Raw genomic sequence first — 70,338 nt, 5'->3', positions numbered from 1 at the left:
ATATTTTTTCCAGCTCTGGAACCTCAGCCGGAGAGAGGAAGCTCATGCCGACCATCAGAGAAGAGCTTGATCGTCGTCAACTTCTTTACAGTCTCCTCATGCCTGTCATGAATTTGTAAGCTATTCCCATTGCTAAAACATTTTTACCGTTAACTTTTTTTTTTGGTTTCCATTATAAAAAAGTTACCGTGAGTTGTGAGATTGAAATGGATTATAACCTAGCTCAATCATTGGTTAGCCAAATCAAATATTGCTTGGTTAGAATGCGGAACAGATCACCAATTCTAATATAACTAAAAAACTATATGTGGTGACGTATGAGTTTGTTTATACATTATTTATCATTTTTCCAAGCGTTGACAATTTTGTCTCATTTCTGTAACAGGTATGTGCCAGGTTTAGACAAAGGAAAAGGATTGTACTTCTTGTTCGTTAAGTCCGAAACAAAGACACCGGGTGGGCTACCGGCTCGACCAGTCTTGACTAGTTACTACAAGAGTGAACACTTCCGGTCTCGACCATACGACCCATATAACGTGTACACAAGTCCCAACGAAGCAATACTTTGTCCCGACTCATTTCAAAGCATGTACACTCAGATGCTCTGTGGCCTCCTTGACCGCCTCTCTGTCCTCCGCGTTGGCGCAGTCTTTGCCTCTGGTCTACTCCGTGCAATTCGCTTCCTCCAGCTCCACTGGTCTCGTTTCGCCCATGACATCGATTTTGGATGTCTCGACTCCGAGATAACTGACCGGTCTATAAGACAATGCATGTCCGGAATTCTTAAACCGGATCCTGCCCTGGCGGAGTTCATCCGTCAGGAGTGCAAGTCGGAAAATTGGGAACGAATCATCACCAGAATATGGCCCAACACTAAGTACATTGACGTCATCGTAACTGGAGCCATGGCTCAGTATATTCCAACGTTGGAGTACTATAGCGGAGGTCTCCCGATGGCTTGCACCATGTACGCCTCCTCCGAGTGTTACTTTGGTTTGAACCTTAACCCAATGAGCAAACCGTCAGAAGTCTCTTACACCATCATGCCCAACATGGCCTACTTCGAGTTCATCCCTCTCGGGGGCACCAAGGCTGTTGAACTCGTTGATGTAAAGATCGGTAAAGAGTATGAACTTGTTGTTACCACTTACGCGGGTCTTTGTCGATACCGAGTCGGTGACATCCTCAGAGTCACAGGTTTCCACAACTCCGCACCTCAGTTTCATTTCGTGAGGAGGAAAAACGTTCTCCTCAGCATCGACTCGGACAAGACCGACGAGTCAGAGCTTCAAAAGGCCGTGGAGAACGCATCGAGGCTGCTTCATGAAGAGTGCGGGAGCCGCGTAGCCGAGTACACTAGCTACGCCGACACAAGCACGATCCCCGGCCACTACGTCTTATACTGGGAGTTGTTAGTGAGGGACGGGTCAAGGCAGCCAAGTCATGAGACCCTGACTCGTTGCTGCCTTGAGATGGAAGAGTCGTTAAACTCGGTTTACCGGCAAAGCAGAGTCGCGGACAACTCGGTTGGACCGTTGGAGATTAGGGTGGTGAGAAACGGAACGTTCGAGGAACTGATGGATTACGCAATCTCAAGAGGCGCATCAATTAACCAGTACAAGGTACCAAGGTGCGTTAACTTCACACCTATTGTGGAGTTACTAGATTCTAGGGTTGTGTCGGCGCATTTTAGCCCAGCCTTACCGCATTGGACGCCGGAGAGGAGGAGAAGATAAGGACAGGCACATGTTTTTTCCTTGGAGATCTCGTGAAGTCAAAGGCTTCAAATTAATTAGCACTTTGGTCATGTAATATATTTAGATTCCTCCCTGGTGATTTAGTTTTTTTTTTTTTGTTTCATTTTTTTCTTCTTCTTAGTGTTTCTTTTCTTCTCGTTTTTTTTTTCTTTTTTTTTTCTTTTCATTGTGGAATCCCTGTGTGTAATTTGTTTTCTTTCTCTAGTTAGGACAAGAAATCCTTACTAGAGAAGTTTTTATATTCCCAGGGACCATGTCTACTTTGATGGAAATCAATATTGTCATTCAATTAGTAAATTTGTTGGAAGATTTGCGTTATGATGAACTTTGTAACTTCATAGTTAATTGATATGACTGAGACATATATAGCAAAATATTAATTGAACTTCGCCAAGTTGCCTACTTAGTTGCTGAACAGAGAAGAGAACCAACCAATCAATGATTTTTAGTGCCCTTGTTGAGCTATTGGCAAGGAAAAATTATGAGAGACTGTTGGGTTTCAGGCAAGTGTGCTCATTTTTTTTTTTTTTTTGAATTGAATGTAAAATTGTACTCAAACAAAAAACCTTTTTGTACAATGAATGCTTCAGTTTGTTTGAAGTTGGTTTGAGAGAAACATTGGGTGATGAGAATAGTTGGAAAATAAATCAAGATATTGCCTACAAAGTGTGTCGAGTGGAGAACCAAAGTTGTAGGTCGTCGGCATACCGTTGGTCTCCTATGGTTGTGATTGACCTGAGATAGGTTTCTGATATTCTTGTCGATGCAGTTGATGAGTAAAGCTTTCGGATCTCGGATCTCGGATTTCACTGTGTCGTCTGCCGCCACAGATGGTACAGGGTGGAGTGAAACAAGTATCTGAACATAAATAGTTGGAGTAACGCAATCAATTGGCTCCACTCTGTCCAGTAGTTTGCATTGAGGAGAGGTAGTGCTAAGTCCCTTTACACTCCTATAGCAAACGGGCAAGAGAAAAATAAGTGATCAGTGGACTTTTCCTCATTGTCACAGAAGCTACATGCCACTTGCTGTCCAGAGTGCCATTGTTTTATTATGTCGCATGTAGACAGCCGGTTATGTAACGCAAGCCACATCATGGACGAATATTTTGGAGTGGAAGAAATTCATACCCCTTTGTACCAAGCAACTCTCAGATTTGGCATGCTTATATTTTCCCAAGTGTGGTGGTGAGAATTTTCCTCTATTTAATTTGTCTCCCGAAGATCTCCAAAGTGGGGTATCTGCTGCCTCTGATCTGGGACGGTGCTAGAGAGCCTGAATCTCTACCTCAATCGCATTTAGTGAATTAGTATGATGCCTCATTATCTGATGCGTTTGCAATACTTCTCCAACAATTGCTTGGAGTGAGGTACCCAAGTCTATGACTCCCCTTGTCCCTGCCACTTCAATTAGCCTACCCATTGGTGACCAAATGTCGTACCAGAATGACGTTGAGGCACCAATTCTGACATTCACTTATGCATCGATTTTGCTACAGCCCTGTATTTTACAAGCTAATTTGGTATCTTGTAATGTAGTCGGTAGTTCCTATGTGGATAACTTCTGGAATTGCAAAGATAGTATAGATGTACTTTGTTTCTGATTAATACAATTCATTTTGTAATTTTCATGAAGCTCATGTCGAATTTAAATAAAATTATAGTACAATAGGTCTGATTACTAGGTCTGTTCGAAGCCCTCTTGTGCTATAGGACATTGTGCAATGGTTCAATTTTCCTTAAAAAAAGATTTTGAATTTTTTTGTAATATGTAAATAGTTCCTATATGCCCCAACTAAACATTTGTTATGAACTATGACGAGATAGCAAAGAGCGAGATGAGAAAAGGGAAACAAAGAACATAGAGAACACTATTTTTTATTTACACTACCAATCTAGACACTTTAAAGAGTAATATATCTCTCTTTTTTTTTTTTTATAACTCAAGAGTGATTCTAAAGGTTTTCTAGACCCAAAAAACTAATTTCAGAGCATTTGCATTAACGTATATTTCATCTGTCCTTCATAATAAAACGATTTAATTTAAATCAAAATATGTGATTATGCGAAGGAACGTTCCTTCAAAGGGGACTTTTATTTGTCCGTCCTTCCTTACACGTGGCATGCTCTCGGTTGTTTGTGTTGTTTGGGTAGGGGATAGAAAAAAATTGAACCATCGACTTCTATTTTTTATCTCCGACTCTCTCTCTCGACGGCGACTTGTTTTGCCGGCGAAAGCATCCGAATCGATCTGCGGTATCATCTAGAAGATTATCCGCCGATATCAATTGAAAGGAGGTTAGTGTTCTACTCGTGTTCGATTTTACGGTTTGCTATATTGTTTCTGGGATTCGAAATTGTTTCTCGATTTAGGGTTCTCGATTTATTAGTCTCTGATTTGTTATTAGAGTTCGATTTAGGGTTATGGGTTTCGATTATTTATCCTGAATTTAATCTCTCGATTTAGGGTTCTGTGATTAGTTTAGGGTTTCGTCGATTTAGGGTTCTGCGATTAGTTTAGGGCTTCGTCTCTGGTTAGGGTTTCGATTATTTTTCCTCTGATTCGGTACTTCTGGTCTTTGATTGTTTAGTCTCTGGTTCGATTGTTCTCGATAATAGTTTTATCTTTGGGTTTATGCTGCAAATGTTGATGATTTTGTTTAGATTTAGGGTTTTGGATTATGTCTCAGTTTTGGTTCGAATTAGTTTTTGAGATTATGTCTCTGCGGTTAGCTGGATGAGTGTATGAGTTTCTGGCTTTGTCTCTTTGTTATTTTGTTTGGATAAAGTTGATTCTTTTATGTTAAACTGACTATACCTTGCATATTGTTTGTTGTTCATGAGTTTCCTCAGCGTCACTTAAAGATAGCAACACATCACGGGAAATCACAGAAGAAGCAGTTGACAATCATTGAGTCAGAGGTAAATTTTTTTTTTTTTTAATGCTTTGGTTGTTGATTAGTTGTTCTTTGTATTGGTCTCAATAATTGATTTGGTAAGCAAATTTATATGATAGGTTCTTGATCATAAATTGTTTTGGTTGGTGTAGACTTGGTCTCATTCATTGATTTGCTTGTAATAGTGATCTATTTAAAGAAATCTGTTAAAAGTTATGAGCATATATATTATTAGTGGTGATGATCTCTGCTAATTTTAATCTAACTTAATTGTGATCAAACTTATATATTAAAACCGTAAATATTTTGTCTTAAACCATCTCCGACCTCAATTTAATGGGATACTAGAATGCTTTGTAGTTGTGTATTGGTGTAGTTGTGTACGAGTATGGTTTGTAGTTGTCATAAATTGTGATTAGACTTAGGTTGTTGTAAGTTAGGTCATTATGAATGGTAACTTATTACTTGATATCTTTTCACAATTTAAACACCAAACCCGCCTTCAATCTTTCTCCATCTTCTTCTATCTCTCTTCTTTGTTAAACCAACAACATTTCCGAGTCCTCATCATCTACTCTCAGCCTGATTCGTCAGACCAAGCTGTGGACAGTGAGATAAAAGCTTTGATTCGGATGGATGAGGCTGAGAGTAGCTTCATGAAGGCTGAGGCGACTCAATACCCTCCTCACCCTGAGGTTGAGTTCGGATTCCCGAAGGTATGCTATTGTGGTGGTCAGCCCCTCTTATCTACAAGTTACAACAGACGGTATGATCAGCCCCTCTTATCTTCATATTGCTATGTTTAACTGATTATTAAGTGATTTGCTAATTATATATGTTAATGCAGGTTCTACACATGTGGGAATGTTGATGATGGAGAGATGCATATTCACAAGTGGTGGGATGAAGCTGTTATGGAGGAGATGAGAGAGATGGGCAGACAATGTGAAGTTCTGTCTCAGAAGGTAGATAACCTTCCAATCTCGACTAACTACGAAACAGCGCAGACAATAGACCGGTTAGAGAAGGAAATATTTGAGCTATGGAAGACCAGAAATAGGATTAGAAATGGTTTTGTATTGATGGTTTTGGTATTGATGATGTTTGTATTGATGGTTTTGTATTGATGGTTTTTGTATTAATGGTTTAGTATTGATGATGGTTGTATTGATGGTTTTGTATTGCTTTTGTGGTATCCTTGTTATATGGTTGAAGTCACGGATCATTACTGTGGTAGTCACAAGATTTTGTCACAAGCTTTTGTTTTTATTGCTTTTGTCACATTGCTTGAAGTCACGGATCATCACGGATTGAGTAACACAAAATCATTTGCTATATATATGTTTCTCTTGTAACACAAAACCAAACAAATGAGCTAGACAAGATTTCCACTTCTCTTTTTTTTTATTACTCGATTTCTCCTCAAAAAGATAACAAGATTTACACTTCTCCTTTTTTTTCTAAATGGCATCTTCATCATACCATTATCACTACCAAAGAGATGGTATGGATGATGATTTTGATGCATATTTTGATAATTATGCCGAAAATTCTAATCTTATTCAAGAACCAACAGAGCCGCACAAACGGATTTTTATCTCAAGAAACCGAGAAGAAGGCCACAATAATCTTTGGAATGATTATTTCAGTGATACTCCAACATACCCGGACTATTTATTTCGGCGACGGTTTCGCATGCACAAGCCATTGTTCATGCGTATTGTGCAACGTCTCTCCATAGAAGTCGAGTATTTCCGTCAATCCCAGGATGCAACCGGTCGGGCTAGTCTGTCACCTATACAAAAATGTACTGCAGCAATTCGCCAATTGGCATATGGTACTGCCGCCGACACAGTAGACGAGTATGTACGAATTGGTGGTTCAACAGCTCGGAAATGTTTGCACGAGTTTACCGCCGCAATAATCCTGTTGTTTGGCGATGAATATCTAAGACGTCCCAGACCGGACGACCTAGAAAGACTACTCTATGAAAATGAAAAACGTGGATTTCCCGGGATGGTTGGGAGCATTGACTGTATGCATTGGGGGTGGAAGAATTGTCCAACAGCTTGGAAAGGGATGTATTCACGATCAACCGGAAAACCTACAATCGTGCTGGAGGCGGTAGCTTCGTACGACCTTTGGATATGGCATGCTTTTTTTGGAGCTCCAGGTACTATGAACGATCTTAATATTCTAGATCGATCAAATGTTTTTGATGACATTCTTAACGGTAAAGCTCCGGAGGTCAACTACTTTGTCAACAGAAGGGAGTACAATTTGGCGTACTATCTCACCGATGGTATTTATCCTAAATGGGCCACTTTTATACAATCTATCCGGCTTCCACAAGGTATGAAAAATTCTCTCTTCTCTAAAAAACAAGAAGCTGTGCGGAAAGATGTTGAGCGTGCATTTGGAGTCTTGCAAGCTAGATTCGCCGTTATTAAAAATCCATCTCGTTTATGGGATAAAAACAAAATAGCAAATGTTATGAGAGCATGCATAATACTCCATAATATGATTGTCGAGGATGAACGAGGAACATACAGTTACCGAAACATTGTTTTTGAATTTCAACACGGAGAAGATGTGGATCAAACATATACCGTCGGTGCCGCCAGTTTGAGTTCAAATATGAGCACAACGATTACTCGTCTTACAGAAATTCGGGATAAAAAAGTCCATGAACGGTTAAAAAAAGATTTGATTGAGCATATTTGGACTAACTTTGGACATCTTCCAGATAATGAAGATTGATTAAAAAAATTCTATGAATTGAATAAAATGTTTGTTTTTATCTTTGATGTTTGTATGGTTTATGTTTTTTTATCTTTCATGTTTTAATTGTATATTTTGTTTTTTTTCAAGTTTTTGTAATTTTTTATTTTTTTAATGTTTTTAATGTCAATATTATATGTTTTATTTAAATTAAAACTTTAATATGTTTTTATTTATTAATTTAAATAATTAATTTTTTAATTTAATAATACTATTATTTTCTCCAGGGGACCAACTCTGAGGGACACCAATGCTCGTACTAAACTTAAGAAACTCTCAAAATAAGATTAATATATTTGAAGGACCATAAATTGTCCCCTACCAATGCATATGCTCTCATGGATGAAAGAAAACCATGTTAAATTTTGAATCCCTATGGCCAATGCTACTCAAACCCATGTGGCAGGAATTACCTCCTTTTACCGCTGGATCTCTATTGTATGTTTCAATGACTATATACTCAACGATTGCCATCCGTACATAAGTTGCGGGTAAGACGGTTTTAAAAAGAACAACAATGTCGACTATTCCATGAAGCATCATATACATGTTATCTCTCCAAATAAACATTGAATAGGCTGTGTAACGTTGCAGTCTCTGCGCATATAAATTTCATTTCTCGGATCAGCTTCTTTTTCACAAACTTCACACAAATATTGACTACTTACATAAGAAAGATGAGAACATGTTCATCATGTTTGTACCTTAGCTTATTAGGTAAAGTGGCACATCCAAAACACACAACAAAACGACATTCTCCACAACTTCTTGAGATTTATAGTAAACTGAACAGATTTTTTCAGACTGGGGTTTAAATGTAAGACATACACTGATGAACCAATGGCTCAACTATTGAAGTACAACATATATCTAAAATCAGCCATGGCAACAAGCTGGTGAAGCTCATTCTTGTGGCCCTTGATCTAATATATATTTGTCTCGCTGTTTTTTTTTTTCCATAAATCTTCAGTAGCCTAATTGGCTTAATCATTAATTTATGGTTACAATTTTGATCATTGACATACAATTTCCTCATTTTGTCTGAGTGTGTATGCTTGAAAATGTTTTTCGTCAAATGTTGTACGTACCGATCTTCTCGTCAAGTCTCATATGATGTTTATGATACTTTTTTGTATAATTCCATCACTTATCTCCTTCTAATATCTTCATATCCATTTTTTCGTCTTCCCTCAAGTTCTTCCTAATCTCATACATCTTTTCGTGTCGCACATTTAACTTGATGATGAGAAAAAATTAAGCAGATATTGAGGCAAGGAAATACTTTAATGCATTGAGCAGATTCATATTTTGGCTCGACAACATAATATAGTTTGGAGTCTTTTGATTTTATGTTTTATTTGGTACACTTTTAAATAATTTATTTGGTTTTTAACTTTTATTTATTTTCAAGAGATGTTATAAACTAATAAGTTTGTTTTTCTTTCTTCAAAAAGAAGATAAAAAAAACTCCGAAAAAAACCCTATAACCGTGTTAAGGAAGGACTGAACCTCAAAATAAAGGCTCAATTTGGACTAGATCGGACTCAAATATATGCGAGTTTTAATTATTAGGATTTTTGGACTAGACAGGATTGGCCTGATTAACATGCATAAGGACACTATAGTGTAGACAGTAGCTAAGCAACCCATGTGTCGTGCACCACTAAACATATAAATACAGTAAATTTTCTATAAGTTAATATAGTAAAGTAGTTGGTTTGATTTCTGCCAATATATCCACTTTATCGAGAAATCAATACGTAATATGATTTGTTTTCTCAGTTACAAGGTTAGATGAAAGAAAGATATGATTTTGTGATCACACTGCTTTTTTGTTACTTTCCCTTTTTTACGTTCACTTGTAAATATATTTTTCTCTTGAGTAATAAATTTAATATTTCAACAAAAACTTATTAAGATGTAGGAAGCAATTATGCGTAGAGATTCAAATATAGCGTCTAAAATACTTCATATTTTGGATTCAGTTCGAGAAGCTAAGAATCTGGTTGCAATAACTAAATTCAAGATGACTTCTAACTAGATTTCAACTTTTAAGCAAGATTAGAAACATTGTAGTCATATTTTAGTCTATAATTATAGTTATGTATGCATAATTCTTACAATATTAATTAATAATATTAGTGAAACCATATATTTATATAATCTAATCTGCAACATATGATAACAAAATCACATGCTATTTTGAATGTAATTTACTTGATATCATATTATTTAATTTAATGATAATTTTATGGAATGTGAGGAGTACTTTGTCAAAACATGTTATAATATATTACCGTTTTATTATAATCTTGAGAATTCAATTACTTACCTAAATAAATAAAAATTTCAAGTTTTCATTATAAGTGCAATTCTCATTTAACTGTATTCAAATTTAATTAGGTAGCCAAATTTACTCATTATAAATGCAATTCTCTTTTAACTATATGTATTCAAATTTAATTAGTTAGCCAAATTTACTCATTATAAATGCAATTCTCGTTTAAGTGTTTATTAACCCACCAAACACTTTTTGAAGAGTTTAAAGTTTTGAAGTATGTGATGATATTAATATCTAGTCTTCTATATCTATATATACATTTTTGGAGACATTTAGCAAATAAATCTTGGAGTTGGAACCTATTTAAAAGCATGCCATTAGCATTAATTATTAATTTATTTTTCATTTAATTTATTAATATTAAATTTCAATTTTTGGAAACAAGATTTCTCATCCTAATAAAATTTCCAAAACAATAGGAACCCCTTCCTTTAACATTAAATATTAAGTTTATAATAAATTTAATTAATATTAAGTTTTCAATTTTACAAAACAATATTTTCTCCATAGAAACATTTTCTAAACAAATTATATACACACATCTTGGGTCCATTTTAATAACCAAAGGTTATTAAAAGAAAAACAATGTGGAATTCATGTCAATCCCAACAAATAACTGTTAACAACTTTTATTTGCATTTCACAACAACACTATATATACTAAAGTTAACTGGTTCTTTATATATAAAACATACAAAACTTCAATACAAAATTATCCTGTACATAAACAATTTAAAAGGATAAAAATACTATTATCTGTAAATAAAATAAAAAACACACAGTATATTCCTTCTATAAATCACTACTTATTTAATTGTATGTTATACACTTATACAATAATATAAAACAATAAACCTCAAACAAAATACTTTCTAATTTCTATACTAACTAATATATCTATATTTGTAAGGTTGTACATTTAAAAAAAAATATAAGTTAAACATTAGTTATATATAGTTAATCTATAAAAAAAATTATTTATTCTTATGAAAAAATAGCACCGCGGTATACCGCGGGTGAATATCTAGTTATATTAGATTATTGGTTCCTTTTCGAGCTTTATAGGCATGATATCATCTCCTTACAACTGAACTACCTCTCTTTTTTTATTTGTGATGATAAAATACAAATGTTATTTATTTATAATCAAATTTGGCAATGGTTTTGTGGATCATGAAAAATTATGAATTATGTCAAGATGTTTGTTGCGGATTATGGCAAATTATGAATTTAGCAAAATTTAGTGTTACAAAATTTCAAATACTTTTTTTTCTTGAAAATAAACACCCATCTTATATGATTGAATGACAATGTTAAAAAAAATAATAAATAATCTTAGAACAGTAAACCCAAAACAAAGAACAGTAAATTAATTTTTGTAGTGTTAGATCTATCACCTTCTTCAGAAAAAAATGTAAGACTTGCTTTGGTGGTTCAATCCAGACACTCTGAACATTTTTTTCCTCTTCCCAAGATAGGGCACATGAGTTACTTGGGAGATACCCTCCTCTATCAAAAGCATAAGTTTGAATCATTGGGTGATGTAACTTTGACATAAGTAGCTTGTTTCTTATGTTGCTCATGATCTCTGATCTCCAATTGCATGCACGAAAGTCTCCAAAAATGGTCAACCCCTCATCAAATTTATCTTTTTCTTCCCAAATCCAGTCACCATTCCGGTTAAGTGCATACATCCGAGGAATATCACCAGATACTTTTAGGAGAAAAATAACTCCCTTAATTTCCACAAAATAAGTTCCAAACCACGATGTTTTAAAACATCTTAAGTGATGAATGCTCCATGCTCGACTCGATGGGTCAAAAACCGTTAATGAGCCTAATCCACCAAGACAATAGAAAAGACCTTCCGAAAAGATTGTTCTGTTGTGGTAAGTAAAAAAACCTTCGGGACTCTCGAAACAAGTAGTCTTCCACTTCGTTTCACCGAATTTTAAAGTGTTGATGGCAACACGATTGTTGTCGTTATTGATATTTGCCAACCCAAATATTAAGCAAGTATTGGATGTAGGAGCGCAAGTGAAAACAACAGATTCATTATAAGTCTCACAAAAAGGCAAATTTATGAGCTTACGAGTAAACGGATTGAAGAAGAAAATCTCCGACGAGCGATTGTTGCACATAAGCAACCAACCATCTTTAGAGTAATAAACTGTTATGCCAGCCATTTCAGGAAACTCCATGGTGTATGTTTGTATCTTGTGAAGGGTCATAAAATTCAAAAGGTCTCTTGCTCCTTACCGATGAAGGCTATTTCATAAGCCATAAATGCTTCTCTTTCATCCGAATCAAAACACTCGCTTTATACCAAGATTTGCAAACTGCAGAAGCACGAATATTATCTTTCACAATGAGGCGAGACATTACCGAATTCAAAAGTTCGGGAAGCAGAATAGACCAATCTCTTTTCTCGCCATTTTGTCCTTGACATTTGATATTTATCCTAATGAAGAGTTTTACGCATCGACAAAATTAGTTTGTAAATTAATACATTATTTAAAAAAATATAGTCAATCTAGAATTATTCGAAATTGACAAACATAAATTGTAGAAAGGTTTAAACCTTTAATAATTTATATGTACATAAATACATATATATATATATATAAAGATACAAATATATATTTCTGAAAAATCAGTCTAAATAAAATTTCTAAGTACCAAGAAAATGACTAAGCATCTCTAATAATTATCAAGACTCTTCATTATTCGAAAAAAAAAATTACAATAATATCTATGTAAAATACACATTTTAAATTTCTAATAACATTAAAAAAATCAATATGTTTTATGTTGAAAGTACATTTAAGATTTTGTGATAAAAATAAAACTACTCTGCATGAGTAAAATCTGAAAAATGAATAACAGAAAATAATAACATAAAATAAAACTACTCTGTTTGTAGATCATCAATATCGATATTAAAAATGAATAAAAGAAATGAGAATGTCTAGAAACTTACAAACTGAGAGTACTTTTTCCATCTGCCATTTTTATGTTTCAATATGAGAATAGTAAAGAGTGAGCAATCTGATAAAACTAAATGAAATGAGACTCTGCAAGGCAATGTTATATAGAACCAATTATGTATGACTTTCTTTGATTCCAAATATGTAAAATCATTACTTTATATTCTTCATTAAGATTGAATATAATGTTTGATTTAATATTAAGTCAAACTCCCGCGTAAATTCAAAAATATGGAAATACAATAAAATTATTAATATGATAATTTATTTGATTTAAAGATATATATATATATATATATACTAAATGAATAAATATCTCATACTTTAAATTTATAGTGTTGCAGTTTCATATTGTACATGAGATATTAAAAAATAGACTTGGAAAATTTAGAATAAGATAAATATAGAAGAATGAGTTAAAAATAAAATCATAATTAAAATCCAATTATGATGTATAACTATATTTTAACCCTCGGTACACCGCATGCATATAATTTTTATTATTATTTATATTTTATGTTGTATTTATTTGTTAAATATTAGATATTTTAAAAATAGAGGAATAACTAAAGATTTCGACAGTTTGTACGAATAAATGTTTATATTAATTTTTTAACCCGCATTATATTTCATCAATATTTGTTTGTTTTATTAAGTTTGTATTTTTTAGTGTTTGACATTCTCTTTTGATTTTTAATTATTATACCAAAAAATAAAAAATCTAAATACATAAATACATAATAAGTCATTTATAGCTATGATTAAATCATATTTTTCCTAATGATTTAATTATTTTACACAGTCTTAGTTAAATCAGCTTAATTCTATATGTCAAATATTATAATATTAATAGTGTTAATAAATAATAAAATAAGTATTTAACCCATCATAACATAAATTTAATGATATTTTATTAATTTCATCGTCTTTAAAATGATATTACTAATGAAATCATCAAAGCATCAAATGCATAGACACAATATCTGAGTTTTTGTGGTATAAATATATTCTTCATGTACGATGTTTATCAAATATTCTAAAATGTCAATCGGTAATCAAAGCTTTTTTAAAACCGTAACCTAGATAAATTTGTAAAAGTTGGTATAGGTTATGGAACTAACTCCCTCAAACATCTCGTGCTTATATCTGTATTGGGATCGGAATAAGGAACATCCAAACTAGAACAAATAATATTACAATTAGGGAGTGTTATCTTACGACAACGACTTTGAACATAAAAAAAAAACAGCGACAGCGACTAGATCAAGTAGAAAATCCGAATGTTTTCGTACTCCATTGTTACAGTAAAAAAATGTTTTAATTCGAAAATATAAACATAGTAACAACAACAACAAAAATTAGGTTTCCACAGTTGCTGAAAATTTCAGTGAATCGTTGAAATTGTTATTTACCATGGTAATAGTGTATCTTTTCGGTTGATTTTAAAATCTGGTAATATAAAAGTGACATTTTTCAAAAACATTTTTTAATCTCTGTTTTATAAAACCAAAGCCGATCCTATTATTTTACTTTCAGTCAAATAGATCGTGTAAAAATGAGCAAAAACCCATTAGTTTACCTTGTTTATCTATTATTTTAATCGGTATTGGTTAAGTTTTTAAATCCATATAAATAAATAAATTTTAATAGGTTCGTTTAGGGGTGTCAAAATGGTTCTAAATTTATGAATCAACCCAAACCAAACCAATCCAAAAATTTATTAAGTTGATAATTTGAGTTTTAATGGGTTCATGGATCAAAATGGTTTATTGGTTGGGTTGAAATGGATTAGGATAAAATGGCTATGAGTTAACCAAAACCAAACCAAACACAGTTGAATTGATTTTAAAAACCAAATTAAACCAAATTTTCTTTTAATTAAATGAGTAAATCGAATTAAACCATCCAAAATGAACAAAACCAAACGAAGCTCTCTCTCCCACTTCTTCTTCGACTCAACTTCTATCTTCTTCTACTTGATCTACTCAAGAAGAAGATAAACCCAGATTCGAATTTGAACATTTAACAAAACAAAATCAGATGAAGATGATGAGAAAATCTCATATTCGAATTTTGGAATCAACGGTTCAGAGAGAGAAAGAGAGAGAGAGAGAAATTTTTTTGGAATTTGAAGTTGAATTAAAAGAGGAAGAAGATTCCTTTATTGTTTCAATATAGTGTTTAAGAGATTGATTTTCTTAGTTTGATAATAAATGGGTCAACTCTTTTAACCAATTAATTCTATTAATCAAAAAGAGTTGTAGATTGATCCAAATCAGTTGCTAAATAAGTTGGATTGACTCATTATTTATTAAACAATAAATTTAAATGGTTATGGGTTGGTTTTGTTTGGTTTATCCAACTTAGGACGATGGGTTCATCACGTAAACCCATTAAAATTACAGGTTACCTATAAGTTAATAAATATATATATAGATATATAATATAATAATAATTTTTTTTTTTTTCCTTCATATAATAATAATAATATATATAGACATATAATAATATATATAGATATATAATATAATAAAATATATATGTATATATTAATATGTAAAATGAAAACTATGAAATTAAAGAATCGGATTGGATAAGATTCAAGTGTATTTATTTTAAATTAAAAATGATTTTTATTTTAAATTAAGAATAGCTTTTTATTTTGGTTTTATGGATTTTGGATTTTAGAATTTTAGGATGTTTTTTCTATTTTCATATATAGATATTTTTTTTTAAGTTCGAAACATTTTGTTAATTTTATAATTATATTTTATATAATATGTTATGGATTTAATATCAATTAATTAATTTTATTTTATTTATATATAGATCATTTATATAATTTATTTAGTTATTAAATTATATATTGTTGGATTTGGATATGAAAATTTAATATATTATAAGAAATATGTCGGATTGAACCTGCTCACAAAGAATTTTATATTATTGGACTTGGATATGTAAATTCAAACTATTATAATAAATGTGTCCGATTGAACCCGCCCACAGACATCTCATTCGGATCGGGTCGGGTTACTTCAGCAACCATTTAACCGGCCATGGAATGACAAAACCGCGATCCCACAGGTTCACCAATGGACCAGCAGCTGGCACTACACTAAACCGGTCAGGACCAAACCGTGTCCGTTGACGATGTTGTTTTGTCGCATTCATCGTTTTTGTCACGTTCCGGTTAGTTTTGTGGCTGACGATAAAACAGAACAGAGAGCTCAAAAGAGGAATTAGGGTTTGTTTTGATGCTAAGAGGAAGAGGAAGAAGAAGAAGAAGAAGAAGAAAAATCGTACAATTCCGCCATTAAAGCTTCCACCTTTAATGGCGACAACGACTATTTCTTCCTTCTCTCTTTCTCTTCCTCAACTTCTCCGTAAACCCACAAAGCCTCTTCCTTTCATCTTCCTTCTCCCTCGATTCAATCGTAGATTCCGCAAAGCTCTCACAACTATTACTTCTTCTTCCGCAACTTCTTCGAACAGTTTCAGTAGTAATCGTGGCGACGATGGCTTCTCTCTCGACGACTTCACTCTCCATTCTGATTCTCGATCACCTAATCCTTCCAAAAAAGGTGTCCTTTCTGATCTTATCCAAGAGATTGAACCATTAGATGTGAGTTTGATTCAGAAGGATGTTCCAGTGACTACTTTGGATGCAATGAAAAGAACAATCTCAGGCATGTTGGGGCTTCTTCCATCTGATAGGTTTCAAGTTCATATTGAGTCGCTTTGGGAACCTTTGTCTAAGCTTTTGGTTTCATCTATGATGACTGGGTATGTTCTCATCAATACTATTTTCATTTGTAATTGAAGTTTTTTTTTAACTCTGTTTTGTTTTTATTAGTTGTGAACTATAATGGTTTAAGAGCTAGGATTAGATGATATGTTCTCTTTGAACATTGTGATGTTTGTTCTGGCATAGTTTACGGTTTGGTGGAAGCTGATTTACATAGAGGTAGTGGATTTTTGTAGTTGAGAGAATTATCAAATTTGTAGGAAAGTGATACTTGTTTTCGAATTGAATAAGATTGTGGATCTGCTTTTATGATATCACATAAGCAGCTTGACTGGGTGTGGTAATACCAAATTAGCTTTATAAGTACATAGTAGTGGTATCTTGTATGTTGTAGGGATTGTCTCTTTATATGAGAGAGTATACGAGTACATCTTTCTGATGTTTTGATACACATGTGCAGGTATACGTTGCGGAATGCTGAGTATCGGCTTTTTCTTGAAAAGAATCTTGATATGCATGGAGAAGACTTGGAAAGCCACACACCGGAACATACTGAATACGATTTGAAAGGGACTGATGAGAATGATGTTTCATCCACTAGGGATAGCTTAACTCAGAGCCTTACTGAAATGATTGATGAAGAAGGTTTGGGCAGAGTATCTTCTGAAGCTCAAGAATACATCTTCCGTTTACAGTCGCAATTGTCTTCTGTGAAAAAGGTACAGTTTCTAGTGTAGTCATTTCTTTCTTTTCTTGTTTGGTTTTGTGAATATCTTTCTGTGACATTTTTTTTATCTCACTGCATTATAGGAATTACAAGAAATGAGGCGAAAACACGCTGCCCTTCAAATGCAACAATTTGTTGGTGAAGAGAAGAATGATTTGCTGGACTACTTAAGATCTTTGCAACCTGAGAAGGTTTGTGCAAAACTCTTTGAAGCCATGTTTGATCTTTTGAGATATATTTGCTTCTCTTTCTGGTTCTGTCTGACCATCTAAACACTATTTTAAACAGGTAGCTGAGTTGTCAGAACCTGCGGCTCCCGAGGTGAAAGAGACAATTCATTCTGTTGTTCATGGTCTTTTGGCAACTCTCTCACCAAGGATGCACTCCAAGTTCCCAGCATCAGAAGTCCCACCTACTGAAACGGTAAAAGCAAAAAGTGATGAAGATTGTGCTGAACTTGTAGAGAACACATCGTTGCAGTTTCAGCCTCTTATCTCACTGACTCGAGACTACCTTGCTCGTCTCCTCTTCTGGTTAGAACTGCTTTGCTTACTCTCTAAGTCCCTTGCTACGCTCAACATAGATTTCATATATTTAACTAAATGCACTGATGCACAAATAAATCCTCTCAAAAGGAACTTTAGAGTGTTCTTGTTTTTCTTGTCAAAGACATCTTATACCATGGTGTGTGCTTTCTATTAAAAGGTCCATGCTGTTGGGACATTATCTCAGAGGTTTGGAATATCGAATGGAACTGATGGAGGTTCTTTCTTTGACGTGCGATGCAAATGGAACTGAGAACGTTGCTTGAAGCTATCTTCATATATCCCGACATTGTCTTACATGGATATCACCGGCCTTGACATAAACCAACAAAGTGTGCAAGTGACTAGGAGACAGGCCAGCCTTCGAGCTTTAGCTCTTGCACATACATGCAACTTGGAGTTGGCCAGAAAATCATGTGCGAGGTAAAGTGTAACATAAGAAATTACTTCTTCTAAAATTATTTTTCCTATTGCAGTTTGTGTGATTGGACTTGTAAAGCAATAAAGCTAAGTGTATTTGTAATTGGGAATATACTCGTTTGGTCATTTAGTTCGTCCTGCAATTTTTGGCTCAGAAATAGGAGTGGCAAGTGGGTTCATTTGACCTGGCCCTTCTGCACTTGGCTCAACAGTTTACCTTAGTGAAGCCTTCGTTTAATTTTTTGCCGGTTTCCGAATGCATGAGCCCATAAACGAAACCCACTTCCTTTAGATAAACATGATTTTTCAAACTAGAACCAAGAGCTTCCAATTTCCAGCAAAGTGTACAACTGTGTGTATTTTTGAATAAATCTTTAGAAGAAAACAGCAATCTAATTCCCATTCATCAAACGGATGCGAGCACTTCGTATTACTAGAATTTACTGAATTAGAACCCACAAATATACTTTTAGTAAATGAATTCTGATAAATAGTTACCTAACCTAAGTTATTTATAGAAATTGGTTCTTTGATATGCCCAAAATTATTGTAGAGAACAAAAAAAACACAGACAAGGAAGCAGTTGAAGCACGTGGTGAACCTAACACGTTACTCAGTCTTTTAAGAACATCGTAAAAGTTGTCTCTAGTCTCAGCCCCATCATAATTATTTACCAAACACGTATCTTCTCTTCTCTATCTTCCTAGTCCTCATAGAACCATCTCATTCATTGTACAATACAAACTTAGATAGAAAATTATTTATTTAGAATTAAAAAGTTCTCTTTAACATTTTTATATTATATTCTTCACTAACATGATCACTTGGCAAATTAATTTTAACATTTTTCATTAATTTAAACTTACTACAAAAGAACAAAGAAAATTTTGTTAAAGCTATAAAAATATTCTTTAGAAAGCAACATTTTTAATAACATATAACTATCATGAGATAGCTTTGATTGTTGTGATAAATTTATAATTCCACATTATAATCACTAAAACCAAATTAACACAAGAAACAAAAAAAACATTAAAAAACTCATATGCAAAAGATCCATTTATTTTCACTGGATCTCTCAGATTTATTTATTTATTTAAAAATTTGGTTGGAAGAAGTAGAATCAAGGACATTTAGGAGTGCCTTTGTTAGTGAGCTTGTCACGATAGCAAGGACATTCATGCTTGTTCCCATAAGTGCCGGAAGGAACACACTGACAGTCTTTGCAACATATCCCACAATACTTCAAACACCGATCTTTCAACCCCGCTTCTTTGCATCTCCCTTCACACTTCTGTCCACACCATGTCTCTAATGCCGGTCCATCTTTGATCTGAGGCGCCGGGGCTGCTGCGCCACTACCAAAAGCATCTACAAGATCCACACAAGATCATTTTTAAAAGTAGTACATATAATATCTAAGATTTGTAATATTGTATCTATCATAGTTTAAAAAAACTACTTCACTCTACCAAAAATGTTCTAAGGGTTATGATTATGAGAATGAATATAACTGTTTCTAGTACAACAAACATCAAAGAGCAACATCTCATCACTTATCAATGTAAAAGGATCTAGATGATCCACTAATGGATCTTGTGGATCTTCATCACCATCGCAAGAAACTGTTCATCCCAAATTTGTGTACATATATGATTGTTTTTTATCATATAACAATGAACTTTTGTATTTCATTTGCATGTTTTTTATGTTTTGTGAATTTTTTCATCTAATGGAAACACAAAACATAAGAAACATTATGACCTCAACCAATTACACTAAATATATCATAATTAATTTTAAGAAAAGAAAAACACAGAGAGAAGAGACTTGAATTGATTTATAACAAACCTGAGACAGTAGCAGAAGCAAGAGATGAAGTGACTAGAAGAAGTGAAGCTAGAACCAAGATGGAAACAATTATCTTCATGTTTTTTTTTTTGCCTTTCTTTAGTTGTGATGATGTTAGTTTCTATCCAAGTATCAAGTTTCTATTGTTCTAGTGATCTCTCTATTGCCCTTATATAGGCAAAGCTACCAACTTCTTTATTTAAAAAAAAAAAATAGAAATCCAGTATTATACCTTTAATTATGGTTTAGTACTATTAAATAAAATCAACTCGTTCAGTTATTGCTATTTAGTTTTTGTCTAAGAATACCGTACAAAAATTCACACTACTCCTTACAATCATTTTTCATTTTTATGTATTTATTATTCATAATAATAATTACACAGTTTTAATCTGTCACAACAACACTGAGCAAAAAGAAACGTCGTTTTGATTTGTTATAAATCAATATACTAGCATTGCATCTGTACTTTACAAATGAAAAGAATACATTCGAAATGTTATTTATTAAAAACAAAGTAAGTAAGATACAGACTGTATTGCGAGTTAAATAATGATTCTTTCTTATAAATTACAGAGATTAGTTTATCTTTTGAGCCACGGTTTCACATGTTTACAATTATTATTAATTGGATCATTCAGTTGTTGTTATATTTTCAAGAATAAAGTTGTGAAGGGAAACGAAGAGAAAGAGGGAAACAGGCTGGTGACAGATCTATATTATAGATGAAAATAAATGTGTTATATAAAAAGACCATAAAGAAAAGAAAAACATTTGGGGAATTAACGAGATGTTCTCCTGAAGACCTCATTCGACGCGGTTTCTTTCTCGCACACGAGATGATGACTCTTTTGTTCTCTCTCACTTATTTGTTTGTCTTTAATCTCCAAATGGCACAATTTTCAACAACTCTACAGGTAAGGTCAGATGTAATAATAACATGAGTTTGTCAGAGTATTTTCTATAATTTGCCAACTTTGCATGTACTATAGAGCCGACCATGTCCAAGGCTCGGGCTTGCGGCCTGATAATAAATTATTCTTTGCCATCCTTAAGTTGTATATACTATAAGTCTCGTACCTGATAATAAATGTATTATTTTCGATCCTTAAGTCGGATATAAGTAGTCGGGATACAAGACTGCAATATTGTTTATGTAGTAATTAACGTGTTTGATTCCTCTAATTTTGTAAATCCCACTTAACCAGTTTGATTTAGTGAACATGTCCAAACAAAGAATACTTAATAGGAATATGTCAAATGGCGGTTATATATGCAAATGGTCATCATGTCGAGGGTTGGATTGTCAAAGAAGAAGAACAAACTGATTCAAGATTTTTCACTGATTTGGTAATATTAAACATATTTTTTGAAAACGTTTTACGATTTTAAAGTGATTTAATACATATAACTAGGTATTGATCGAGCCCCAAGATATCTCCGGGAACTCATTTTAATAAAATAGTTCTTACAATTTTTTTATTATTATTTATCTTTATTAAATTATTTAATAATAAACTCAAAAAAAAAAAAAATTCGAAATTTTTTTCAAATATTTATTGATAAACTAGGATAATACACGCGCTACGCCACATAGTTATTTTTTGTTGTATAGATATTTTTGTTTATTTTTTTGTATGTTGTTTATAATTTTAGTTTCTTTTAGCTTCCTCGTCACAACTCATACAACTTATGGACAATCATTATAATATATTTTTCAATTGGTAATTATTGTTTTTTTTTATTTTTGATAAAATTGTTTAGTGACTACAAAGCTTTTAGTTACTGAGCCTATATGTTTTTGTGAAACCGATTCGATATTTTCTAGAATTTAAGATAGCTTCATCGTGATATTTTTCTAAGAACACCAACCATATATATGAGCATAACAATGCACCATATTATGTTTAAATATATTTTTGTTGTAAACACATTTTTTAAAAACACACATTATGTAGACACATCAAATTCATATTTTATATTTTTAACTAAGTTTTGGAAAATAGCTCTGCTCAGTTCAATAATTAAACTAAACCATAACAATTTAATAATAACGACTCTATTTTTAATATAAATATTTTTTGTAAACACATTTTTTTAAAAAACACATATTACGTAGACACATCAAATTCATATTTTAAAATTTTAAATAAGTTTTGGAAAATAGCTTTGCTCAGTTCAATAATTAAACTAAACCGAACTAACAATTATAAAAAAAAACTATATTTACAGATCTCATGAATCCAATTCAGTAACTCATCCCAAGTCTAATTTAATAACCTCAAGATCACAACCAACATCATGATTGGGCAATAACAAACCAAAGCACCACTTCGACTAAACCCACTCAAAACACTCAAACAGAGATTAGCTAAGTCCCTCATTGTCAAAACAGGGCAAATTTTTTTTTCTCCAAAAGAACAGTAGAGATTGTTGAATGATTAACTTGTCAAATCTCACTTTCTTTTCAATTGTTTATTACAACAGTAGTAGACCAATGTTATGGAGACTTTTGGTCCACCACAACTTATGCTCTATTTAACAATACAAGTATCAAATTCAGATGTAATTTGAGATGTCATTCTATGTGTGTTTGCATTTGGAAATAAACATGGTGTCTCAATAATGTAGACTACAAAGTTTGAGCAGCTCTGCTAACTGCTGCTTCAACGCTGCAGCACACCCACTCTGGATAACAAGTAACAACTTTGCAAAAGACAGACCTCAACACCAAGAGACGAACATTCTTGAACTAATTTGCAGACAATTGAGGCACTGCTCCAATGCTAACCATCAAGCTTTGAACTTGTTTGTGAACAAAGATTGGTTTAAGCAACTCAAGTGCAGGGGAAACTCCATTTTATGTCTTTTATCCTTAACCAATCTCATTAACCCAACAAGCAAACTATGCTCGATACCAGCTTTGCTCTAAACCCCTTCTCTTACACCAATCCCCTAAACAATCTCGCACAATAGATTTGACTCTCATTCAATCCATCATTTAACATATCAACAATCAAAGAAACTTTAGCCGGTTGCATCAGCATCAACCCAAATTTTGAATCTGAATCAAGACCAAGACTCACAAGAATCGCAACAACCTCATATCCAACATCATGAGAAGTGAAAGGACATAAAAAAGAGAAGAGATTACATAGAGACACCTCATTCTTTAGAAATGTCTTCCTCGCCATAAGAACAAAAAGAAATCAATGTAAACGAGTAACCAATCTTGGAATATAGAACAAAAAGAAACCAAGATTCATCATCAGAAATTGAGTACTACCTTGTTGACCACAGATTTGGTGATATATTTTTCTCACTCGCGGCAAAGAACAAGCAAAAGATCATTACAAATGGATAATTAACACACAAAACAAGAGAACACTTAGTTCGTTGACCCAGATTATAGAGAAAATCCAATACAAATTATGTTCTATACCCATTACCTACACACATACACATTAACAAAAGTATATAAAGAGAGCAACTTGGATTCCACAATATAAAGAACGATTAACAATATTGAAAACTATTATTAATATAAACTATCTCTGTCTCATGTATGTTAAAACTATTATTTGGTTTTATTATATATTAAATTGGGTTGTACTTCTTTGTTGCAGGCACTATCTCACATCTTGATTTCAGATCAAATTTATAATTGTGTAACTTATGGATAAGAAGGGGATTATATTGAAATATGCACATAGACGTAATCTAGAAACATATATCTAACACTCTCTACCACACAGATTTCTACACCAAACCTAAAACTTTACAATCACATCACAGAGAAATAGAGAAGAATTACAGCTACGTTAGAGCAGAATGATCCACATAGCTCAGGTGCCCTGTACCATCTTGTGGCAACATAATCCTGGAAAAAAATAAGAAAGAAAAAGAGAAAAAAATTCAAAAACACTGGAGAGATTACCAGATATGAATTAACAGTTGACAGCAAAATGTGTAGATAAGGGTGCATACCGTCCAAAAGACTGTTGTAGGTGCATCATTAAACGCCACTCTTGCTAGTCCAAAGTCACAGACTTTCAACTTGTAGTTCGCATTGGCCAAAATGTTCTTCGGTTTAAGATCATGATAGTAAACATTATCTGTGTCTCCAGACAGAATCCAGTTAACAACAGAGTTTACAAATCACCGAAAAATCTGAGTTAGGGAAAAAGAAATAATAAAGACTTTTCTCACCTATTTCAAAGCACGAAGAAAAAACTGATGGTGCTCGCGAGTCAAGTCATCATTAGCTTTGATGACTTGAAGAAGATCAGATTCCATAAGCTCAAACACAACGTATATATCTTTGAACTCTCTTTTGGAAGATGGCAACATGATGCTTTTGATTTCAACGATATCAGGGTGCCTTAAGAGCCTAAGAATCTTAACATCATGGAGGATACAAAGAGCATCAGAGACATGTTCAAAGACATCATTAATCTTCTTAATAGCAAATTTCTCTCAGTATGTGTATCAATAGCTGCACAAATAACTCCATAGCTTCCTTTCCCAATAACTTCAAGAATCCTATAACGGTTAGCATCACCATACTCTGTGAAAAACTCCACCTCCTTCATGTTTTGTACAAATTAGTTCCCCAAAAAAACAAAAAAAAAAAACAAAGAATCTTAAGATCTGTTCAATGAATCACATTACTAAAAAGGGTACTTAGATTCAACAAAAAAACAAACCTTCTTCTCCTGACCTTGTTGCATCATCCTCTTCCCAGTAACCAAACCAAACAACACAAAGTCATGATAGAAAGATGAACAAATCTTTCAACAACAAAAGGAAACTAATAGCGCTCAATAGCTCTTCTCTTCTTCTCCCCTCCAAAAAAAAATCAAAATTTTAAAAACCCCTTTCAGTGATCTCGATAAAGATCACAAATAAACAAACAAATATATGAGAGTAAATCAAAGAAAATGGCGATTCTTCAATCTACACAAAATCCCAGAAACCAAAACTCGATCGAGATTATAATTTTGATTTTATTTTATTAAGAGAAAAACCACTAGATTTCTCTCACAAGAACTCCCCAAAAATCCAGACGGACTCGAAAAGAGTTGTAATGAAAATATGACATTTTATAAAAGAAAATGTTAGACGGTTATAAATATAAACAATCATAACAAAAAAATAAGATAAAAACAAACCAAAAGTTGCAGTTGTTCGACAAATAACTTTAATTTAATTCAATGATAACAAAAAAATTATTTAATTATGTTTTACTATCATATACACAACCATAAATATCAAAGTTTCTAAAAGTTGCAACGGTTCAAAATAGGAATGAAAAGTTTTAATGGTTCATCAAATAAACTAAATTTGTCGTGGTTTAATTAACAGGTTGTAATAATTTATTAAAAGATATTTTAATTAAAATCTAATAAAAATAATTTATGAAGATTTTATCCGAGTAATGTGATCTTAAATATTAAATATAGAAAATGTTGCAATGCTTCAATAGTTCAATTAAATAGGTTAGAATAATTTTGTTTAATATATTTTAATAAATAAAAATTCATTATTTAAGAAGAATTAAACTCAGATACTGAATATGATTATTCTAATATTTTTTATGAAGAACTAAACTCAAATTACTTCTTCTGACTCTAATAAATTGATGTTTTAATATTTTTTCTTGTTCCTAAAAAATTGATGTTGTACATTAAAAATGATATGTTCAAATTAAACCCTATAGCTACTCTCTCAAATTAAGAGATCAATATAATACGTAGGGGTCGAATTCCACAAAAACTCTAGACTACACAATAAATTATAGAGTTTTGTTATTACGCTAAACAAGTTGGTTTAAATTAATAAAAGCAATGCAAAATATTAAATAAAAGTGTTGTGAAATCAGAAAATCAAAAGGTTAGGCCTAGGAAATTTCTCAGGTAATTATAAAATATTAAATCAGTAAATTAATTAAAGTTCAAGCAATTAAAATCAGATCTAGAACTCTAAACTCTTTATAAAATAAATCAGTTCTCACTGCAAATATTATCTAAATTTAAAACCAGAAATTTCAAATCTCTTTGTAAAATTTTAGGTTAAAAATCAGCTTTAAGAACATGTTAGATTGTTCACAAAATTACTAAATCAAATCTCTTTGTAGAAAGTATTTTTGCTCATCAATGGTTTAATCAGAAAAATCAATTATATTCTCATATCAATTTATTTCCCTAAGATAATAATTCTAGGTGATCAATCAAGAATTATTGTGAAGAACAACTAAGGATGAAGATCATAAAAGATAAAGAACCCTAAAAAATCACAGATCTAATAAATCATAAAAACCCTGTGAATAACCATGAATCTAACAAGCAAATTACTCATACAAATTCAATGAAACACAAATCATATTCTGAATAATAAGCAATAGATATCAAAATGTAAGAAAGTTCATGAATTCTTCTCTCTACAGATGAAATCGGATCCGTCTCTCCAAAAACTCTCAATATCTCTCTCAAAAAGCTGCTAGAATAAAACTTAAGGGTTTCTCAAACCTAAAAATACTATATATATATATATATATATATATATATATATATGTCCTAAAACAAGTCAGAGACTTGTGTTGCAATTATGGAAAATTTCGGGTAACTTTGTAAAACTTCCAATTTTGAAGACTTGTGTCGGATTGCCTTCGTGTCGACCGATGCTGCTTTTGTGTCGGTCGATGCTGGTCACATGATCAGACGCCAAATTGATTTCCTCGGTCAAATGCTCCAAAACGATCCAAATTGCTCAATTTCGCTGCATCCGTGCCAAAATCCTAATAAACTATAAAGATTCAAAAACATACTAGAAAACAAATCATGAGACTCAAAAAGCACACTTATATAATGGTTAAAAACCGTAAAAACCATGATATATCAAAAAACCTAAATAATTTTTTTACTTTATAATTTTTTCCACAAGGCATGTTATTTAGAGTTTATATTTTCTCTTTCTACCAAAAAGTAATTATAAATTAATTTATAGATAAAAACTTAACTTTTCTTAATATATGTGAAATGGTCAAAACATCAATCTATTAAAGACAGTGTGAGTACAATGATTCATAAAATAAATCAAAATTGCAATATTTCTCACAGTGATGAGAAGTTATTTTTACATCATTGTTGAAATTTTAGTGTTTTTTCAAATGATTTTTGGTCAATTAAGAAAGTTATTATGATTTGTTTAAAACTACATGCAATCTCACCAAAAGCCATAATGAGATTTTAATATCCCTATTTTAAACTATGAAAATCCACCAAAACACCTTAAAGTCATTCAAAATTTAAGTAAAGTCCACTGAGTACAAATCAATGGATTAGTTACATATAACATAAAAACATCACTCCAACCCACTGTTATTGTTATTTTACAATAACAGTGGATTGTTTACATATTTTAAAACCATCACTCCAATAAAAATGAATGTTAGAAGATTATTTTTAAAAATGAATACCATAAAATTTGTCATTTTAATGCTTTCAGAAAAAGAAAAAGAAAAATTTGTCATTTTGATACAAATTATTTTAAATCCTTGATCAAATGCATCCCCTTTGTTAATCAGGATTAATGAAAAAAAAAAAGCAAATAACCTTTTATACTCTTCTAAGTTCTAACCTCTCTAAACTAACGTATATTTTATTATTTTTCAAGGTTCCTTATTCAAATATACAGTCACAGGACTCACAATTTTGGCTTATGAGACAGTAACAGACTAATAGCCAAATTTTAAGAAGGCATGTCGGACGTGTAACGGTGTAAGAACGAATGTCGAGACCACCTTTTGACAGGCCGAATTTGTAACGAAGCGGCAATATATCATCCCCATCCTATGACACTGTGAAATAATTTCCGTCTTGTGTGGCTTACAAGACTGGTAAACGAACTAATAATTCGACTAGAAAACTATTCGATTAATCACGTTTTGTTTTATCTAATTATATTAGATTGGTCTTTCATTAAAAGTATTAGAGGACAATGTGATTAATCCATTTAACTTACAACACCATTATCAAAAAGCTAATCTGATATAATGTACTAACAAAAATATTTTCTAGTTCCTATAGTAAAAGTTGATCTAATTAGAATTGACTTTAATTTGACCCCCAAAAAAAAATAGAATTGACTTTAATTTGAAGAAGTTTCATTGCTAAGCAGGCCGTGCCTATGGGTAAGAAAAAAGGCATTTGCCTCAGACCCCCAAAATATATAGTTTTTGTGTGTGTTTTTGGAACCTCAATTGTGGAAAATATGGTGTATCATTATAGTTTGAAGAGTCATTTTATTTCCTAAACAACCCATGTATGACTTATTTGAATATATATATTTATAAAAATATATAAAAAAAGGAAAACAAAACCTTAATTTGTGAAAGACCGAGTAAGATTGTGAAACAGAAGGAAAAAAGATTAAGAGAAGTTGGTGAAATAGTTTATTGAGAAAGAAGAACGATTATATTTAAAGTTTTTTTAGATATATTTTTTTTTAAAAATTATAATTTTGAATTTTATTTTTATTATACTTTTGAATTTTAATATTTATTTATTTTTTCTTAAAATATATTAAAAGAACCTCTAATGTTAAGTTCGCCTTAAGCCCCGACCTGGGCACGGCACTGTTGCTAAGTGACTAAAAACTCTCAAGAAGATTTTCAATGATCATAACTTCATAATTCAAGATGGTGCAGTTGTTGTTAATAAAACTATAGAACTCGTTAAATTGATGCAACTGGAAAATTATGTTGTAAAGGGACATGTATTTGATCGTCAAAAAAAAAAGGGACATGTATTTACTATGTTTAAACAAGCTTTAAAACAAACTCACGGCATGTCAGAGTCTCCAAGAATGTTCTTCAAAAGTCCATTTGTAGTGAGTTTGACCAAAATAGGGGGAGGTTCATACATCTTTCATCTTTGTACTATCATCTGTGTACTATCTTTTCTTTCTTGTGTACTTCTCTGTTTCTCCTTTGTACTTGGTTTGGTTTGTCCAGTACATCCAAACTTCTCAAAAATGTTCGGTACATGCAAATTTCTTTATAATCTTATAATTTTCTTCCTCTTCTAGTTTTGATTGGCCTCTTGATTAGTATGTAAATCACATAAGAAATGGCCAGTTAAGCAGTGTGTTATCAAGAAAGAAGACAAGGCAAAAGAAAAGAAATATAGGCATGGAGAAAAAAGGAATTTAGTACACTAATAATAATCAAATAGAATGCGAAAGGAAGCCACAAAAGTATCTGCAAACAAAATAAATCCTGCTGCTATCTCCATCTCAAGCTCTCTCAGTAGTATCCTCTCCAAAAGATAATAAATCCCAAAAGAATTCAGTCCCAAGCAATACAATGGAACAAACAAGAGACGACGACATAATAATAAATGCAAGGAACACTTCTGTGGTGGCCAAAAGACTCCACTTAGATCATAAACCAAACGAGCACAGATCCAAATACTAAGCTCGATACCATCTTGCTAGCTCCATTCTGCAAAACATAAGGTTTTCATATCAACAGCATTTCAGTTTATTCGGATAAAAAAAGCGATAGCATCACCTTAATTTCAAAATTGGACTTTTCTGGTATTATTAAATTAATCCTTGGTTACTTTGAAAAGATCCAAAAATCTAGGGGCTGAAAAACTTAAAATAATCTTGGGACAGCAGAAGATATTAAGACAATCCGTCCATCACGCTTAACGACTATATTTTATTACTATAAACTCTAAAGTTTAACTTAGATCTACATTGGTGCAAAAGCATATTGCCACGTGGGATTATTTACTATTCACGTGTAGACTGACAATGTCTCGTGATTATTGCACCCACGCGCCGCGGCTCGGATCCGAAGATCTCGAGGCAGACAGACCAAAATCATCAAGACCAATACGGGCGCACATTATCGTGGACTAGCATTCTCTTGCTAAATTGAGCTAAACATGTTTTTCACTTTTTTTTCTAGTTCAAACTGGTTTAGATCTAATCAGTTTCAGACAAATCAAGCAAGTCTCAAAGTCAAAACATCTCAGATCTCAAACACATTGTACAAGATCTAGAAGAATGAGTTTACAAACCTGGTCGTTTACATCGGTGGAAGGGCCAGGACCAGGAGAGGTCGACTCGGTGCTAGGTCCAGGAGCATCGCTAGACGGAAGAGGTGGGCTAGACGACGGGGAAGGAGATGGAGAATCTGGCTTCGTGGTCGGTGCTGGAGCCGGAACTTGGGCAGGAGGGGAAGCTAGAGGAGCTGGAGGAGGAGTAGCAACGGGAGGAGGAGTTGCTGGAGGAGGAGAAGCGACGGGAGGAGGAGGAGAAGCGACTGGAGGAGGAGTTGCTGGTGGAGGAGAAGCAGGAGGAGGAGATGACACTGGTGGTGGTGGGTTAGCTGGAGGAGGTGCGGTGGTGACTGGAGGAGGAGAAGTTGTGACTGGTGGTGGTGCTGAGACGGGAGGAGGAGTAGCTGTTGGTGGAGGAGTTGTTGTAGTTGGTGGTGCTGGTGTGGCGGTTGGTGGCGAAGTTGGGGCTTGGCCAGCGACGCCGGCGACGAGGACGATGCAGATCACAGCGATAGCGAAAGATCGAGCCATTTTTTGCTTCTTCTTTTTTTCTTTTCTCTGAGAGAGTGAGTGAGGAAATGTAAAAGGAGGAAAGTGAAGGATTTATTTAAATAGGAAAAAGTGGGAATTATTATCAAAACGCAGATACATGGCGTCGTATTGAAGTTGGTTCTTTTAGTAGTGTATAATAATAATACCCCATGATGCCATGTGAGAAGTTGGCGGTGCTAGATCTGTTGACACGTTGGCGAGTCCTTCACTTAACCAAATTATGATGGGATGTGGGATGTGTATGAGTTGTACTAATCACAATATAAAGCTTTTAAGTTACTCTTTATTCGAAACATGTAAGTAACAACAAAAGTTATTTTAAAACAAAAATTTGTAATGCATGTTACATTGTTACTAGTTAGCTTTATTTCTTTATAAATTTCTTAAGAGTTTCTTTTTTGTTCAACATGCACAATTATGAAAAATACCAAACAAATTTGGAAAAGGATAGAAAAAGGTTGGGAATAGTTGTCACATAAAGAGAGAAAAAATGGAGTAAAAATGTGTAAAAGAAAAGATAAGATTGTCTTACAAACAAAGTTACAAAAGTTAGTTCCCTATTTGTGAAAAAAAAAGAAAAGAAAAAGATTATTAAAAAAAATAAAGTTTGTTGTTCCTTATGAAATGAGTAAAGAGGAGAAGTGATGGAGTGTTTTTGGTGATAGCATGTCGAACGGTGGGGTTGGGTGGGGGGTTCTGTGTTTTACGATGGATGCTTTTGAACAGATCGAATAATATTTATTTCAATTATTTGATGAGTTTTCTTTTGGATTCTTATCTCGTTAGTGGCTATTATTATTCATGTGCTCTTCCAGACAGCTCAATGTTACTGCCACTTCATATATAAATGTAGGATCAATTAGGTGAATAGCCTAAAATTTGGAAGTATTTAAAATACAGCAAATGAATTTCTTTTGGTGGCAAACGACAAAGCGAAGAATTTTTTTTTCTCGAACGTGTATTTGGTGAATGGGAAAACCAAAATCTTAACTATTGCTCAAGCGAACGGAAAAAAAACTTTTACTAAATCAACACATGAACTACAAATGAGAAAGAAATTTTCCAATTCCAAAACCCAAAGTATTTGTGGTATCCTTTACTCACCAAAATGATGTTGAGCGTAGGTAGCAGCTCCCTTTTCACCGAATTAACCCAAAAAGAGCTAGTGTCCGAGACTATTCACCATATTAATTTGAACCAGTTTACTTTATATACCTCAACTATCGATTTTAAGAAGTTGTTTAAATACATATCACAAGTTAAGGGTTTCCACATGATGGAGGTTAGAAGTGGATTACAAACAATCTTTTTGGTATGACAAATATTGTTCCTTTGGTTGTTTGTATCAAGGGAATCTGGTTCTCGAATTCTTTTTCTAAGTACTCATTTATGCTCTGGTTTGTTGTACATAATAGGCTTACAACATGTGATCTTATGTTGTCTTGGAATAGAGGAGTGAATCCATCATGTGTTTTGTGTCGAGCACCAAGAGTTTAGTTTAATGCTAGCTTGAATTCGTAAAATCAAACAAGAGTTTAGTAAAATGCTAGCTTGAATTCGTAAAATCAAACAAGAGTTTAGTTGAGATTTGATTGCTTTTTTTTTTTTTTTTTTTTTTTTATTTGAAATATATATTAATAAAGGATTAATTGGAATACAAGGTGGGATACACACCGGAAGAACTTTAACCTCCAGAAACTAACCCGACGAAACTTTACCCGTCCAGAAAACAATCCGGCGAGACTTATAGCACTCGGAAACTAAGCCCCAGCATAGGGAGACAAACAAGCAAAAGAAAAAACGATAGATCTAAGAAAGGTAGTAGATTTTACACAAAGAAACCAATCTTCTTTTTGCCCGACCCAACCAATATCGCAGGAACTAGAAGGCTAAGGAGACCAGAGGTAATCACAACTTTGAAGGACTACGAACATCTTGCCTCACTTGTTGATTTAGAGTCTTCAGAAGAGAAATCTTGAAGAATCTTGAGCGGCGTGACGGAAGAACCTCAATTCAGAGACTGTCGGAAACGCCATGGTCGGAAGTGTCAACTAAGTGACTAGGACCAGTAAGAAGAACCCAAACCTGGGCGGATCACGCCCTAGATCCGATTTGTTGAAGCTGTGTGAGGAAACCTAAAACAATAGGTCGCCGAAACCGAATCACCACCACACCAACTGTGAGTGGCTTAGAGCCATCGCGGTTTAGGCCATAGAGAGATCAGACAAAAAAGAAAACTGAATCATGCAACAAAATCAAACAACCCAAATCCTAGATCTAAAAGGAGAAAAGCTGGAAAAATCAGAGATCTCTCCACAAAAGAAAGTAGAGCTAGAGAACTAAGCAAAAAACTAAAGCCAAACCGACGCCATGGCCGCGGTGGCCCACACGCACTGGTCGGAAACAAAGATCTAATGTGGCGGCGAGTTCTTAAGAAGAGAGAGGGGAGAGCAAATATTAAGAAGAGAGAGGACGAAAAAAAAAAGTTGAGATTTCATTGCTTACATAATTCAAGTTGTGAGAGCGGATTAATTTTATTTTAGTAGCCTATATGACCATTTTTTAAATAATACTAGGTTTTACCCCGTGGTGTACCACGGGTCTATTATTTTGTTGATATGATACTGTAATGGTTTAGAAGTGCTTGTAGTCGATGATGAATTGCATCTATATATATACTGTTAACGGTTGTAGGTAGGATTTTGTAAAAACTCTTTATTTGCAAGTTGAGAATATACATTTTACGATTTGGTTAGTTATGATTTAAGAATGAATGATATGACATATTCTTATTATGATTCTCAATTGATATTATTGGATTAATAGTGTACATTTAAAGCTAATAAGATCTTACCAAATATGTAATCGTTTATTAAACGCAAATTAGATATTTTCTAAGATGTATTCATCTTGAATTAGTTGCTATATTATGCGGATGTGATTAAGAAGATGTGATTACATAATTTGTGTTATCAATACTTTTTGTCAAAGTCGGCCTTAGGAATTCGGCATGCAAATTAGATCTTTCCTAATTCATAAGATACACTGAGCAGTAATTGGATGTAAATAAGTACGCTATGGATTAAAAACATGCCCAAAATATTCGACAATCTTAAGGAGGATCCGGATAATTAAATCGGTTATAACTTTAGTTAAAAACCCGATCCGAAGTTGGCAAAAAGTGATAGCACCCTATTGTGCTCCAAAAATATATTTTGAGCTCTATATGTGGATATAATTGTTTGGTTACAAATATAGTAAGACAATTTTTAAAATATATATACGTTTATAAAAATTTAAATCACATCATATGATGAAAAAAATATAAAATTTTATTAACTTTATGTATTAAATAGTAATTAAAATAATGAAATATAAGATTAAATAAAAGTGAAAGGAGAATTATATTTTAATCTAACATATTGATTTAAATTAGGTATATAGATTTTAGGAAATTAATATTATCAAATAAGGAAATAATTCTGTTTGGTTGTAAGAATTGCAGATAATTTAGTTGAGACTTGTTTGGATACAAAGATAAGAGAGGATGACACAAAAATGTACTTCAAAAATGTTAAGATAGATGATATCTCCTTTCATAAATGTGAGGATTTTATCTAACGATCGAACTCACAACACGTTTGAATCAACCTCCGGACAAACGATTAACGAAATAAGAACTTAGAAAATAAAGAATGAAAGCAAGAACACCACGAATTAACGAGTTCACGTTCTAAACCGGAATGCTACGTCTCGCTGGAGATAGAACTCCGGAATCCACTAGAATCTTAGAATCAATCCGATCACAATCTCTCAAGCTTTCTCTCTCCTCTCTTCTCTCTTACTCTCTCTTTTCTTCAATCTAACAAACTCTAGATCATAACAAACTAAGAATAAATCTCGTGAGAGCAAGATACGAAGAATAAGAACTATCACCAAGGTATATAAGTCAACATCAATGTCTTAACCAGTATCACCAAGGTATATAAGTCAACATCAATGTCTTAACTATCACCAAGGTATATAAGTCAACTATCACCGCACCACGTGCTCCTCACATGTTCTTCTTTTGACAGCTTGAGAATGAACCGTCTCTTCCACCGAGAGTATCTTCTATACTTAGACTCTCTGTAAAACTGAGTCGTTCTCTTCAATTCTCCATCTTGACTATGTTTAACTTATATTGTCCCTGTAATTTTAGTTCTTGGAATCTATCTCCGGTACTTGAACTTCACCGCTCTTTACTGATGAGCTTTACCGCCCCTGTTCCTTGAGCTTCACCACTCATCACTTGAACTTTACCGCCTTTAAGACTATGAGCTTTGCCGCTCAATTATTTGAAACCCGGAGCATTTGTAGTGACCCTTCAAACTTATCAACCGATACAACCTTAGTGAAAATATCAGCTGAATTGCATTAACTTGCAATTTTTACATGCTTAACCAGACCTTCACTCACAATATCTTTGATAAAGTGAAGTCTGATATCAATGTGTTTGGTCCTTTCATGATGAACTGAGTTCTTTGCCAAAACAATAGCACTCTTGGGGAAATCTAAGTTCCTCAGCTAAACCCTTTAGCCAAATCGCCTCCTTGACAACTTCAGTAAGCGCCATGTATTCAGTTTCTATCGGAGAATACTTTCTGAAGCCTCGACTTCCAGCTGATCGTTTCCTCCAACAGTAACGCATACCCTGTGATCGACCTCCTTTTATCACTGTTATTCACATAATCTGAATCACATTATTTTCGTAACAAAAATTCGCTTGTTTCCTGTAGCGCAACTTCTTCCCCTCTGTTCCTCTCAATGTTCTTTCAGTGGTTTACTCATGAAATGACTAATCACACCCACTGGATAGGCAAGATCCGGCCTATTCCCTATCATAGAATACATGATGCTCTCAACAGTATTAGCATAAGGAACAATCTTCATCCTGGCAAACTGTTCCTTATACTCTTCCTTGGTGGCTGACTTCAATTGAAAATGAACTCCCATTGGAGTAGCAACTGACTTTTCTTGATCCATCTGAAAATTTCTTAGAACCTTTTTCACATATCCTTCCTGTGACAAAGTCAACAACCCAACAGAATGATTTCTAGTAATCTTCATACACATAATCTTCTTGGCCTCTCCAAAATCTTTCATCTCGAACTCTTTACTTAACTATCTCTTTAACTCATCAACTTAAGCTTTATTCACTGATGCTATCAATATGTCATCTACATATAGTAACAGATAGGCATACAAGCCATCTACCAACTTTTTCCAGTAGACACAACTATCATAAGCACTTCTTATAAATCTGACTCCTCTCATAAACTCATCAAACCTAAGATTCCACTATCTAGGCGACTGCTTAAGTCCATATAGAGATTTCTTAAGAAACACACCTTTTCAGGAGAATCTCTGATCAACAAATCCTTCTGGTTGCGCCATGACTATCTCTTCACCTAGAAAACCGTGTAGAAACACAGTTTTGACATCCATTTGTTGCAACTCCATGTTAAATTGTGCCATCATGGATAAAATGTACCTGATTGACATATGTTTAACAACAGGTGAGAATATCTCGGTATAACCAGTACCTTCTCTCTACGTAAAAACCTTAGCAACAAGCCTGGTTTTGAATCGCGGCGCCTTTACGCCTGGAATTCCTGATTTCCTAGTAAACACCCATCTGCATCCTACAACCTTCTTATTTTCTGGTTTGTCCCCAAGATCTCAAGTGTGATTCTTCCTGATTGAAGACATTTCTTGTTTCATAGCCTCATTCCAAGTTGAGTGACTCTTGATACGACTTTGGTTCCGCTTTACCACCATCTTCGGTGTAATAAGCAAAACCAACCATATTTGACTCATTATACTTCTTGTTAAACTTGATAGTCCTCGTGGCTCTATCATTGACCAATTGATAATCACTCAAGTCATCTTCATCTTCATCAGAACCTATATCCTCTTGACCATCTTGACTCTGATCCTGATTTACATTATCTTCACTCCGACTTGGATTCAAGGCAGCTCCACCATTGTCACTAGCTACTGGAGTCACTCCACCTTAATCAGAATCACCTGAACTTTCTCCAATATTCTCCAGCCCGGTTTCATAAGTGATAACCGGTGTGCCATTCTTCAAGTCTTTGTACATGATTTCTTCCCTAAATATCACATTCCGACTAATAACACACTTTCCTTCATCCAACAATCATACTTTGTAACACTTAACTCCCTCTGGATAGCTTGTAAAAACTCCTTTCTTAGCTCTAGGATTAAGCTTCCCTTGATCTGCATGAATGTACACCAAGCATCCAAACCTTCTTAACAAGCTGAGATCTGGTATTGTAGAGGTCCATCTTTCTTCAGGAAGAGCAAAATTAACCGCAGTGGAGGATGATCGATTGATCAAATAGACCGTTGTAACAGCTGCTTCAGCCCAAAAGTTTTTCTCCAATCCACTTTCACTCAACATGCTCCTAACTTTATCCATTATGGTTCTATTCATCCTTTTTGTAATACCATTTTGTTGTGGAGTATACGCACACGTCTTGTGTCTCAGTAACCCTTCGTCTCTGCAAAATTTATTAAACTGATGATTGCAATATTCCAAGCCATTATAGTCCTCAACTTCTTTACCTTTCTATCAGACTGATTCTCCATCATTTTCTTCCAGTCAACAAACTTCTCAAACGCTTCATCCTTCTTCTTAAGGAAATATATCCAAACCTTCCTTGAATAGTCGTCAATGAAGTACTGACTATTTCCTAATGATGGTGGATTGTGCGGAGACCCCCGTAAATTCAAATGTACGTAATCTAACTTTTCTTTCGTTACATGCTGTGCTGGGGAAAAACTCACTCTATGATTCTTACCAAACACACAATCTTTGCAGAATGTTAACTCCTTGATAGAATCCCTGCTCAAACATCATTTTTCACCAAAATTTCCATTCCTTTCTAACTCATATGGCCTTTATCATGACTGAACAACCTTTAATCACTTTTAGAACTCCATTTTGAGATTTGAACCAACATCCTTTATCTTCTAAGGTTCCCAAAGAAATTAGGTTTCTAGACATTGTTGGCATGTATCTTACATCTGTCAAGATCACTTGTGTACCATCAATATTCATGATCCTGACACTTCCAACCCCTTTAACCTGAGTGTAAGTATCATTTCCCATCTTGACAAAACCTGAGCTCAACTCTTTGAACTCCACAAACCAATCTCTCCTTGGCGTAATGTGGAAAAAACTCCTTGTATCAAGAATCCATTCATCCGCAGAACTTCCAGCTACTAACAACGTTTCATATATAGCCATCGAAACCATTGCAGGATCCGAGTTTGTCCCAGCTTTTGCCACACTGGCTTCTCCCTTATCAGATCTTGTATCTCTGTTTTTATTTTTCTCTAACCATTTGTAGCACTGCTTCTTAAAATGTCCTTCCTTCCCACAGATCCAACAAACACGTTTACCATCCCTAGACTTGGATCTAGATCTTCCTTTACCCTTTGGAGTCTGATTATTGCCTTCTGGTCTACCTATTGCAAAGTATCCTTCGCTTACAGACTTCCCATTCTGAGCTACTTCTCTCTCCTTATCTCTTGCAGCTACCATTACATCATCTAACCTTAGTTTTTCCCCACCGATACTATACTTCATAATCTCTACCAAGCTATCAAACCTAGCAGGCAAAGAACTCAACAAGATAATAGCCTAAACCTCATATGACACTTCAATTTGTAGATGATTCAAGTTAGCAACAATCTTCAAGAAATCATCAATATTATCATCAATATTTTTATTATCTTGCACCTTGAATGTGTAAAAGTTCAGCTGCGAATAAACTTGATGTGGAAGAGAGGTCGGCTGAAACATCTATCCAGCGTAGCCCATGCCTCTGCTGCAGTGTTACAAAGCTCAATATTCCTGAGGACCTTGTCTACGACATTCAGAAAGATAACGTTCTTCGCCTGATCGCATCTCTCCAACCTTGCTGCTTCATCAGATTCACGTTTCTTTTTCTTCTCTAGATCTTGTGCTTCTTCCTCCATGAGTGGAGGAACCAAAGGCTTCTCAATTACCGTATCCTTCAAACCGATGACGCTAAGATGTGCACGAATCCTTGTTTTCCACAAAGAAAAGTCTCTCGATCCATCGAACACCACAATCAGAACTCCAGACACCTTCGATTCACCATCGCTCAACAACCGCAGCTTTGATACCAATTTATGAGGATTTTATCTAACGATCAAACTCACAACACGCTTGAATTAATTTCCGGACTAACAATTAACGAAATAAGAACTTAAAAAGAAAGAATGAAAGCAAGAACACCACAAATTAACGAGTTCACGTTCCAAACCGGAATGCTACATCTCATCGGAGATAGAACTCCAGAATCCACTAGAATCTTAGAATCAATCCGATTACAATCTCTCAAGCTTTCTCTCTCCTCTCTTCTCTCTTAATCTATCTCTTCTCAGATCTAACAAACTCTAGATCATAACAAACTTAGAATAAATCTCTCGAGAGGAAGATAAGAAGAAGAAGAACTGTCACCAACATATATAAGTCAACGTCAACGTCTTCTCCAGTTTGACAACCAGCTAACCGCACCACGTGCTCCTCAGGTGTTCTTCTTTTGACAGCTTGAGAATAAACCCTCTCTTCCACCGAGAGTATCTTCTATACTTAGACTCTCTGAAGTAAAACTGAGTCATTCTCTTTAATGTATCCAACAAATTTTCTATGTCAACGCTTTTATCTTATTGATTTATATTTCTTTTATTTTTTTCTACCAATACATCTCTTGCTTGGATTTCTATCCCTTGTATCTCTTCATATATATGGTTCTGTAGTTTTTTAAAAATATTTTTCAATGCATGGACACACACATGTTTCTAATTTTCTCACATTATAGGAGGAGACAGATCTCTAGACATGGCTAATTTGAGATTTTTAAACTGCTCACTTGATCAAAGTATATTTTAACCATGTTTACTGTTGTGGTGTTTGTATTGAATTCTGAGTATTTTTGAACGATTCCAAGAAATAAAGTTACGTATGGTGAATACTTCACTTGAAGACAAAATGAAGAATATAAATACGCTCTCTCTACAGAAAAATCAGTCTCCACAAAGGAAAATTTATGTTGTATTGTTTCTTGGATCTTAATATTGTTTATTAGATTTTAATTAAGCCAAGACTAGAGAAAAATGAATTGGTACTTTTTTTTATAGTATGATATGTTAAGTTAGTTTTATTTTATTTTATTTTACCATGTTTCCTTATAGTATAGAAAAGTTTGTGAAAGTGAGGATAATTGTAATCTAATGTTTCCTTTGTTAATTTTTTTTTGTAGTTATAGAATTTCACAAATTCTTTAGTGTCTCTTCTTATAATTTCTCTTTGTTGTTGACCCTGTAATAAAGCAATTGAGGAAAATCACGTGAAGCAGCAAAGGTAAAATTAACTGCTTTAATTTACAAATTTTATATAGTATTTCATCTCATAGTGAACTCTTTAGATCATTTTCATGTATTTTCCCTTACGATCCTTTTAATTTTTATGTCTTTTGTCATCTATCTAAACATGTAGATCCTACCCGATACTATTGGGCTGATAGTAAGCTTGGCAATTAAAAATATTTGTTGACATGGGTTAACTTTCAGGGATTTGAATTTCATCAAGTTCACAAATTTAGTAACTAGCTTCCCTTTTTTTTTATCGTTAGCTATTATATCTATTTATTTTTTGTCAGCAAACACTCCATTAAATTAAGTTACAAGATTTTTGTACTCCCTTCTAAAGGGAGCATGATACAACCAACTAACTTACATAGGAGGAAGGAAAACTGCGGTATATTGCTTAAACAAGTGCAGAACATCCGAGTCAAACTCCAAAACCAGAGATAACAAGCTTGACAGCTTAAGTACAAACATCTAGAGAAAAAATAAAAAGGTATGGAAACCATAAAGATCGTGAAATCAACCAAGGAGATAAGCCACATAAAGTGACGGGAGGCTGACCAAGACCGAATCACTGACCACAAAACGACAAATTGCCACACTGGCATACAAAGATTCCGATGGGTTTTTAAAAACCTAACTCGCACTAAAGATGATGAATCTTCAGCTCCCTGAAAAGGAAGGCAGCATGTAGGTTGGGAACGAGTTCCCAAAACTCGAGTGACGTAAAAAGTGTCCAAGATAAAAACCACCTTGCCACACCATGTTGCAAGATCTGAACCAAGTGGATAAGGAACAACAAAGATTATGACGAAACCATGTAGTCAAAAAAAAATTGAAATGAGGAGGATGCTTTTGCCTTATTTCTCTCAATACATGAGGAATGTCTCTCATTGAATGAGGTAAAGATAACAAACCCTTGAGTTTCGTTCCCAATTATCCAATTTTTCAAGTAAAATATGAGATAAAGTGAACAATATGAGAATGATGATATTAATGATCTCTCCAAAATGGAGGAAACAATGGAGTAAATGACTAAATGTTGGACTCTTGATGTTTTGATAGCCAAGTTTAAAAAAAAATCTCCATGTAAATGGGATTTGATGATACAAGTCTCTCCAAAATAAAGTCACCGTCTTAGTAGAAGAGTGATGGAAAATTAGACTAGGTCCTATGATCATAATCCACAAATCACTCCTAATCTAGGCCCATGCCCATCGGTAATAGAATCTAAATTTAATAATCAAATGTTGGCCCATTAATTGTGTAGTCCAACAATGGTCCATCTCCATTCCCTGAAACCCTAGCTTCAAAACAAAATTGTGGGAATGGAGAGATGTGCTGCCGATGGCCAGAAATGGGATGACGGCTGACGCGGCGAGATATTGAACTCCAGCCGGTAGACATAGAGATCCGAGACTTGCTTTGCCGGAAAAATGATATGAGCCAGCAAATCTCATTACGATAGAGATCGAGAAGCAGAAATTGGTATAGCATCCACCGGTTAGACTCGATTCCCATCTGTGGGAATCGGAAGCGGAAAGATCTTCTGCTGCATATGTACTTTGTCGCTCCCAAGGGGAGGAATTCTTAAACAATGGCAAAAACGAATCCATTCGCCGGAGCCAGACCTCAAAGCCATTGATGAAGAAACCAGAATCATGAACTAGATCTGGTCGGAGAATGTGCACCGGAGGAGACTCTTCATGTCAGAGCAAGCGGCTCATGAGCCAGGTCCAGAATGGAAGATTACCGGAAACGAAAGGGGAGTCATGTGAGTCTTCATGAGAGAGGTGCGATATGCCATAAGAGAAGCCGCGGTGAGAGTTCATCGGAAATGGATCTTTGGCTAGATTAGCCGAGAAGGAGTCTATTATGATGTTGCAACTCGGCAAACGAATCACAAGAGAGGTTGGAGAAGACAACGGTGAAGACAGCAAATAGGCGGATCCATGAGTAGAGGCTCTTCGGCTAAACACCGAGACACAATCTCGACCACCGAAGGTCGGAGTAACAACTGACTGGATTGGCAAGTAGAGATAACAAGTTGTGGTTTGGAAAAAGGAATATCTTAGGATTAGAACCGAGAAACTCTCCACTCCAAGAGAAAGTCGTGGGTAAACCAGATCTTCATCGGAGGAGAGTCTGGAGCCACCAGAGGTCTTGCCGAAGAAGCATAACAACCGGAGCAGACCGGAAGTAAGACCGTCGAATGCTAGATCTGAAAACTCAGCCCTTTTGCGGTGGCCGGAAGTTCTAAAAAGGGGCAAAGAAGGAGTGGGTGGACGGAGATTTGTTAAAGGAGAAGTGAGAGATTTGCCGGTGTCGGAGTTCATTGACAGAAAAGTTGTCTTGTTTATAGGTTGTCATTTAATGATCTTGGGAAGTCGACAGGCACATTGTTAAAAAATAAGGATCACATAGCTATTATATCTCTTATGTTCCCATAGTTGTGTAATTTTGGTGGTAGATACATTACATCATATTGTAGACGTGGTTCATCTTCATTAGGTACAAAGAGGGGGAAAGTCAATACAAACAAAGTCCTTGCAAGTCAATATTCAGTTCCATAAGAGTAGTTCGACTTTGATCACCAAAGAAGAAGAAAAAGAAAAATTATATACAACATACTTATATTTGTAAATACCAGAAAGTGTAACAGAAATTAAAAACTTATATTTGTAAATACCAGTTGCAATGAACAGAATACAAAATACATTTAACAAAATGTTAGACATAGATCACATAATTTTAACTCATATACTAAAAAAAATTATTTACAATTAAGTTATTTTAACTTTCAAATATGTACCAGGCGTAGTGATATCTTGTGTTTTTGTTGGGTTTTAAGCCTTGTTTTTGCATAGTTTTGTTGCATAATCTAGTCATTCTAGGTTGTTTTAGGAGCATTTGCATCTAGTGTGTTATCTCTCAGGTTCTTAGAGTAATGTCAACACATTTGGAGCAGTTGGACATGTTTTGGTGCAAAGAAGCAAAGAGGAGTGGAATTGGAGAAGTGACAAGGGATCAGGAAGCATACACGACCATCATCGGTCAGGACCAGCGGCCAAGCACTGGCCGATGGAAGAGTAGACGTGCATTGATCGTTTGGAGCAGCGGCCAAGAGCAGCGGCCAAGAGAACCGGCCAAACGGTGGCCACCTGAAGAGGAGATGCATTTAATCGTTTAGACCAGCGACCATCCCAATCGGTCAAGAGCTGGCCAATGGAGTTCAGTAAGAGGAAGATCGCCACCACTAGCGGCCAAGACCAGCAGCCAAGCCATGGCCGCTGGAGCCAACACCACACTTGTTTTCTTTTTGAACCGGGTTTGACCCAATTTGTTTTGGGTTGACCCAGGTTCTCTTTTATTTTGCTATAAATACTCTAACCCTATTAAGGGGAGACGAATCTCTTATCTTTTGTTTATCTCTTGTTTAGCAGCCACTTAAGGTTCTTAAGCTCATCTACTCTTGGTTTGTCGAATGATTGAGTACTTTTAAGTTTTTTAATAACAATTTCTCTTTCAAATCTCTTAAGCTATAATCTCTTATCATGATTTCACAAAGATCAAACCATTTCCTTTGTGTGATCATGATGATGAGTGAGTAGATCTTTTAGAACTTTGGGATAGGTAGATTAGGGAGATAGATGATTGATCTTTGATGTATAGGGTTTTATTTATGTGTTTTCTATCTTGTTTGGTGTTTATAATGCTAGATCAGCCTTGATCATGTTGATTCTAGACTTTAGGAATTTCATGCCCACAAGGTGTTTGATTAAATTCCTGAACCAAATTATTCAAGAGCTTTGCATTCCTAGCCAATGGAAATTGATGATTAGGGTGCTTAGTGGTATTGAGACTTGTTCTTAATGCATGCTTATCTTGTGATTGCCTTTGGAAAAAGTTGATTATCACTTAATTAGCATAGGAATCTCTATCATGGAAATGAATTGATTTGCATTAGTGTTTTTAGCCATAGGATTGTTCTTGATTGTTGCTTAGACATATAGGATTGGTTAGCTATCTCCCAAGTCAATTACCTTGCCCAGAGTTCATTTGTTTAAACTTGATTTACAGTTTGTTGCTAGTTGTGTTCTGTTTCTTTGAGTTTGCATTGTTTTGATTTGGCTTGTTTTCTATCTTTGAATCAGTTAGTTAGCTAAGATTGTTACAAAGAACCAATTCCTGTTTAAGAATAGATTAAGCATCTTTGTGCATTCCTAGTGTGTTGATTAATGCAGATTGTGGATTGATAATTTAATTGAAGTAAAAGTACTACATCACGTAGTCCCAGTTATCCTCTAGTCTCATAAAAAATAGTTATATTAACGCTATCGAAAACACCTTTATAATTACAATCTCATATATAAGTTTTATTTTTATAGTAAATAGAAAATCGGGATAATTTTGTATTTTTTATCACCTATAAATTAGTTTGAGTATTTTTTTTGGCATTTTTCCCGTTTAACTTAGTTTTTTATTATTGGCAAATGTTATTAACTTTATAGATTAAAATTTATGTGATATTTATAATGTTTATAAAATCTGAATTATACAAATTGAATTAAACAAACTAATGAGTATTTTGGTAATTTTGTTATGTAATTGCTCCAAAATTATGATATACACCCAGTTTTTCAAAAACCAAAAACAAATGCATGTAGCTTTGCAATTTCATTCTTGTGTTTAGGATTGAGTCTAGAAGCCTTTAGTATGCATTTGCATTTGCATTTGGGATAACAATGAAGCTACCTTGTTAGAAGTAGAGTCTTAGGATTGAACCCACAACCCTCATTTATAGTTCATTGGTGCTTGTTTAATCTTTGGGAAAAAATGAAGAGTCTAAGCTTAAATCATTGTGTCACTTGAAAGCATTTTCTTCTAGTGTAAAGCTTGCTTGATCATTGCTGCATCTCTATATTATTTGGACTTTAATTTGATCTTAAATTATCTTGCTTATATACTATGAATGCTAGCTCATGGAACTTTCAATTGGGTTAACAATCTCTATTTTCCACTCTATTTTGGTTAACCCAATCTCTTGCCATACCTTTGAACCCAAACCTTTTCTTTCAAGCCTTGTGTTGATTTTTTGAGTGAGGCCTTTTTCTTGATAATTCTATAGGTTGTAAAATCTTGAGAGTATTGAGAATGACAAAGAACTGAATCTTGTTTTAGCTAGGTTGGGAATCTCTAGAACTAGCTAGTAGGACTGGTTTTGAAAGAAATAGGTGGTTAGAATCTTGATTTGGGTAAAGGTTTGGAAACAAGAGAGATTAAGGAGGGAGAAAGAAAGAGTTACTTGGTCAAAAGAAAGGAAAATATCTATCTCTAAGGTTAAGTTTTGTTAAAAGCTCTAAGTCTCTAAGAATGAAAAGAGAGAGAATTGTCTAGTTGTTGTCTCCTAGAAAAGTTTTATAAAAAAAAAGAGAATGCTAAAGCATAGTTTAATAAGAATGGGAGTTCAACAAGAGAAGTTCAAAGAAGTAAAGAAAAAAAAAAGAGCTTGTGTTTAAAGTGAAGCCTTGGAGATATTCAAAAGTTTAAGACCATAAGTAAAGAAGAAAAAGGGTTTAAGTTGAATAAGGTTGAGTTTTTGGGTTTGAAAGAAAGTTAAGAAATATGAGAAAAATGGTAGAAAAGCTTCTAGGTGGGTAGAACATCAAGAGCTAAGCTTTGTATGCCTAAATTATTTTCAGTCTTAGATTGGTTTCACAACCGTCTAGCATTCCTCTTTGTTTGAGACTAAACCACCCAAAAACACCATTACCAACCACTTTATAAAAAACCTTTCCCTTAAACCAATTGAGCTAGATTCATTTTCCATTTGCAAGATCACACCAAACACTTTAATCAATGTGAAAGAGATGCTCAATAGGACTGCAAGTCTTTACAAATAGATAGAAAGTGAACTAGAGTGGTGTATTGTGAAAAGCATAGAAAAATATTTGTAAGGACTTTGATTGATCTTAGAACCATTGAATTACATTTAAGGACTGTGGTTTGAATCCTTTGTTGATACTTTTTGGTTCTGAATCCCTTTTTCAAACCCCTCTCTCTCACTTTTGTTTGGTTCTTGCTTGAGGACTAGCAAGAGATAAGTTTGGGGGAGTTGATATCTTGTGTTTTTGTTGGGTTATAAGCCTTGTTTTTGCATAGTTTTGTTGCATAATCTCGTCATTATAGGTTGTTTTAGGAGCATTTGCATCTAGTGTGTTATCTCTCAGGTTCTTGGAGTAATCTCAACACATTTGGAGCATTTGAACTTGTTTTGGTGCAAAGAAGCAAAGAGGAGTGGAATTGGAGAAGTGACAAGGGATCAGGAAGCATACACGACCATCATCGGTCAGGACCAGCGGCCAAGCACTGGCCGATGGAAGAGTAGACGTGCATTGATCGTTTGGAGCAGCGGCCAAACGGTGGCCGCGTGAAGAGGAGATGCATTTGATCGTTTGGACCAGCGACCATCCCAATCGGTCAAGAGCTGGCCGATGGAGTTCAGTAAGAGGAAGATCGCCACCACCAGCGGCCAAGACCAGCAGCCAAGCCATGGCCGCTGGAGCCAACACCACACTTGTTTTATTTTTGAACCGGGTTTGACCAAGTTTGTTTTGGGTTGACCCAGGTTCTCTTTTATTTTGCTATAAATACTCTAACCTTATTAAGGGGAGACGAATCTCTTATTTTTTGTTTATCTCTTGTTTAGCAGCCACTTAGGGTTCTTAAGCTCATCTACTCTTGGTTTGTTGAATGATTGAGTACTTTTAAGTTTTTAATAGCAATTTCTCTTTCAAATCTCTTAAGCTATAATCTCTTATCATGATTTCACAAATATCAAACTATTTCCTTTGTGTGATCATGATGATGAGTGAGTAGATCTTTTAGAACTTTGGGATAGGTAGATTAGGGAGATAGATGATTGATCTTTGATGTCTAAGGTTTTATTTATGTGTTTCCTATCTTGTTTGGTGTTTATAATGCTAGATCAGCCTTGATCATGTTGATTCTAGACTTTAGGAATTTCATGCCCACAAGGTGTTTGATTAAATTCCTGAACCAAATTATTCAAGAGCTTTGCATTCCTAGCCAATGGAAATTGATGATTAGGGTGCTTAGTGGTATTGAGACTTGTTCTTAATGCATGCTTATCTTGTGATTGCCTTTGGAAAAAGTTGATTATCACTTAATTAGCATAGGAATCTCTATCATGGAAATGAATTGATTTGCATTAGTGTTTTTAGCCATAGGATTGTTCTTGATTGTTGCTTAGACATATAGGATTGGTTAGCTATCTCCCAAGTCAATTACCTTGCCCAGAGTTCATTTGTTTAAACTTGATTTACAGTTTGTTGCTAGTTGTGTTCTGTTTCTTTGAGTTTGCATTGTTTTGATTTGGCTTGTTTTCTATCTTTGAATCAGTTAGTTAGCTAAGATTGTTACAAAGAACCAATTCCTGTTTAAGAATAGATTAAGCATCTTTGTGCATTCCTAGTGTGTTGATTAATGCAGATTGTGGATTGATAATTTAATTGAAGTAAAAGTACTACATCACGTAGTCCCAGTTATCCTCTAGTCTCATAAAAAATAGTTATATTAACGCTATCGAAAACACCTTTATAATTACAATCTCATATATAAGTTTTATTTTTATAGTAAATAGAAAATCGGGATAATTTTGTATTTTTTATCACCTATAAATTAGTTTGAGTATTTTTTTTGGCATTTTTCCCGTTTTACTTAGTTTTTTATTATTGGCAAATGTTATTAACTTTATAGATTAAAATTTATGTGATATTTATAATGTTTATAAAATCTGAATTATACAAATTGAATTAAACAAACTAATGAGTATTTTGGTAATTTTGTTATGTAATTGCTCCAAAATTATGATATACACCCAGTTTTTCCATAGTAGTAATAGTAGGATTGTTTGTTTATGATTGGATAATTGGTGTAATAATGTTCATTCCATTAGTAATATGTTTATGGTTTATGTCGGGTGGCGCAGTTTCAGACTCGGTTGTTATTCAACTAGGCTCTCAGTCGTGCTCTATATTCTAAAGAATTCTTACGGTTAACAAATAATTTAGAACGAATTATGTTTGTATATATCCTTTAATCTAAAACGAATTATGTTGTATTTGTTTTTTGTTTTACTTGTCGCTTTTTGAAACATGCAACACTATCAAAAAAAAGATTTGCTAAATACTCAAAAAGGCCTTTAATATGTTTTAATTAAAACCCGGTATATCTCGGTTTGTTTGTGTGATGTTACTATAGTGAGAATCAAGGCAGTGAAAAGATAGGAAGATAAACTTTATTTCTCCATGTTATGCTTTCCTTAGGCTATAGATTCTTTGTCACTTCTTCTAGGAAGATCAACTCTATATTGAGATGAGAACTGCTTAGACTCTAGTTGATAGCTCTTGTAATCAGAAAATGTCAAATCTTTCCTGTTTTTATAGTCTCTAGGAATCAGAAAATGTGGAATCTTTTGTGTTTGATAGCTCTTGGAATCAGAAAGTGTATAATAATTCGTGTCTGATAAAAGTTTGGTTATTTAGATATGTAGTTATCTTCTAATGTGATGTTGCAAAGTGCACATTTTATGACGATGGAGATTTGATGATAACTAGCCTCTCTGGATGTATGGTCTGGTTTGGTTAGAACTTAGAATCGGTGTTTTCGTTTACGCAAACTGTCTGATTAGGATAGTTTCACATGGAAGAAGAATGGTTTGCTGCTGCTTTTTTTTTTTTAATGTTTAAATAAAGAGTTCATGAGGAAATTCTCTTTTTGATTCAATGGTGTGTGGCTTTTGAATTGTGCAGATAATGCAAACCAAGATAGGCTAAGCTGCTTCTAATGGTTATCCTGAAAATTGATCGGACATTGTTTTATTTTGGACAACTTTGGCATGTTTTCATTTTTATTTCAAGACAACATTTCTTTGTTTTACACATTTTTTTATGATGGAAACAGTTTTTATAATAGAAAATTTTTAATTTCAAAAAACTATATTTTAAAAAATAAGAGACTCAAAATTATATTCCACCATTGGATGGAATAATTTTAATTAGGAGATCAAGTGTTCTTATTTTTTAAACAGTACATAATATATTCATTAAAAATTCAAATAGTACATAACAGGCTCAAAATTAAAATCCTAGGGATGCCCTAAAGAATTCTTACGGTTAACAAATAATTTAGAACGAATTATGTTTGTATATATCCTTTAATCTAAAACGAATTATGTTGTATTTGTTTTTTGTTTTACTTGTCGCTTTTTCAAAAACATGCAACACTATAAAAAAAAAAAAAGATTTGTTAAATACTCAAAAAGTCCTTTAATATGTTTTAATTAAAAAAATTAAGGAAAAAAAAGAAAAAGGAAAAAGTAAAGGGCAAATAAATATTTCTCCTCGATTAAGACAAAAATCAGAAAAACCAAAAAAAAAAAAAAAAAAGTTAAAAGGATAACACAAAACCCCTCTTTCGTCTCCCCCAAATCCACACTACTACCACACAGACAAAATCACACCGAAAATGGCGGTTTCTTCCGGCACATTCTCCACCTTCCTCTGCATCAAAACGCCGTCGTTCCGCAACGCATCAACTCCTCCTTCGTCTCTCAGGCTCGCCTCTCTCCCAGCGGCTAAGCTACGCTTGGTCCGAGCAGTAACATCTGCGACTGAGTCTTCGGAGCCAACCGCAACCAATAAGAGAGTTCCACGCGGTATCATGAAGCCTCGACCAGTGACCCCTGAGATGCAAGACATCGTCGGTCTTCCTGAAATCCCTCGCACACAAGCTCTCAAACGCATTTGGGCTTACATCAAAGAACACGACCTTCAAGTAAATCAAATCTAATTTCTCTCTTTACAACATTCTGGTTTGGTCTTTCTTAGGGTTATGTCTTGATTTCTTCAATCTGGCTGTTTGGTGTTTTAAAAAGGGTCAAATTTTAGGGTTTATGGTAGGAAAATTGGATTAGGGTTGTCTTCTTGTAACTTAAAGCTGAGAACTTTGTTTCTGTGAGTAGTTGCAATCTAGAGCTTTTGTCTATTAACTAATGAAGGTAGTTTGAATGTCTTGTAAGATTTGCTTATTGGGAGTGAAGATGTTTATATAGTAGTTGATATTAGTGACCAATTGCTTCATATGATTTTTGTGGTAGATGTGTGTGTGTATAAGCAGTTTTGATTCTTTGATTGAGTCTGACTTGAACATGTTTGGCAATGTGTGTCCTTTGAGGTGACAGCTATGTTTCTCAGCCTCTCTGTTCCTGAGACTTTTTTCTATAGTACATTGGCATTCTCAAAATGGAACTCTGTCAGCTCTTGAAATGCTTCTTCTATTGTATTTCAATTTTTCTAAGATGCAACTTTTGGTATTGTTGCTGTTTGGTTTAGGTTCTCTTTCAGCTCTTTGAAATTCTTGTTCTATTGTGTTTCAAGTGCTTAGGATGTTGTTTCTCTGTAGCTTTTATAGTCTATAGCAACCAAGTAGCCAAAACTTATTGTGTTACTTTCTCTGAGAAAGCTCTTGCTTATTTTTCTCCTTTGCTATGTACAATGTTTTACTGATTGACTAATTTTGTTCTTCAGGACCCACAAAACAAGAGAGAAATACTATGTGACGAGAAGCTGAAGAAGATATTCGAAGGTAAAGATCGGGTTGGGTTCCTTGAGATTGCAAAGCTCATCGGTCCTCACTTCCTCTGATGGAATGATAGCCAGAAGTTGGAGAAGACTTTAGATTAAGATTAGTAAGTTAGGGTTTTTGGCTTTTTGCAAACAGAGTACTTGAGAAGGGTTTACTTGTCTTTTTTTTTTTTGGTGTGTGGCTTCAATGGATGTTATGTACTTATGTAGACCTTGCTTCCTAATGTTGTTTGCGTTCTCGTTTCCATTTCAGATTCTATGTCTTGGTTTTTTTCTGTGGCTTCAGTGGATGTTATGTAGACTATCTACTACGTGGTAAGTAAAACAAAATACCGGTAAAAACCTGCAGAAATTAACAGAGTCAAATTATAACTTTCATCAATCTCAAATTTAATATATTTCTGTATATATCTGCTTTCTTCACCTCATCTTCTGCTTCTTCCACATCTACAACATGCTTGTCCTTTTTGCATCATGTTCTGTAAATGGTGTATATGATTTAATATATAGCAATTGAGAGCATGTTTAATCGCACTCTTTTTAGATGTGGACAAGCATGTTCTGTAAATTACCGATTTGCTTTTGCATCATGTTCTGTAAGTAGTTAGAGATCAAATTACCACTTAGACAGTCACACAGTTTTTTTTTCTTTTATTAGAAACATCAAAAGCTCATATAATTATAATAAAAATGAAAATCATTATTCTAAATAAATAAGTATATTACTGCATGTTATAAAGATTTTCTAAAAAGGGGTTTGGAGAGTGTTGTTATTAATATACACCTTTTTGAATATTTATAACGAACTATTGGTAGAAAAAAAAAGATTATGAAAAAAATTGGTAGAAGATGATTATGCTGTATATCTCTTATATACAGATGAATTTCCTAAACTAAGATAAGGATACATTTTAAACAATATATGTAGAGATAATGCTAAATTTCCTAAGCTCAATATTAACATTTATCATAATCTTCTAGATTCTTCTAGAAAGAGAAACATTCTCTTGATTTCCATCTTTTGGGTTTTGTCATCTCGACCTCGGCCGGTTGGTTCTCCATCTCCTAATAAAAAATAAAGGAAATCTTAAAATTGTCAAAACCTGGCTTGCCTCCCAAGTAACTACGATGCCGCTGCGTCATGTTTGGCTTCGAGTAACCCTTCGATCATCCAAACAAATTGTTAAAGTAATAGCCAATTTGAAATTTAAAAAGTTTTAAGAGCAAAATAGTTCAAAAAACATCACCCAATTTAAACCCTAATTGATTATTAGTAATAAATAAATAAAAAACCCTAAATCGCAGCAGTAACTGATCACAGCCTCGAGGAACATCGATCACTTATCTTTAGTAGAGACTCCATACTTCTCCTGCAACTTAGCGAGCTCCTCTTCATTCTTCTTCAAGTCAACCTTCTTGCTCATCTTAGTGGGTTGGTAATACTGCACGATAAGGTACCGATTCGCTACCTGGAAGCCGGTGAGATGATCGACAGCTCTCTTGGCGTCGTAGATATTGTCGTAAACAACGAAGGCCGTGCCTTTTGTGGCCTTGTCGCAACCGATTCGAATCTGACGAATACCACCCTTTTTGCAGTACTTACCGAAGATATCGTACATCTCTTCGCTCGTTATGCTAAAAGGTATGTTACGAACGTAGAGTAGACGAGTCACCTCCGGTGGGAGCCTGATGTCTTCTGCCTTGAGTTCGCGAGGATGAGGCGGCATTGTCGTAGCTTCTCTTTTTCTTAATTCCTTAAGCCGGAGAAAAAAACTTCTCTAAGAAAAAAGAAAAGTCTAGTCTGATTTCGATCGACGTGAGTATATATTTATAGGGTTGGAATTGGAACAATTTTGTAAAGGTGTGATTGGTTATTATGGAAATAGAGTAAGCTTAACAAAAAATACTGGCGAGGAGATATATTGACGGTGTTATGTAAATCATTAACCGAAAGGAACCTACCAAACCGATAATTTGTGATTGGTTTAATGTCCAATTATTGTACTGATCAACTCTAAAGTATACTGATTGTATATATTATTGTGTTACCGGTCCGGTTTGAGATTTGCTATCCAAGTATCCAACCACACATACACATGTGACTCGGGTTACTATCTCTGTTCTTGTTAATTAACAAATAGCCTTCCTATTCGTATTGTTTATCAATCCATCCAATCAGATTCATAAAGGAGCTTTATTAGTCTATATATACGATACAAAATATTTTGACGATGATATTTTAGACCAATGTATTCTTGATCAGTGAGGATCTTTCGTCGATGTTCACAACTCACCGTTGAGGTCAGGAAGAAGCTAAATACACATATTTTTTTCATTATTGTTTCGTTTTCGATGCTTAAAACCCGGGAGAAATCAAAAATTTTCACACTTTAAAAATAAACTTTGTTGGATTTATACAAAAAGTTTAAATATCATACGTACTTTTAATACGAACACACACACATTATTATAGAGTGTTTAAATAGCAGTTGAATCTTAATGATGTGGAAGCAACTAGTCAATCTCCGTTAACCAACGAAATAGTATATATATCATGTTAATTAACCTTGTAAGTTGACTTTAACGACAAGATAAAAATAGTAAAATCAATAAAAATTAGATATTTAATTAAAATAATCAAGTAAAATTTATTATCCCTGTATAAGCAAAAGAGAAGTACAAAATCGACAATGGGTCGGGTCAAAATTAGAAAATTACCCGAAATCAACCAAATTGGATCCAACCATCCATGTCAGAAATATCTGTTTCGTTTATAATGGGTTATCGGATTAGAATCTGAAAATATATTAAATTTTGCAATATTTATTTAAATTATACTCCTAAGGAAAACTAAACAAACATTTCAAACAAAAAAAACCATATTAATTACGCGGATATTGGCTTTCCTATTTTTTAGGAAATCCATATATATAATTTTTAAATAAAATCATATTTGTTATTTATAAAATAACATATTTCTTATATGACTAAAGTTATTAGTAACTAATAAAGAAAAATGTAAATTTTACAATGAAATAATTTAATAAAAATCTTTAATTTTTTTGAAAAGAGAATATTTTTTAAAACAAATTTTAAAAATTTACAAAAATAATATTGAGTTTGTTATAAAATTATCTATGTAATTCTAATAAAGCACATAATAATAATAATGTAATTTATCTACACCATCAAATAGAAAATAATTTAATTATATGATGATTTTAATTTTCTAAACCATCACAAAACCTTTAATTGATTGATGATTAAAACCACTTGTTATTCAATTGATGATTTTAATTTTCTAAACCATCACAAAACCTTAAAATCACTTGTTATTCAATTGATGATATTTAAAAATCTTTAGAAATCCTATGTTATTCAACTTGACATTTATGTAAAATGATTTAAAATAATACACAATCTCTTGTTATTCAATTAGAATTTATAAAACTTACTTGAAATCTAGTCTTATTCAAAGTATCACAACTTTTTTTAAAAATGCTACTTTGAATAATTCTAGGATACTTGTTTTTATTTTTTAGTTGAAAAATATGACTAATAAAATCACACCCTTTGAGGTGGAATTTTGAAGGATTTCAGAAAAAAAAAACATTGGTTCATCGTTTCTGTAACCCTTCTCGTACAGCTATGAGGTTTCCGATTCATAGATGTCACCACCATCACCTTTCCAGATTTTCTCCATCCTTTTCGTCCCAAATTTTCTTCCTCTTCCCATAATAGTTTTAGTGGTCGCAGTTAACTTTATGATGGTGACGACAATTCTTCGCCGCAATCATCTTCCAACCAGAACACAAAACTCTTCCTACCGTGTATCATAAGAGAGCATGAAATGACAGTTTCAATGGTCATAGTCAACATTGGCTACCGTGTTAACACTTGGTCGTGTCGCCGTCGTTCCACTTATCGTCGCAAGTACGTTAATTTGTTAACTGCAATTTGTTTTGAATTCGATTATTCAAATGTTGTGGTCTAACAAGAAAATCTAATCCTTTCTGGTTATGTAGAATTATTTCTTGAGCTCAATATTAGACACAGATACGCTTTGTTTTGGATAGTTCTATTACAATTTCAGACATTGAGTTGGAGTTTTAAACGTTCAGCTAAGTTTTACTCTTCACTTATGTTTAACTAAACAAACTCCATCTCTTTAGTGTTGTGTAATATTTAATATATTGGTCTCACAATATGCTATCGACATTGCTATTTTACCATGCATTGAATCATGCTTTAAAAGAGACCATTTGAATATGCAGGTGAAATGAAAGCATAAACTGATCATGATGACTCCTCTTTCTATTGTGCTTTGCAGCTCAAGACGATGTTGCTTGAATTCAATCTTAATTATGATGCAAATTATGAATATATCTGAAGCCATATACATATTGGATACATTCATATGAGGAAGAGTAGTATAATGATTATATTCGTTGGGGAAGGGGAAGGGGAAGGGGAAGGTACAGCTGTGTTTTTGTAAACCCAAAAGACTTGCAAAAGGAGAAGGGGCATGCACTTTTGTTGACCTTTACAAGGGCTGTCCTAAATTAATGCACACTTCCATTATCTCTATTTGAAGTAGACCTGCAAATATGTTTGTCCAACTTTTCTAAATTCATATACAGAGAAGAGAAGTCTTTGATTACTCAGACTTTGCTTACTACCATTATACAATATAGTCTTCAAATGTGTAGTAAATCTCTCCCATCATGAATCACAAATTAAAAATTCAAAGAAAATGTCAAAAGGAACTAAACTTGTATGTTCAGTTGTCTACCAAAGTCTCTTAGCATTAACTTTGTTCCATTCCACCAAATTTTTACATGGCAAATTGGCAACAATAGTGATTTGTTTTCTGTTTTGATAAAGGTACCGATGATGTGAATAAACTCAACTTTTCCTTTTTTTTGTTCTACAAATCTCTCAGAATCACCTAAACTCTCAACAAATCACAAGCTAATTTTTTTCTTCTTACAAATAAAAAATAAACAATTCCACCAAATAATTTAAAACTCACTTAAATCTCATAAAATATAAAATTTCCAAAATCTCACAAAATCCTCTCAAATCTTGTTTCAATACCCCCTCTAAATATTGAAACTGAGTTTATTTATCCTATAAATATAGAAGTCGACTAACATATTAACTCCTCACTAATCATTGAAACTTTTCTATTTTTATTGATATTTTTAACTTATGTCGAAACAATGACTGTTGCATGGTTTCAAACGAGAATACATGTTTCTTGAATCACTTCAATGAACATATGGTGCTTTTTTGAATCCTCTTTATTTGATAGCGATGATTTGCTCATGTGTCAATATGTTAGTTTTTATATAAAGACCATTTTTTTTTCTTTGGTCATGATTTGATGATAGATTGTTTTTAACTAGGATACAAAAATAAATCTGAATGTATCCAAAAATAATATGGATTTATAAAAAAAAATACAAATTTGAATGTAGCTTTTCTTTTTATGTGCTTCAATTTGACAAATAAACACATTTCACGGCCATATATTTTAATGTCTCTTAACGTATTTTTCAAAAAATTTAAGAACAGATCTGACTTTCTTTTGCATGAAAGGGAGAGAAAAAGACATGTTGGGTGAGATAAGATAATTGTTGGTAGAAGAGAGAGGATTTGATATATAAGCTCATTGAGATTTGATATTACCATTTTTTTTTCATTGTACTATTTTATCCAAAACCATTACACAGATATATGATTTAATGTAATTTATTATACTAAAATTTATATGTTGTATATGTCCGCAAATATTCCCGTGTTGTAGTGCGGGTGAGATCCTAGTATATATTATTTGGAATAAGCTGAAACGTTTCGATAAACCAAAATGAAAAATTTAGGTATTTTGGGGTTGTTCGTTTCGCTGCCGCATGCAGATATTTACAATTACGGCAGACGTAGATATGATTGTTCGTTTGCTTGCTGTAGATACTTGCATCTTAATTCTGCGGTAAATGCTGCGACTTACGTCTAATATTTTTAAACGTTGTTTTGTTATTTTGATTCAACGGTTAAAAATATAGACGCAGTGGTTGTTGGTGCCACATCCACAATTACGTGCATCAACCAAACGAATAAAAATTTCTTCAATTAAAAAATATTTAATTTCACTTAGTCAAGAGAAATTTGGGTATTTGTTTCATAAATAACAAAGTTAACTTTTTTCTACTTTTTCATAAAGTTGATGACTTTTTTGACCATTTTACACTGGGAATTTTGGGTAACTCGGTCCAGATACGGTTTAGCTTAACCGACTAAAATGAACAGCTTTTTTGATTTTTAGGAAGAAACTGGAAAACTCCATCGAACTTTTCGCAGTCATCATCAAAAAAACTCAAAAGCTTCCTGATTAGCAAACAACAACAACACCTAAAATCTCGGAAGCCAGAATGAGCGGAGCATTGTTCAGAAACGTAGCAGCCAACACCGCACGTCTCATACGGCGGAACGCGGCGGCGGAGACATACCCATTTGCTAAGACCGGTCTTGCTCAATCGAGACCTTATTTCCGGTCGCGTCAGCTTCTCGGAAGAACAAAAGAAACAGGAGTCTCACCTTCTCCTTCTTTGGGTGTTTGTTCTTCTTCTTCTTCTTCATCTGCGTCGATTTCGAAAGTTGGGTTCGTTGGATGGTACCTTGGTATGGTTAAATCACGCCCTGTTTTGACCAAAAGTGTCACTTCCTCTCTTATTTACATTGCCGCCGACTTGTCTTCTCAGGTACTTTAGAGTTTGCTTTCAATTTTAACTGGACAAAATGTGTTTCCTTTTTCAAGTATGGTAGCTAAAAACTATGCCTTTTTGTGACATTTATGTGTTAGTTATGAGATTCACAAATACAAAAAGGCTTAATTTTGCGGGAGATGTTTCTTAGGTCTTTGATCCTAATTTCAAGTAGAACTAGAACAGATAGGAAGAGAACATATCATTTGATTAGGAGGAGTAAAAAGTTTGATTCTTTATTGGAGTCATGCGTCTGCAACCCAAAGAGATTGGAGTAATGTGTCTGTATCCAATTTCTTGTGCCTTTTCTACTGTATAAGAACTGACTTCAAGAGGTCACGTTGGTTCAGTTTTTCTTAATCTTTTCATTAAATGATTGTAAAAACTTCTTCCAAGTCATAAGTCATTCTTGAAATGGTGATTTAGCTGATTAATGTGAATTGAGCAATTTCCTTGTAGTTACTGTTTTTGAAGCACTCCACTATGTGAGAATTGACTTTTACAGCTGACATTGGTTCACCCTGTGTTGATCTTTTGACAGACAATTGCGAAAAAATCGTCTGAGTCATATGACTTGGTGAGAACAGCAAGGATGGGTGGATATGGTCTATTTGTGTTAGGTCCAACACTTCACTATTGGTTCAATTTCATGTCAAGACTCTTTCCTACGCGAGATTTGATCACTACGTTTAAGAAAATGGCCATGGGACAGGCCATCTACGGGCCTACCATGACTGTTATTTTCTTCTCATTGAACGCATCCCTGCAAGGTAAGTTTGTTGTATATATCTAAAACCAGTCGTAAAGGAAATAACATACCAACATGTTTTTAATCTCGGTTGCTCTTCTGTTTTGGCGTCAGTCTTATGTACATGAAAACTTTGTGAACTAGATCAGTTTACTGGAATTACAGTCATTTTTGCTTGTGGCTATTATGTGTCGTGGTGAGAATGATAAATGGAGATTGATTGGTTATTCACATAAGCAGAAACTCGCAGTCTTGAATAAACAAATCTATCAGATTGTAGCTTCTGTTCTTAGTCACCACATAGGTTTGAGAAACAAGTTGCCTCTCTGCTACTTGAACTTGAGAATTCTTTGGTTCAATTCCTGTGTCGGATTTGTTTTATCTTGGATGTGTCTTACAAATACAAAATATCATTGATTTCAAGTGATGTGGTTTTACTAAACCTTGTTTTGAAGTTATTCTGCTTTCCTGATTTGTTCAGGGGAAAGCGGTTCAGACATACTTGCCAGATTGAAAAGAGACTTACTCCCTGCGCTGTTTAACGGTGTCATGTATTGGCCTGTATGTGATTTTATTACATTCAGATTCTTCCCCGTTCATTTACAGGTAATCCTTTTGACTATCAATTCTTGTTTTAGGACTTATATCAGGATGAACTCACTCTGCTCTTATCTTTATTTCCATGCAGCCTCTTGTAAGCAACTCGTTTTCCTATGTATGGACAATCTACATGACTTACATGGCAAACCGTAAAAAACCAGACGTGATTTCAAGCTAAACCACCCAAATATTTTCTACATTGTCTCGGGCATTACCTCCCTTTTTTGTGCTCACTCAGTTTTCGCCGGCATCAAACTGCGATTAGCATTCTTCAAGATTTTTCTGTTATGTCTGTAGATTTAGGTTGGTAAATGTAAGAGCTTGGAAGAAGTACACATGCCAGACATGTATGATTTCACGCAGTAATGAGTTATGTTCTGTTTCGTTAGAGAAAGGAGGAAACATGGAACTGCTAAAATTTTCTTTTGCTTTCATGGAAAATTTGTTACATCAGACACATGAGGAAAGATTACAGAAAAAAAGTAAAGATATCTCTGCTAAACAAATGGTATTTAAACCTATATATATATCTATCAGAACTTGTACAAACCCCAAGCCTCTTTTGTTTCCCCCTCAAAGCTTCATCAAGTATCTCTCTCTAATTGCATGCAATGCCACCCAAATTCCAAAGGAAAGAATCTCAGGTAAATGTACCAAATCTGTCAAATCAAATATGATATTGCTGTGTTGCTAAAAATTACGGCGTTGTTTCTACAACCTTTGCTCTTCTGAAGCACGGCAACAGATCTTCTCAAGATGTATAGGCCAGTCCTCTCCAAGAACCCGTGGATTCAACTCCATGGCAGCACGGAAATCCAACATTGATACGTTAGACACCGCTCGCTTTTGTAGACTGTTCATATCTCTCACCCGAGAACCAGATAAACTCAAACAAGGCTCGATCAGCTTTCTCATATATGCATCCAATCCACTATTAAGAAGGTTAGCAGAGTCCATAGATAGCTTTATCCCTTCCATCTCAAGTTTCCTCTCCAACCTAGCTCTCAATGTTATCGTATCAGGTAGCTCACCACTGCTTTGGCAACTCTCACGATTGATACCATTAAAAGAACTCAAAACAGACTTTCTAATCCCGCTCTTAAGATTGTTAAAAGAAACACCAAGTGGAGCTGTCAAGGGGCTTCTGCTCTGCACACTAGGACTTCCCGTCATTTGCTCAACTTCTTCTCCATCTTCAACAGAAGCTGGAAGTCTTCTCGCCTTTGACATTGACTCATCATTCGTAGTAGTAAGACTTTGAGGCTTCCCAAGTGGACCAAGCGGACTAGGCCGGTCTCTAAACTTCCTTGACCTGCACTTTCTAGGCGAAGGTGGGAACGCAGAAGAATCCACATAAAGAGACTGACTCCCTAGTTTCTTCGGATATCTCGGTGGTGGAGACTTAGCAACACTTACATTCTTCAAAATGGAACGCACAAGACCGTTATGAAGAGATATGCATTCCCTACCAACCGTCTTGATACATAGCTTGTCGAATTCGGACTTGCTTATCCTCGAGGTAAGGAATTTGCCGAGCTGATCGAAGTAAGTATCTGCTCTTTGATGCCCAATTTTCTGATAAATTAGGGCTTTTATCTCAAGTGTGTTTAATCTTGAGAAACATTGATCTGGACCCATCTTCTTCAACCACCTCAACTGAAACTAAACCCAAATTCCCAAATCCAATTTCATCCAAAGATCCAGCAAAATTGGTCCCAAGACCTAGACAACCCCCAATTCTGTATACACCTGATTTGAAAAATCAAAACACATACGATAATTCTTTAGATCCGAAGTAAGAAGAAGTTCAGATAGAGCTCAGGCAAAAATGTTAGAACAGATTGACTAACTAAGAAAGTAAAATCAAACACAAATTTTGGGTTTTTTCAGACAGATTCGAAGTAAGAAACTATCGAAAACAGAGAAAACAACGACGAATTTGAGAAGATCCCAACTTTGCAAAGTATCGAACTTTTTTTTTCTTTTTGAAGAAAGAGTCAAATCAATCGAAATTGAATTGAGGGGAAAGCAAAAAAAAACCCAGAATGATAAAATCGAAGAATGAATTGAGAATTCTAAAGAGAGTAGTGAGTACGACGAACCAGTTAGCCGCGAAATTTGTTACAGAACCACAAGTGCTTTGCTTCTCTTCGCTTTGTTGTGTGCCCTAAAGGGTTTTTTTTTTTTTTTTTCTTTTGGGGTGAAACGAGTTGTTGTTATTATTATCTGAAGAGTTCGCTTTGTGTTTTGTGTTTCGGTACGTGCGATGACCAAAAAACATAAGAACCTTTGTTACTCAGTTATAACTCTTTCCCGTTCGTAGTTCGGAGTCGGACAAACACACGCATGCGACTTTATCCTTCGTATTTCTTGAATTATATATATATATTTTTACAAATTTTCATTTGCAAATTAGACCTATGTTCTTGGATGATTGTATTACAATACTCTTTTTTTTTTTTTTTTTTTTTTTTTTCTCTTTCAGAATTTTTCTTATTAGAACTTTGGATTAGACACATATCCGGATATTTATAATTTTTGAAAACAAAATGGAGAAAAAAACAGCAAGATTTTTAATTACTGAGAAAACTAGGAACTGCAAGGGATCAAAAATTTAAATGGAGAGAAAGCTAAATCATAAAACGAGGACAATCCATAGATAAATGAAACCTTCTATACCAAAACAAGACTACCACTCAGATTAGGAGACCAAAGCTTACTCAAATGAAGGTATGTGTAACCACAATTCCCTCTATACCAAAACAAGACTACCACTCAAATGAAACCACAATTCTTTCATTTAACCCTGTTACACATACCTCCAACATATTATAACATAGTTAAATCAATCAAATGAAACAAATGGAAAAAAGTGTAACATGGTTAAATGAAACAATTACACTTACTCTTCTGAATCACAGTTATGTTTTGTTATGACATGATTTGCATGTGGACAATGTATTCTTTTTTTGTTTTTTTGGACAACGTGGACAATGTATTCATGTGATGTTCCATTGGTGACAAGCACAATGCCAATTAGGAAGGATGACCTCGTAGCTTGCACTACCCTCATTACCTCCAAACCTGCCTTAATAGTTATATGGACCCAGAGCAAAAAAAAAACTTTGGATCCTTTTTCCATGTAAAAAAGAAAATTAAAAAGATTTGAACCTAAATGTTAACTAAAAACCCCAAAAATTTAATGGATCATGTGCATATGAACATCCAGCACATGCACAGAACCGGGCCTGATTACCTCATATATGTTTTCACTATCCGAGCCGGCCATAAACCAAAAGAAAATACGAATTTGGCCGATTTTTTAGTGAGGCAAAGGAACAAAAACTTATGGTGGAAAGGATCGAACATTAGATCTCCACAACACTTTTGTACTCTCTTACCACTAGGCTCATGAGACTTTGAAATACTCTTTTGCAAATATTAATAAATTTTGAATGATCTACATTATAACATATCTTATTATATAAAGTTTGGTTTTCAAAATTAGCCATTATAACAGGATCATGATAAATTATCCGCATATGCGAATACTAATATAGTATTATAATATTAGATAAATTATTTATTTACTATCTATACTAATCAAATGTTAACATATGGACACTTTGATTTTGGTCAAATGTTACCATATGGACACTTTTATTTAGTCAACTTTAGAACAATTAGTAATTACTAATTACCATATCTTTAGATATATTACTTCAAATATGTGTTACTAGCCTCCTGTGTATGTGTATATATCTTTAGTTATATTAGAAAAGTTTATTACAAAGAATTAAGAATGGGAAAATATTTGGGTTTTTTTCTTCTTGTCCTCATTTCCGTTGATTCTATAAATTCATCGTTGCCTCCTTTTTTCAGAACTTTTCATCTCCAAATTGTAAATCAGCTTCAGTTTAACAAGAAACTGAAAGTTCAATGCGAGAGTAGCACTCATGGTTTTCCAGTTACCTATCTTAACATAGGCGAGAGTTTTCAATTCAAATTTATAATTTATCCAAATGTTTTGTATCGGTGTAACTTATGGCAGGTAAAAACTAAATTTTAAATTTATATATATATATATATATATATATATATCTTTACATATTTTAGGTACATTAACTAGGGATGAGCTTTGTTGTATTCTTGAATCCTGTTTTTGATTTTTTTTAGTTCAATCTAAAAAACTTATTGTCATATGTAAGTATTATTAGAACTTTTCATGTATTTTAATAGGTTAACTGGATTTTGAAACGATTTTTTTTGTTTGTTTTAATGCATTTTGTTATATATAGAATATGCTCAAAACTGATTCAACTATTCACTCAATACATTGATGACTCTACAAAAAAAAAAAGATATACATTATTGACTGTAAAATAAAGTTAAACAATTTTTGTTTTCGTACTTCAGGGACCAAACTATAAACATCATGTGTTTTTTGAAGCTTTCTTTCCGAGCCTAAATTTTATAGATGGTACATGTAATGGAATGAACCCTAATGTGTGTCTGTGGATTGCAAAAGAACGAGGAATATATGTCCGTCATACCAAATTTCTAAGAGAGTATTTCAGGTATGGATGGGATATTCCAACAAAACAAAGAGAAATCGCTCCGGCCAGTGCACTTTCAGAATTTGGTTCATAAATTTAATAAAATTATGTGTAATCTTGGTATCGTTGTATCATGCTGAAGAGAATAATAATATAGTTTTAGTTTATGAGCTTTCACTTCAATTTAAGCTCATTTATGATATTATATGATGGTTTTGTTTATAAATGAACTTTCTAATTAATACAGTATATAAGACTCATAGTCTTTTGAATTGTTGTGTTAAATGTGATAAAAGGTCAAAGCATTAAATAAGGGAGGACACAACAATTTATAGTTTGTAAAATTATAGTAAAAAAGCATGGAGATTATTGTACAATAAAAATTTAATTAGTAAGGGTAATATTATATTTTTACTACTTTAAAAGCCTTATACTTATGAAAAAACTCCATGAAAAAGCATTGAGATGTTGAGCATATAAGAAGATTTAAAAGTTTTCTATGCTCTCATATATGATCAACTATAAAACATGATTAGATGTTAAAAGATCTTAGACCCATCAAGCAAATTATAAATTTTATCAAATAATCTTTTAACCCAACTGTTTTTGGTTCATGCATCCAAAAATTATATTTGGATGCAATTATGTTTGTTTTGTATTTTGATATTTGTATCTAGATAAAATATACCTAAAATGACCAAAGCTTTTGTGGTTTTGTCGAAAACACATATTTTTTTAGTTTTGGCTGGGAAATGAAATTTTGCGGTTTTTTTTTTAAATTTGTTTTTGTTATTTTGGTTCAATGCCATTATTTTTGGTGTTTTACAAAAATAATTTTAAGAATAAAATTATTTTAAGTCATAGTTAAATGAGGATGTTTTAGACTTTTGTAATCTGAGACGCAGTTGGTGCGCCCAAACTCTTGTATAATTATAACTAAACTTCTAATGGATGAGGTTAACTATGACATGTTAATTAACTTCTAATGATCAACATTATAACATAATTATAAATATTTTATTTTGATAGTTTTAAAATTAATAATTGTTATATATTTCAACTTTTAACATTCTGAAATTGCTATACCACAATTTTTTAAAACTTTTTGAGCCAGTCCAGATATAACATAGTGACTTAAAGATGGATCTTTAAGGTAACCACACAGACATGACAGTTTTTATTTCAAATTTTCAATACTCTTTGGGCGGTTTGGCTTCCAACTTCTACCGCTGACAGGCATGCTCGAAGATCTGTCGCGATGCATGCCACTTTCTTCTCATCCCCAGAGACTCGAACCACCATTGATTTGGTTGGAGAAAGAAAGAAAACAAAGGCGATGAAGACAAATGCAAGGGCATCTGTACTCAAAAAAATAAATAAAAATTACCATTTTAACAAATTTTCTTTTTTATTTATTTTTTTAATATTTGTACCACATAATAAATGACATCTGTCTCATTTATTGTGATAACCGTTTCTCAAAGTTTCCCCTGAAGTATCGATTCTCTTTCTTTTCTCTTCTCTCTCTTATTATTATTATTTTTTTATTAAGAGTATTTGGAAGAGAATTTCCCAATAAAGATGGTCTAAGGAACTTCACATCATCTAACCTTAGTGACTCCTATTTAATTCTAATTCTTTTTTCTTTTCTTTAGAGTCCTTTTGATTTTGATTGTAATTGTGATTGTGATTTTGATTTTGATTTTGATTTTGATTTTGAGATATTTTGGGTCACAAAGCTATATATGTAGATGGAGTAATGTTTGCAATAGGCAAGTGTAATTATTCAAAGATTAATTATTAATATAATGGTTTTGGAAAGTAAATAAACAAACAAAATAATATATTTATTAAGCTATAAAATAAAACTATAGTCAAAGTTATGAATGATTTGTGTTAAAGGTGGAAAAGAAAATTTATTATATGCAGATAGAATATATGCAGATAGAAAATATATGTAAATTCATTTCTTTTTTTTTTTGTTAGGTTATGAACATATGATATACGAAATTTAAATATGAATAGTGACAACAACATAATTCAGTAACATTATTTCTTGTGTAATGCCGTTAAATAAACATTTTTTCTAAATGGGTGAACCGATGGTTTTGATGCAGTTATGGTTAACAAATTTGTAAACATAAGGTCCAAAACTAGTATTTTTTGTTTTTTTTTTGTGGTTAAAAATTATGATTTTAATAATCTTTTAAAGTTATGGTCCGACAATATAATCTTCAAATTTGTACTCGCAATTCTTATTCTTGCAGGACTCAATAGTCTTTATGATAATTTCTACTTCAGTAATAATCTTACCCCAATAAGAACAGAGATACCATAATAAACCGCTTACTTATTGGAGATAATGGACCAATGGTAACAATGTTTTAGAAGAGACGAGAGAATATGGTTGAGAGAGAGGATGTGTGAGAAAGAAGGAGAATGTGAAAATGAGAACCTTATGTGAGAACTGAAATCGATTCTCTCCTTTCGAAGTGATTCGAATGTGGAGGAGCTTATCACCGTTTAAAAGTTCCGAACTGAATTTGAGAGAATTTTGAGAATTTGTATTGTATTGCTTCTTTTGGAAAATGTTTTCGATCCCTTACAAAAGACTTCCCCTTTACATATTTATACCAACCGATTTATTGCCTAATTAATGCATAATTAATAGGGCACGATTTGCGTATCCTAATTAATCGTCTTGAATGCAGGAATCTTTGACCAAGCCCGAGCTGCGAGCTGACCAACGCGAAGCATCTCCGCGCTCTCTTCCTTTCTCCGGGCCTGATGGGCCGATCAGTAATACGCTCTTGGCCCATTAGACGTGCCCGGCCTAGGCCCTTTGCCTATTGCCCGAGATGACAGATCGTGGGTACAACAGTTGCCCCCCAAGTCTCCCGAGCTGAGAAGTTCGGGGGACTTTTGACCTTCAAGCGATCAATTTCGGGAAACTGAATATTCCCCATATCTCCACGATTTGATCGTGGTGATGATGAGATTTGCCTTCCCGAACAAGCCTCGGGGCCCACTAGGTGGCGTGTTAGCTATAAGAGAGAGAGAAAGCGGTGCGAGACCTTTCACTTCCCCATGCAATCATTGCTCCCGGCTCCGTGTATAAAGGTAACCTCACCGGACTTCTCCCTTCCACTTTTAATTCTCAGTTTTTTTGCTCTGCGATTTCTCTCTTCTCCTGTTAGTTTCTTTTCTTTCGCCGGAAAGTTCTTCAACTTCCCTCCTCTTCTCACACATATTACTCGAAAGATATGTCTCCTCCGAAATCTTCATCGGGTAAAGCCGCGAAACCTTTGATTCCGGGCGTTTACGGCCCTCACCAGCCATCAATTCTCTCGGCGGAGAATATAGCCGAGATTAGAGGGTCCACTGGGATTCCGCCGGAGATCGATATTAAGTTCCCGGAGGCTCATGAGTCCCCAGAGAGTCCTCCCCCAGGGTATTGCTGCGCGTTTGAGATATTCTTCTCTGCGTGCGGTCTGTCGTTTCCCCTCCCCGAACTCATCGTAAAGATGATGTTCGAACTGGGCTTCGCTCTCCCCCAGATGTGCCCGAACTTCGTCCGAACCGTCATGTGTCTTCAAACTCTGGGGGAAGAGTTTGACTACAAACTATCCCTGACCGACTTTCTTCAAGTGTACACGGTGAAGACATGTCGCACCAAGGGCACGCTCTACGTAAGTCCGCTTTCCGGACTGAAGGTCTTCGACGACCTTCCTGAGAAGGATGAGAAGTGGCGGAAGTCTTACTTCTTCTTCCCGGTCAACGAGCTCACTTTTGGCCACCTCGCAAGTTCACACATTTCGAAGTGGACTTCGAAAATTGGTAGAACGGTGCTCTTAGTTAGGTGTCCTTAATATATTATTTTTCTTTCTGTTACTTACTCCTTGTCGTTCCTGTCTCAGATCACTTCGAGCGCGGGTTGCTTTGCCCTACTTTCGTAGAGTTTTTCTCGCGGTTCTGCAGCCAGGGTCAGATCGCCTGGGACTCATTTTCCTGTGAAAGGATTAGAGAATCCACAGCGCGGCTCAGGGGAAGTTCTCTCGTTTGCTCTGACCCCATAAGCACTTCGGAGATGAATTATAGAGAGGAAAGGGCCTGCCGACTCGCTGAGAAGGAGGCGAAGTTGAACATGGCGGCAGCGCTTGCCGAGGGCAAAGCTCGCCTCCCTAAGAAGTCTGGTCCCTCTACCCCTGAGGTAGACGGGACTTCGGCACCCCCTGCTGGCCCTTCCGAGCCTCTTACGGGGGCTTCCGGACCCCTGCCCAGTTCGCCCGAGCCTGCCATAATTGTCGTAGCGGACTCCAGTGACGAGCCGCGAGTGGTTATAACTCTCTCCGTCGAGGTCAGCTCCCAGCGGGCGGACTCGTCCAAAAAGAGGAAGGAACCTGAGACTTCCTCGACTTTTCGTGAGAAGAGCCGAGCTCAGACTAGTTCGTCAGGAGACGAGCGAAGTAAGTCCAGCTCGAAAGATAGGGGTCCTTCCTCGGAGAGGAGGTCTAGGGAAGTCCCCTCTACAAAGGAATCCAGGGATTCCTCTGGCAAGCTGCCTTCAAAGGAACGTCGTCCCTCCCCCCGAGGTAATGATAACTCGAGGGTTTTTTTTTTTTTTTTTTTTTTTTGGGTCTCGGGGACCAAGTAAAATAACATTGCTCTTACATTTCAGTTCCCCCTGCATCCCCAGCTGTCCTGATGAGGAGCTATACTCGGCCAGGAGTTCGGGTTCCGGCGTTTGCGGACATGTCCGAGCTCAACCGTGCGAACTTCTTCCGTTTTGCGGACAAGATTGGCGAGGTTAGTGACACATACTTCCTCAGTTTTTGTTTTTCTTTACCTCTTTCGCCATTTTTAACGAACTGCGCTTTCCCAGCTAATGATCGAGTTCAACTCCTCGGTGGCGTCTTATGAAGATCAGCTGTTTGCCTCTCCTTCATCTTCCGAGGTGAGCCTTCTCCGGGAAAAGATTGCTGACCTGGAAGCCCAAGTGAAGGAGTATGCTAGACTAGAAGCCGAAAACGCTACTACCGTGGAGAGAGCCGAACAGATCCGGGCTCGGATGAAGAAAGCCGAGGTACAGGTGCTCGACCTTGGAATTGCCAACGAAGACCTCCGAGACAAGCTAAAGAAGGCGGAGGACCTCTACTACGAGGCCGCGGAGGATGCGAAGGCGGAAAAGAATAGGTTGCACGAGATCGAGCTCCGCAACCAGCTACTCGAAGCTGGCAATAGCTGCGAGATTGAGAGGGTGCGGAGAGAAGAAAGGCAAGCAATGAGGCGAACTCTCCGTCCATTAGTCGAGGAGGTGAAAGTCACTTTCGAAGAGAGGGCGAAGCTGGCCCCAGCCAAGGTCCGAGCCGCCGAGATCAGGGCTAATGGGATGTTGATCGAGGAGATCTCGAGGGGAGAGATCCAAGACATGGAAGCTGAGCTCAGGCTCCTGAAAGCCGACGAGGAGGAGGCCGACGAAAAGGTTTCGAAGGTAACTCTCCGTGATCTCGACCTCTCTGGATTTTCAGACCTTTTGGCGGATACGCCCGATCTTTTGTGCAGCGAACACCCTTTGAGCATTACAATCGGCGAGTCCGGCACTAATCTTGGGCAAATGTCGAATCAGGGGATGGACGACTTTCTGGCGAACACCAAGTCGGTAGAGGAGCTTGAAGATATGGGACTGGCCCTTTCCGAAGCGGCATCGGACCCCGCTCCCCATACTCAGTAGTTTCTATATCGGGGTTGTTTTGGCACGGGTTGCCCCCCGTTTGTCGTATTTATTTTTAGACTTGCTTTGGAGTGTTTTGGTCGCGGTGACCACTCCGTCTTCAAAATTTTTTGTTTTTGTCATGCTAAATGCGAACCTCATATCCGCAATCTTTGTTTGAAAAGATGATACGAGCATAAATGAACACGAAGTCAGAACTTCGGTTTAAGAGTTCGCAAAAATGACACCCCAACTTTAGTAAGGCTGAGTACGAAGTGAACACCTCGGTTTAGATTAGAATTTTGCAAAAACTAAGCTTCGACTTTAATAAGTAAAGCTGAGTACGAAGTGAGAACTTCGGTTTAGGTTAGAGTTTCGCAAAACCAAGCTCCGACTTAAAGTAAAGCTGAATACGAAGTAAGAACTTCGGTTTAGACTTGCGAAGTTGAACCTCGGCTTTAAATGATATATGCAAAGTCGGACTTCGGCTTTTAATGATATAAGCGAAGTTGGACTTCGGCTTTTTTTTTTGAAGCATTATTAATAAAAAAGTTTAAGAAAACTTTAAATTTTATTAATATGGATAGCTGGACCCGAAGTGGGCTGCCTACGTACCCTTATCGGGATCAAGCTAAACGTAGTTCGATACAAAAGATTAACTGTAAAAGAGTTTAAGGTGTAAGGAATTCCACGACCTCGGGACTGGTTTTCCCTCTGAATCCTTGAGCTGATACACCCCATTTCGCACCTCGCGAGTAATTCTGTACGGTCCTTCCCAGTTAATTCCCAGCTTCCCTGCATTGAGCTCCTCAGTGTTCTCGTAGACTTTTCGGAGGACTAGGTCGCCAACTGCCAAGGGCCTGCCTCGGATTTTGGAGTTATAGTACCGAGCTACTGCGTTCTGGTAATTCTGGATCCGAACTAAGGCCTGGTCCCGACGCTCATTGATTGTATCGAGAGTATCCTGTAGGAACTCCTCATTTTCCTCAGCTCGGAGTGGGTTCAGTGAGGTACGGACTCCAGGGACCTCTATGTCAGCTGGGACTACGGCATCAACTCCGTAAACCAGGGAGAAAGGTGTTTCATTAGTGGCCCGGCGAGGTATTGCTCGAATTGCCCAAAGAACGCCTTGCAGTTCGTCTGGCCAGCGCCC

General features: G+C 34.7%; 9 protein-coding genes, 1 long non-coding RNA gene and 2 pseudogenes across 10 annotated transcripts in view; 6 read left to right on the top strand and 6 right to left on the bottom strand.

Moving 5' to 3' along the window:
• LOC104793290 (putative indole-3-acetic acid-amido synthetase GH3.1) overlaps positions 1 to 2,029 on the top strand; it is a 3,313-nt gene extending 1,284 nt beyond the window's left edge. Inside the window, exons 2-3 of the mRNA XM_010519634.2 lie at positions 14 to 115; positions 386 to 2,029. Of these exons, the coding sequence (XP_010517936.1) occupies positions 14 to 115; positions 386 to 1,736 (1,453 nt within the window). The 3' untranslated portion in view covers positions 1,737 to 2,029. The remainder of the gene's footprint in view (positions 1 to 13; positions 116 to 385) is intronic.
• A 13,701-nt stretch (positions 2,030 to 15,730) lies between these two features.
• On the top strand, positions 15,731 to 18,345 carry LOC104793279 (uncharacterized). Its single transcript, XM_087459913.1, has 5 exons — positions 15,731 to 16,548; positions 16,971 to 17,229; positions 17,321 to 17,428; positions 17,526 to 17,770; positions 17,943 to 18,345. The coding sequence occupies exons 1-5, from the start codon at positions 16,097 to 16,099 to the stop codon at positions 18,046 to 18,048; spliced, it is 1,170 nt and encodes a 389-aa protein (XP_087316039.1). The 5' UTR covers positions 15,731 to 16,096; the 3' UTR covers positions 18,049 to 18,345.
• Positions 18,346 to 19,087: 742 nt separating this feature from the next.
• LOC104793269 (gibberellin-regulated protein 7) lies at positions 19,088 to 20,249 on the bottom strand. The gene is made up of 2 exons (XM_010519600.3): positions 20,054 to 20,249; positions 19,088 to 19,573 (listed from the first exon to the last, which is right to left on the bottom strand). Exons 1-2 carry the CDS (start codon positions 20,130 to 20,132, stop codon positions 19,326 to 19,328), a joined length of 327 nt encoding a protein of 108 aa, XP_010517902.1. The 5' UTR covers positions 20,133 to 20,249; the 3' UTR covers positions 19,088 to 19,325.
• A 3,461-nt stretch (positions 20,250 to 23,710) lies between these two features.
• Positions 23,711 to 26,189, bottom strand: LOC147949997 (uncharacterized). Its single transcript, XR_015596228.1, has 4 exons — positions 24,760 to 26,189; positions 24,263 to 24,639; positions 24,041 to 24,168; positions 23,711 to 23,933 (listed from the first exon to the last, which is right to left on the bottom strand). It is a non-coding gene; the product is annotated as an uncharacterized LOC147949997 (long non-coding RNA).
• Positions 26,190 to 29,244: 3,055 nt separating this feature from the next.
• LOC104793260 (classical arabinogalactan protein 9) lies at positions 29,245 to 31,022 on the bottom strand. The gene is made up of 2 exons (XM_010519588.3): positions 30,142 to 31,022; positions 29,245 to 29,555 (listed from the first exon to the last, which is right to left on the bottom strand). Exons 1-2 carry the CDS (start codon positions 30,652 to 30,654, stop codon positions 29,490 to 29,492), a joined length of 579 nt encoding a protein of 192 aa, XP_010517890.2. The 5' UTR covers positions 30,655 to 31,022; the 3' UTR covers positions 29,245 to 29,489.
• Positions 31,023 to 49,571: 18,549 nt separating this feature from the next.
• LOC104793252 (zinc finger CCCH domain-containing protein 44) lies at positions 49,572 to 51,059 on the top strand. The gene is made up of 2 exons (XM_010519576.3): positions 49,572 to 49,998; positions 50,751 to 51,059. Exons 1-2 carry the CDS (start codon positions 49,690 to 49,692, stop codon positions 50,865 to 50,867), a joined length of 426 nt encoding a protein of 141 aa, XP_010517878.1. The 5' UTR covers positions 49,572 to 49,689; the 3' UTR covers positions 50,868 to 51,059.
• A 1,011-nt stretch (positions 51,060 to 52,070) lies between these two features.
• LOC104709223 (splicing factor 3B subunit 6-like protein pseudogene) lies at positions 52,071 to 52,567 on the bottom strand (annotated as a pseudogene).
• A 4,534-nt stretch (positions 52,568 to 57,101) lies between these two features.
• Positions 57,102 to 59,372, top strand: LOC104793232 (protein SYM1-like). The gene is made up of 4 exons (XM_010519555.2): positions 57,102 to 57,568; positions 58,113 to 58,341; positions 58,801 to 58,925; positions 59,008 to 59,372. Exons 1-4 carry the CDS (start codon positions 57,239 to 57,241, stop codon positions 59,095 to 59,097), a joined length of 774 nt encoding a protein of 257 aa, XP_010517857.1. The 5' UTR covers positions 57,102 to 57,238; the 3' UTR covers positions 59,098 to 59,372.
• LOC104793242 (uncharacterized) lies at positions 59,330 to 61,269 on the bottom strand. The gene is made up of 2 exons (XM_010519565.3): positions 61,022 to 61,269; positions 59,330 to 60,668 (listed from the first exon to the last, which is right to left on the bottom strand). Exon 2 carries the CDS (start codon positions 60,555 to 60,557, stop codon positions 59,631 to 59,633), a length of 927 nt encoding a protein of 308 aa, XP_010517867.1. The 5' UTR covers positions 60,558 to 60,668; positions 61,022 to 61,269; the 3' UTR covers positions 59,330 to 59,630.
• Positions 61,270 to 62,692: 1,423 nt separating this feature from the next.
• Positions 62,693 to 63,701, top strand: LOC104793225 (S-protein homolog 21-like). Its single transcript, XM_019243446.2, has 2 exons — positions 62,693 to 62,970; positions 63,336 to 63,701. Exons 1-2 carry the CDS (start codon positions 62,722 to 62,724, stop codon positions 63,567 to 63,569), a joined length of 483 nt encoding a protein of 160 aa, XP_019098991.1. The 5' UTR covers positions 62,693 to 62,721; the 3' UTR covers positions 63,570 to 63,701.
• An 803-nt stretch (positions 63,702 to 64,504) lies between these two features.
• Positions 64,505 to 64,852, bottom strand: LOC147949996 (non-specific lipid-transfer protein 2 pseudogene; annotated as a pseudogene).
• Positions 64,853 to 66,738: 1,886 nt separating this feature from the next.
• On the top strand, positions 66,739 to 69,206 carry LOC147949995 (uncharacterized). The gene is made up of 4 exons (XM_087511780.1): positions 66,739 to 67,279; positions 67,393 to 68,067; positions 68,154 to 68,281; positions 68,358 to 69,206. Exons 1-4 carry the CDS (start codon positions 66,739 to 66,741, stop codon positions 69,204 to 69,206), a joined length of 2,193 nt encoding a protein of 730 aa, XP_087367906.1.
• Positions 69,207 to 70,338: the final 1,132 nt, after the last annotated feature.

The sequence above is a fragment of the Camelina sativa genome, chromosome 1 (genome assembly GCF_030686135.1).
Source record: "Camelina sativa cultivar CO46 ecotype springtype chromosome 1, ASM3068613v1".
NCBI lineage: Eukaryota > Viridiplantae > Streptophyta > Magnoliopsida > Brassicales > Brassicaceae > Camelina > Camelina sativa.
Note: the sequence above shows the minus strand (reverse complement) of the source record. Positions and strands in the feature narration are given on the sequence as shown.

Coding starts and splice junctions, on each gene's coding strand:
- LOC104793225 (XM_019243446.2), top strand. CDS start 62,722: ATGGGAAAATATTTGGGTTTTTTTCTTCTTGTCCTCATTTCCGTTGAT. Junction 62,971..63,335: donor ATCGGTGTAACTTATGGCAG/GTAAAAACTAAA, acceptor TTCGTACTTCAG/GGACCAAACTATAAACATCA.
- LOC147949995 (XM_087511780.1), top strand. CDS start 66,739: ATGTCTCCTCCGAAATCTTCATCGGGTAAAGCCGCGAAACCTTTGATT. Junction 68,068..68,153: donor ACGTCGTCCCTCCCCCCGAG/GTAATGATAACT, acceptor CTTACATTTCAG/TTCCCCCTGCATCCCCAGCT. Junction 68,282..68,357: donor TTGCGGACAAGATTGGCGAG/GTTAGTGACACA, acceptor GCGCTTTCCCAG/CTAATGATCGAGTTCAACTC.
- LOC104793260 (XM_010519588.3), bottom strand. CDS start 30,654: ATGGCTCGATCTTTCGCTATCGCTGTGATCTGCATCGTCCTCGTCGCC. Junction 29,556..30,141: donor CCACCGATGTAAACGACCAG/GTTTGTAAACTC, acceptor TATGTTTTGCAG/AATGGAGCTAGCAAGATGGT.
- LOC104793242 (XM_010519565.3), bottom strand. CDS start 60,557: ATGGGTCCAGATCAATGTTTCTCAAGATTAAACACACTTGAGATAAAA.
- LOC104793269 (XM_010519600.3), bottom strand. CDS start 20,132: ATGAAGATAATTGTTTCCATCTTGGTTCTAGCTTCACTTCTTCTAGTC. Junction 19,574..20,053: donor TGCTTCTGCTACTGTCTCAG/GTTTGTTATAAA, acceptor TGGATCTTGTAG/ATGCTTTTGGTAGTGGCGCA.
- LOC104793232 (XM_010519555.2), top strand. CDS start 57,239: ATGAGCGGAGCATTGTTCAGAAACGTAGCAGCCAACACCGCACGTCTC. Junction 57,569..58,112: donor CCGCCGACTTGTCTTCTCAG/GTACTTTAGAGT, acceptor ATCTTTTGACAG/ACAATTGCGAAAAAATCGTC. Junction 58,926..59,007: donor TCTTCCCCGTTCATTTACAG/GTAATCCTTTTG, acceptor ATTTCCATGCAG/CCTCTTGTAAGCAACTCGTT.
- LOC104793252 (XM_010519576.3), top strand. CDS start 49,690: ATGGCGGTTTCTTCCGGCACATTCTCCACCTTCCTCTGCATCAAAACG. Junction 49,999..50,750: donor TCAAAGAACACGACCTTCAA/GTAAATCAAATC, acceptor TTTGTTCTTCAG/GACCCACAAAACAAGAGAGA.
- LOC104793279 (XM_087459913.1), top strand. CDS start 16,097: ATGGCGACAACGACTATTTCTTCCTTCTCTCTTTCTCTTCCTCAACTT. Junction 16,549..16,970: donor GTTTCATCTATGATGACTGG/GTATGTTCTCAT, acceptor ACACATGTGCAG/GTATACGTTGCGGAATGCTG. Junction 17,771..17,942: donor CTTGCTCGTCTCCTCTTCTG/GTTAGAACTGCT, acceptor TTCTATTAAAAG/GTCCATGCTGTTGGGACATT.